This window comes from Oxyura jamaicensis, chromosome 1, assembly GCF_011077185.1.
Source record: "Oxyura jamaicensis isolate SHBP4307 breed ruddy duck chromosome 1, BPBGC_Ojam_1.0, whole genome shotgun sequence".
In the NCBI taxonomy this organism is placed as follows: domain Eukaryota; kingdom Metazoa; phylum Chordata; class Aves; order Anseriformes; family Anatidae; genus Oxyura; species Oxyura jamaicensis.
The window spans coordinates 42,635,536-42,707,624 of record NC_048893.1 but is presented as its reverse complement, the minus strand read 5'-3'; the positions used below and the strand labels follow the sequence as shown (position 1 = coordinate 42,707,624).

Sequence of the window (72,089 nt, the reverse complement as noted above, 5' to 3'; positions counted from 1 at the left end):
TATGTTACGTTATATTATGTTATACAGAATTACACAGACCCATGTATAATAATACACTAGCAGAGAGACTAATTCTTCAGGGTTGTTTTCTTAGACAAGAGTTAGGATGAAGCTGGCTGCTCCCTATCTAAACACTGTTCACAGAAGATAGCTGGGGTTTTTGGACTTTCTCTTGACACATGAAATTCAAGTCCCTCTCTGCAACTGAAAATCCACCAGACGGTTTCCTGTTGCTGTAATGTCTACATGCCTCAAGCTAACATAGAATCATAGAATAACACAAGTTGGAAGGCACCCATAAGTATCATCAAGTCCAACTCCTGGCACCACACAGGCCTACCCAAAAGTTTAGACTATGTGACTTAGTGCACAGTCCAATCACTTCTTAAATTCAGACAGGCTCGGTGCAGTGACTGCTTCACTGGAGAGCCTGTTCCAGTGTGTGACCACTCTCTCGGTGAAGAACCTCTTCCTGATGCCCAGCCTAAACTTCACCTGCCTCAGCTTAACACCATTCCCGTGGGTCCTATCACTGGTGATTACAGAGAATAGGTCACCTGCCTCTCCACTCCCCCTCGCAAGGAAGTTGTAGACTGAGATAAGGTTCCCCCTCAGCCTCCTCTTCTCCAGGCTGAACAGGCCCACTGACATTAGCTGCTCCTCATATGTCTTCCCCTCTAGGCTCTTCACCATCTTCGTTGCCCTCCTCTGGACACTCTCCAACAGTTTAATGTCCTTTTTGTATTGTGGTGCCCAGAACCGCACACAGTATTCAAGGTGAGGCCGCACCAGCACAGAGTAGAGCTGGACAATCATTTCCCTAAACTGACTAGCAATGCCATGCTTGATGCACCCCAGGGTACGGTTGGCCCTCCTGGCTGCCAGGGCACACTGCTGGCTCATTTTCAACTTGCTGTCAACCACAGCCCCCAGATCCCTCTCTGCGGGGCTGCTCTCCAACGTCTCATCACCCAGTCTGTACGTATAGCGAGGGTTGCCCCATCCCAGCTGCAGGACTCGGCACTTGCTTTTGCTAAACTTCATGCAGTTGGTGATCGCCCAGCTCTCCAATCTGTCTAGATCTCTCTGCAAGGCCTTTCCACCCTCATCCATGTCCACAACTCCTCCAAGTTTGGTGTCGTTGGCAAATTTGCTCAAAACACCTTCTAGTCCTACAACCAGATTGTTTATAAGAACACTGAAGAGGACTGGCCCTAAAATGGAGCCTTGAGAGACCCCACTAGTGACCATCCGCCAGCCTGATGAGGACCCATTTACCACAACCCTTTGAGCCCATACCAATCGTAGGATGTTTTTGTTTAGTTGTATGCTGGACATTTTGTCCAGTAGGATCCTATGGGAAACCATATCAAAAGCTTTGCTGATGTCCAACAAGATCACATCATCTGGTTTCCCTTGATCAACTCGATGGATGATCTTATCATAAAAGGAAATCAAATTTGTTAGGCAGGACCTACCCCTCATGAACCCCTGTTGGCTGGGACCAATGACTGCATTGTCCCCCAGGTGCACTTCAGTAACTTCAAGGATCATCTTCTCCATAATTTTACCAGGCCAGCTTCAACTCTAGTTGGGCTTTGGCCACACGAATTTTCTCCCTACAAACATGAACAGTATCCCTGTATTCCTTCCTCATGGCCTGACCCTCCTTCCAGCAGCCATACACTTTCTTTTTTTGCCTAAGCTCCAGTAGAAGATCCCCGGCCAGCCAGGCCGGTCTTCTGCCCCGCCTGCCTGACTTTTGATATTTTGGAATTGTCTGATCTTGTGCTTTTAGGAGGCAATGCTTAAAGACTGACCAGCACTGATGGATGCCAATGCCTTCAATAGCAGTTTCCCAGGGGACTAGTTGCTGACTAGTTCCCTGAGCAGCCTGAAGTCTGCTTTCCCCATATCCAGGGCTGAAGTTTTGGTGGCAGTTTTCCTTCTGTAACCATAAATTCTAAACTCAACCACTTCATGGTCACTATGGCCGAGACGGCTACCAATTGCCACATCTCCCACAAGACCCTCTCTGTTCTTCAGCAACAGATCTAGGGGGGCACCTTTCCTAGTTGGCTCCCTTAGCACTTGCACCAAGAAGTTATCATCTAGGTGCTTTATGAACCCCCTGGACTTGCTCGTGTCAGCCGTGTGGTGATCCCAGTTGATGTCTGGCAAGTTGAAATCCCCTGTAAGGACAAGGGGAGTTGATCTCGAGGCATCTCTTAGTTCTGCTAAGAATAATTCTTTGGCATTGTCTGTAATAGACTCCCAGGTGGTCTGTAATAGACTCCCACAACGACATCCCCTTTATTTGTTCGTCCCTTAATCCTTACCCAGAGCCTCTCAACTTTGCCGTCGCCAACTTGAAGTTCCACACAGTCCAGCCCATGCTTCACATACATCGCCACTCTGCCACCTCGCCTACCCTGCCTGTCCCTCCTGAAGAGCCTGTAACCATCTATTGTAACACACCAGTAACAGGACTCATTCCACCAGGTTTTGCTTATGCCAATGATGTCGTAGCTGTGGGACTGGGCCAAGACTGTGGGACTGGGCCAAGAGCTCATCCACTTTATTCCTCATACTGCATGCATTTGTGTAGAAGCACTTCACATGCGCCTCCCTACACGCAGCACCTTGTGGAGCTGACCAAAGGACCTCACTAGCACACAGTCCCTCTGATTCTAGCACACCATCCCTTAGCTCATCACTGGCATGCCTAGTTTTATCCCCTTCTCCCTTCAACTCTAGTTTAAAGCCCTATCTGTCAGCCCTGCCAAATCCTGAGCAAAAATCCTTAGCCCTCTCTGAGAGAGATGCATCCCATCTGGTGCCAGCAGGCCTGGTGTCGCGTAGACCTTCCTATGATTGAAAAACCCAAAGTTCTGCCAATTGCACCAGTCAACAACATCTCCTTTTCATGCTGCAGTTGTTGACAAGTTATATCCTTTGAGCCCTTTAACAATCAACCGACTGTCAGCAATTAGGAACGTTTACCTTCTAGAAATTAGATTGCATCAATGGGCTCTGGGAAGGGATTTTCTTCTCCCTGACAAACACAGTGGCTATGCATAACAGTCTTACTGCCTTGACTGTATGTATCAAATTGTCTCACATACCCCAAACCCCAATGTCTCTGCTGTCTTGTGCACAAAATAAATTTGTTCAATAGTTTATAGCTTTCACATCACAGTACTGGAGAGAGGGGGTGTTACTTACGAGACCATTTGGTAGGTGGCATAAGTGCAAGCAGGTCCTATGACAGCACAGCCAAGAGTGCCATTATCCTGCAAGAGATCAGAAAGGGTCAGTAGTGGGGACAGTGTAGGGGACTGGCAGAGAAGTGGATGGAAGATTGAAGAGAACTTTAAGATTTAAGATGGATTCCCAGAATTTACCCTGCAAAAGCAAGGACAGAGTAGGAAAGAAGACATAGAAAGGTTAAGAGAACAAACCTAGAGTGAAGGAAGGAGGATTCACAGAGAGCCAAGAAAAGGCAGAGGACAGAATAGTGCCTGTGAGAGTATGACCTTCATTGAGAGAAAGAGAGAGAGAGCGAGCAAGTTAGGATTAAAATGTCATAATTGTTGCAAATGCATATATGAAATTAGAGGCCAAGGCAGTGCTTACTCTTGCAGTGGACAGAGATTGGAATTACATGATGCTGTGTATCAGAAAAAAAGATTAGTTTTACGTACATATGAAGCTTGTATTAAATATATATATATATATCTTTGAATAACCAGTTGTTTTGAGTGTCATGAGGGACTTTGTCTTAACAAAGGCTACAGAGGTGATTATATATTGTTAGATGTGAGAATTCATGTTGGATTGATAAAGCCTCACTGAGACGTGACAGTTATTTGACATGAGAAAATCCACTGAAACACAGTTTCTTGAATATCTTGTAAGGCACCAGTTCTAACTGAAGCTTTTCCCACTGCTAGGGTATTCACACATTTTCTCCCAACCAATGTCTCTGATTTCTAGTGAGAAGCAAGCACACAGTTCATTTTTGCCCTCTGGGCATAGTTATATATGTGTTTCGTTGGTATTGGTGCCAGGCTAATAGTCCCTCTGCCTGTGTGCTCCAGCTGTCACACAGCTCTCTCCTTCATGCTGGCACAAGTATTTGTGTAACCTGATGGAGAACCACATCAGGGAACTGATCCAGTTGGAAATGGGCACCAAGGGTTCCAATTGGGCAGTTTGAGTGTTTGGATTGTGTTTTTTGTTATTGCTGTTGTTGTTTGTTTGTTTGTTTGTTCTTTAATCGATTGTTTTGGTTAAGTGGCCCCACAAAGAGCTGTGCAGATACAATGGAGGTGAAAACTTAAGGATGGAAAAAGTAGCTTGAAGCAGTTGGCTGCTGTACCTGCCACTGCCACCAAATGTCTAGTAACAGCTTCTGGGAGGCATTAATAGAGTCTCTCTCTGTATTTGATTGCTTGTCTTCACAAAATCTACAGGAATATCTTTGGAAACTTTGCCTGTCAAGTTTGTTTGAAATTGAACAACAGGTTCAAAAGTTAATATGGAAAGACAGACATACAAGCACAGATGCATACATACTTATGCATACATGCAAACACACATAAACGCAGAAAGATAAAGTCTTATCTTCTTAGGAAATCAACCTAGAGAAACCTGGTACTCACAAAGATTTGCTTGATGAGTTCCACACCTTCACAGGTGCTGGTGCGACAGCCTTGTGAGACATATAGCGATGATTTAAAGTGGTGGAAGGTTGCACTGACAGTAACATTTTCTCCTGAAATGCAACATGAAAGTGAAGAGCCTCAAGAGCTGGAGATAACCACTAAAAATGGTATCCCTCTTGTGACAAGTCTGTGTAGTCTCATGCTAAGATGACTTCTATTCAAAAAAGCTACCAGAAAGCCCATCTAAATGACTCCTATTACTTAGGATGAGATAAAGAGTTTGCTCCAGCACTGACTGCTGGTTGTTAGTACTTTCAGTACATACTGTTTTTAGCGTTGGCCATTATTAGAGATATCACTTTCCGATAAAACTGGACAGAACTTCTGCAGCTAGGTGACAGAAAGGGAATCATTTCTTTGGAACCTCTTTGTCCCAAGATATTCTAGAGATTGATAGTAGGTTGGTGATACTGAAAGGAGAGGTAAGGTATCAAATGAATAAAAGATCATCTGCAGTGACTCTAAATGAGGGAAAAATATATGGGTGGCAGACTCTTCACAATTTTAGACATAATGTGATCAACATATGGGGTCAAGGGATTAAATTCTTCTCCAAGTCTACAGGCTAATCTGGCCAAGATAGAAAAGGATCTCATTTTTCATGTCATAATCAAGCAATTATGAAATAGGATGAATAAGTGCTAGGTATTGAAGCAAGGGCATCTAACTTATTGCATTTGATGGATCTCTCATCTTGTCTGATCCATGTCAGCAATTCCCATGATCCCAATCCCAACTGAAAACCATGCAGAAAAAGTCTGCCCAGCTACCATAAAAGCTAATATAGTTCTGCCTATCTGTAGAGAGCTTATTTTTTACAGACGGAGGCCATTATTTCTATAATATCTACATACAGTGAATGGAGAACCAAGGAGCCTGTCTGAGAAGCAGTTTGCATAGAAAGCTATGACAAAAAGTCTAAGAAATCATAGTGGGAAAGGGATTACCCATACCCATTGCCTTACCTGTCATCTGCAGTTCTTCTTGTACTGTTTTCAAGGCTTCCTCCACAGCTGATGTCAAATTTTCAGCAGATGATGGGAAGTCTGAGTCAGCCATGAGCATCACATTGATCACATAAGTCTTGTTGCTACACTTATTTGAACCAACTTGCTTCAGCAGGTGAAGTGAGAGAAATAAAGTCCAAAGGGCCAGACTCCAAATCCGTTGCTTCATTATTGCTCAGTTTACACCCATTGTGAGTGCTCTCCCTCTTCTTTTTCTCTTCCAACCCTCTTTCTTCCAGCTACTCTAGATCAATGTTTCTGTCAAAGACAAAAACAGATTTCCACACTGTAGATTCAAGGACAGGCTGTACTATCCTTCTCAGGTGCTTCCCCGTCTCCTTCTCTTCCTTCACTTCTTGCCCATCCCTCTGGTGTCCTAGGTGGCACTTCTGTTTGCGAAAAACTAACAAGAGCAGAACTCGGAAGGAGAGAGGCTAAAGGTTGCTGTGAATGTTTGCTCATGGAAAGGCTGAAGTTGTAAAACTGAAGCATTACTCGAAACCTTGCCTGATAAGGGCACTAAATTTTCATCACAGTGATGAGCTGAAAGAAGGAAGGGGAGGGGGAAAATGTACCATTAAAAAAAAGGACTCTTTAAATAGAAACAGAACAAATAAAATAGAAGGCACATTAAAGCCTAGAAGAAAACGGTTGCTAACTACATGTTTGCATTGTCCTACATCTCTCATTATATTGCCATATCATCTTTGCTGATTTGGCTCATAAATCAAGGGTATATTTTGTTCTGTGATAAGCTATCAATTCATTCCTTTAGCTTTTACCATCACAGTACTTTTCTTGTGCAAGGCAAAAATGTCTGCCTTGCAGTCCTCAAGAGTGAAGCCTTCATTTCTATTTGCAGAATAGTCTCAGCACAAAGCTTGTCCACTAGTACTCACCTAGCATTGCACACCAGAGTGTACAAGGTCTGCCCCTGATACGTTGCTTCCAGGCAGCACAGACCCATCTCAGACCAGCAGGACTGAAATCCAAATTGCAAATGGCATCATTAAAAGGCACCTACTAAAGGACACTGGGGTATTTTTCTTAGGCTTTCATGAGCATTTTTCCTGAGAATAGTCTCAGGGAAGGCAGGTAGAATGAAGGGGAGACAAAAAAAAATAAAAAAAAATAAAAAATAAAACAAGCCTTACAGATAAGTCTGGGCACAAATGAGATGTGCAAGAGAAAAGGAACCAAGAGGTAAATTTAAATAAAGTACTAAGTGTGATCAGTCTGAATTTGGGCTGTTTCTGCACAACTACAGCAGCTTCTGTTTTTCTACTGAAATCTGAGGTTGTCAGATAATACATCCATTTATTTATATTACTTTCATGAGATAATTTTAAAACAAAAAAGGAAAATAATCACTAATGGTGTAAGTAGCAGAGCTTTTGGTGCAATTCTGTTTTCCTTCCAAGCCTGTTTTTGAAATGTGATGAATATAGTTCAAATATATTTCCACAGACTTCCTACATGTCCTTGTTTTTACTATTAAATAACTATTGCTTAAATGTTTCTTATGCCTAACAACAGGGGAAACCATGAAACAGTGTTTAAGAGTAGACCTTGAACACCTCAGCACTTCTGGTCTAACATTTGGAATTAGTAATGCAGTAATTCTAAGTTATTGGTCATGTAAAGATCTGGACTAGTATAGCTTGTTAGAGAATGGATTATAGCTTTTCGTGTTGAGACTATCTGCTTATCACCGGCCCGTTGTATAGTTATTTACAAAGTGCTTGAAACTTAACTCTTGTAAGTCAATAGAGGTTTTGTCATTAACTTTAGTAAAACAAGATCATTGTATTTTTATACTCTTCTTAGCCTGCCTAAGAGAAACAGTTAGCTAACGTGGATAATGCAAGGGGAACTGAGGATTTTACATTGCTGGTCACACAGGAAGCATGTAATAGCGCTAAGGTCTTTCTGATTGTCTATCTAGTTGTTTATTTGTTTGGTTTTCATAGCAGTTTTAAAATGTTCTTTAAAAAACAAAATTCAAATCAGCTATAACAGCATCAGTTAGAGCAGCATCTCTTTTTACTCTGTCCCCTGTCCCTTGCCTTCACAGTGCCATAGGGAGTTCCCAGTCAGAAGCAGCTATAAATGAGTTGTTGACTTCTCAGCTCCTTAATTGCCAGGTGTGTGTGCAGTCTCTCTGTGTCAAGTCTCATAGGAGCATGCCTTGGTTTTCTGGTGACGTGGAGCACAAGGGAGGGCTGCAGCTGGAGCAAAGCAAGTCATCCTCAGCACCAGTTGAACACACTTTCCCTTGTAACTCAGGGCTTTAAACCTGAGACAAAGCTCCTTGGGAGACTGATCAATAGCATCTGGTTCATTGGGTAAGAGACAAAGAGAAGCTGTGGCACTGTGCTGTGAACATGAGAATTTCTGTTACTATAGAACATCATGAGAGTGGAAAGAAGAAAAGTAGACAAGTGAGTCTTATATGTAAAGCACAAAATTTGATGGGCCTGCCACAAACAAAAGCAAAGACTTCTGTAGGCCCAGGAAATAAGAAAGGTAAGACACCAATGCTCTTCCAGTCATAATGCACTGGCTGCAGAATGAAGCAAAACCCCCCAAGAACCCAGCCAATTTAATCCAAGGGAAAATTATTTCCTAACGTATAATCCACCAGATCAGGAGCTTATGTGTGAAACTAGCCAGATGCTTCAAAAAATCTTCCATATCTCTTAAGGACGCTGCCTCCTCTGTCTCCAGCTTCAACCATGAGGCAGGTCTCATACTTCAAAGATTAGTCATGAAGGGACATAGTTTAGAAACCCAGGAGTCAAATTACATGTGGAATGAGAAAAAGTAAAAATAAAAAAAAAAAATAAAATAAATAAAAATAAAAAGTCCTTTTTGACTTCTACAGGTGACTGTGGCATAAAGCAAAAGCTTTAATCAGAAACTGTCTTACAACAGAACTAGAAGTAATGGGAGCATAACAAAGGCAACGTAAATGACTGCCTTCCCATGAAAGAATGTGATGACATGGAGAAGCAGAGCAAGAGATTCAAAAACCAGGAATATCCTGCAAAAGATAACCTCTGCTGGCACCCCCTAGGATAAACCAGAAAAATTATCTTAAAAACTTCTTTAAAGCACATCTTCTAGAACTACTTATTTTGTCTTAAGATTCCAGGTTTAATTGATTTCTAAGGAATACACTGCTAATAAACTGGATCTGAATTCCCTGATGGATTATTCTGTGGTATCTGGGCATCAATTTTTGTTATTAGCTTGTCAGAAAGGTCAAAAACACTCCAGCATTAAATATGTTCACTCTGTGCAAGTCAGTCTAAAAAGTCAGTTCTGAGGTGTACATTGGTAGCTCATCTTTGTAATCCTGGCATTAACAGGTGATGGAAGTCTTCCCTTGAATCACTGAATACAAACCCTGAAGTTTATCACATGTTCTGTCTTCAAAAGCACAAAGACATTTAACATTCAGGTAGTAAGGTCCTGCATTTATTTGTCTGAATAAATAAATACTGTTGATTCATTCCTTGTTAATAACTATAGTACCTGTGCATATATTGCATAGTTACAAAACATCATGACAATTCTGTGTGAGTGTTTTTATAATGTGTGAGATTAGAAATGCCATCTTAAATTGTCTCACCAAATAACTGTATCATGTAATTTAGTGAAAAGCAATGTTTCGTTCCTGATTCTTTGGTGCTTTGTTACGCCCTCTGTTTTGCTGGATAATAAACAACCAGATTTTATAGGGTTTATTTGAAACATACAATCAGCACTGACTTCCTGATCTAAACCTACTCTGAGTGATCCTCTCAGTCTTCTGGAATATTCACAGACACACAAAGAGTGGAATGGAAACCAGAAGAGCAAAAACACCCACAGAGTTGTTCCTCAAGCTCTCTCAACCTCTATAAGATTACTCTCTACAGAATATTTTTCCAGTCCTATTTTAATGGTCCACATGAAAGGATTTTTCTCATTTCAATGGTTTCTCTTTTATACAAGGTGAAAAACTCCTGAAAAAATGGCAGTGATGGTTCAGCCTGGGTGTCTCAGAGTGCCTTTGTCTAGCAAGCTCATGCTGTAAAAGAGCAACTGTATTCAGGATGAGGCACCAGCTATCTCCAATACCTTTGCCAAGTTCATTTTTTGGACCTTTTCACTGGCTTGTAGCCTAATTTCATTTTTGCTTAATTGCAAATCACTATTTCCACTTGAACACTTGGAGAGGAGAAAGTAGAAGATATGGAATGGAAATTTCAGAGAACTCAGAAGAACCAAAAAACTACATGAAAGTATCAGCTACCTCCAGTAACTCAAACTATTACTGTGGAAATTGGCACTAACAGTCTTAATAAATCTGAAGACAAAGTAGACAGATTGCCAGCTCATCTTTCATTTTTTTCTGCCCCAAAGACAACCATTTTTCAAGCCACTATTTTGTGAAGAAGCATGAATTTTGATACAATTGTGTTTTTTTTTTTTTCACAATAAAATATTTTGAGTCTCCCTTTAAATCAGTTTTCCATCTTTGCTGCAATTATCTATATTTTCTATGTCATTTAATCATGATTGCTGTGATTAATTTATCAATCCCACAAATTTACATTATTTTTTAAATTTTCTCCAGAGTTGAGAACTTTGAGACTGCAAAATAATCTGAGGTTCCATTAAAATAACACAGACTGCATCTCTAGCATTGCATAATTGGGAAATGTGAAGGAAGGACATAAAAAAACAACAAAACAACAAGTCTGAAAAGTCATGTGAATAAAAAGAACAACAGATGCATTTATGTATTTATTTCTCAATTACTTTAAAACAGATTTGTTTTTTGGTTTCAGTGGACATGCTTACATTTTTGAATAATTAAGCTTGTCAATATTGTTTCCTTAAAATACAGAATTTGTAATACAGAAGTTGTGTAAGACAATATACTTTGCAGCAGTGGCCATATTTAGCCAAAGGAATAAATGTAGAAAACACTCATACATTATTGTTTTCAAGTTCTTCAGTGTTACCAAGGTTCATTCCTAAATTATTTTGATTGTTTAGGGCTTTAGCATCTTTTAACCCTTCTTTAAAAAGATTTAGAAAATCATGTAGAAAAAAGAAAATAGAAATGTTTCAATTTCTTTTTTTTTTCAGTGTTGTTAGAGGTTTGAATCAAAAATGTGATTACAGACATTAAAGAAAATGTTATAGTACTGTCTGTGTTTATTTAATCCAGTTTGCCATAAGTCTAGTCTGCCTAATATAAGGATGTCTTCTTTATCTTTCAATGATTTTCTTACTTTTTTTTTTTTATATATATATATATAATAGAGAAGAGCTAGGATATTAAAAGATTTTTTTTCTGTATTTTAAACGGTTGTTGACAATATTTTACTATTTATATTTGGAATAAAGCAATGTTAATGATGAGAAACAGCTGTAAAGAAGCTATGTTGACTTACAGAACTTTTTTTTTTTTTTTTTTTTTTTTTTCTCATTGTCTCATTGACTACACAAAAACATGGGAAAAAAAACTGTTTGGGACTGAAGTTATCTCCCGATTAATAACACAAGCCTGTAAAACAGCAAATGTGTGGGTCATGTGTTGCATGAACCTGATAACACAGCATGATCCTGATCTAGAACAAATCCTGATAAAGTAGAAATCCTAATTATATTGCCATTTCCATGGGTTATCACGAGCTTAGGTCTGTCCTTGGAGTTCATAGCTGCTACCATAGATTAGAGTGGAATTATAGTACAGGTGCAAAGCACTGACTGTTCTCATCAGAAGCTGCCAATCTAGTTTGAGGAAATGTACAGACAAGGATAACAGAAGTTGCAATTGAGATTGCATCATATTAGAAGGAGCTTGGGTGGTGGCCCCATTTTCCCATTGATCTATGTTGCCACATACCAGAATATGAAGCTAAATATATCATATATCAAACATGTAGCTCAATGACAAAAAGTTTATTTCTCTTAACCCTTTCCCAACTCATACACAGTTTGAAGTGAATATTATTCAGCCATTTAACTTGCGTATTACGTAATCAAAGATTAAGAAGTCTTCCCTCTCAACTTCTGATTTTGTATTATTTCCCTAAAGGACTGACCATCCCTTCCTGTGAGTACCAGGCTCAACTGAGTCAGTCTTTTGTTGCTGTAAATCTGAATTACTCCAATCAGCAGCACGGAAGAAGAAAAATGAGATCTTGTGCAAAGATACAGCTGCATCTGGCATTAAATCAACTGAACAATCTCTGTTTTGATATTCAGTTTATCATATCAGGCATTCCTGCCAAGCAAAAATGTTCTGTGGTATTAACTAATACAAGACATCAAACTCAGTGAAATATTGTCCTTTTTTAAGAGTAGAAAACCAAGGAGTTCTGACAATTCAATCACAGACCAAACTTTATCAGATAAGGACGGGATGACAGAATTTCCACTACTCATAAAAGAATTAGCAGGTGATCCTTGTGAAAATACTTGACAGTGGACCAGTTGGTGATGTGAAGAAACCATTGGCAAACAGCACTTGGACAATCAATTCAGTACTTCCTGCAGTTGCAGAGGTAGAAAACCTTGGTGGGCAACAGATGATCAGGTTTCAAAAACTGTTTCAGAGGGGCTTCAGGCTCCTAACCTATAGTTAGCTTTACAGGTGTTGGTTAGGGATTACTTTGCTTCCTGATATGTGTTTGATTTAGGATATAAGGTCTTATCAGCTAGCCCTAGCACAGAGAAATGTGAGGAGTGATGCAGAGATGACAGCTTGGTGAGGAAGTTCAGAACAAGGGCAACTATGCAGCTAAAGGCAGCTCTCAAAATCAGTGCTTCTGCCTGGAACCATTTTACCAAGATAGCTGAAAGCTCAAAAATGCACTGATGACATTTAAAGTGAAATGTACAGTTCAGTAGAGTCAAACAATATTCTAATATTCACCATAGCAGAGCAAGCAGCCAAACGGAACCACAAAGCTGACCCTTAATGGACTTTGTTTCTGGAGTGACAGGATATATTTTAATTTCATCATAAGAATTAGCCACTGTTCTAGGCACAGCAGGATACAGCTTTGTCAAGTGACGAATGTAAGCTATCTGTTCTGTTTTACCTTACAAAGGTAAATGTCTCATATGTCTAATAGTTTGTGTCTTGGACACATACTTAAGTTTCCTTAAGCTCTTTTATTATTATTATTATTATTATTATTATTATTATTATTATTATTATTATTAAATGTTTCACAGGTTTACACTGTGTGATGGGATGGAGTTATGAGATCTTCAAGCTAGTGCATCCCTATAAATCCATATGGCAGTGGAATATTGTATAGATATTTTAGCCCAAGTCTTGGAACAGGAAAAGTGCATTTTCCAAGATATAGCACTTGCAATGGTTTTCTGACCTGGGTAAGTTGATATTGATCCAGCTAATCATTCATTACATTTTCAGCTCTGAGACTGACTTATGCTGGGGCACTTTGGATCTGCACAGTTTCCTGGTTGTCATCTCTTGGTTCTGCATGCCTAAACTTCCTAAGCGTGATGCTCAAATCCAATACAATATCAGCTTTTAAGTTACATTTACTAACTTGACTGAATCTTGATGACAGGTTGGGTGCTGGAAGTATCAGGAACTTCTGAAGGTGCAGCTCCCACAGGTCCATACAACCCCAGACAGACACCAGTGGAAAGTTAAGAAAGAGGTTCCTTTACCAAAATACAGATCAAAATTACAGATCTTCACTTCACTGTTTGGAGTCTTTGATTCATATGACTGCTGTTTGCTGTCTTGAGGTGGGCAATAGAGACCTGACAAGAGCATTAAAATGCACACATGATCTGTCATCTCTCTGCAGGCTAGCTTTTGCTTTCAACTTACATATTTCACATTCTTTCATCATGGATAGTCTATTCAGGACAGATTAAGGCTCAGATATTGCTGAATCCGCAAAAAATAAAAAATAAAAATAAAAATAAAGAAAGAAGCAAATACTCTTCAAGCTCCTTGCTTTTATAGGATTCATTTCCCATTTACTCATCTCAGGAGATTGCCTTTGTAGCTTTAGCAGAATATTTCATTACTCTCACTTTTGCAAATCATTTCTCCTGAGATGCTGTCAGATGCATTTTCAAAGGTACAAGAGGCAGAAAACGGTAAAGCATCATAATTGAAAAATCATGATCTTACCCAGACATTACAGAAACTGAAACATGTGATTGTTGTGGTACAAAGTACACCTCACAACCTCTTGCTTTATTTACTTGTTGATTTTTTTCCACTTCTTGCCTTTCCTTTTTTCCCCTTTTATTTTTCTTTTCCTCCTTCCTCTTCTTTTCTTAAACCTCACTTTCTACTCTCTGTTTTTTGTTGTTGTTGCTTTGTTTGTTTGTTTTTGTTTTGTTTTGTTTTAAATTAAAGCCATCACACTCTCTCATGCTTATCTTGGTGTTTGATCACAGGTGTATGACTTCCCTTTTACTGCTGTCAGTATAGGCCAATTCCCTCTCTCCCAGCAATTCTGTGTGGGAATAAACACGATCATTAATCATGCTACAGCTCACAGCCTCCAAGATAATGCCACTAGCTAATACAATGGTGATGGCAAGAACTGCGGCAGTTTTCCAGCATTATTAATAGAGTAGCTGAATTTATTGACTTGGTTATACCAAGTGTCATCTTGGCATTTCATAGGAGGAAAATATTGTAATATCTGTACCCACTCTAATCTGCATCTCAGTAGTAAATGCTACACCAGACTTGCTACAAATATTTGATGCTAGCGAGAATACAGGATTAAACTACTTCAGTCCTCGTCCATAACTGACTTTAGTGTACACTAGATTTGAATGGAGACTCCTACTGCTCTGAACAGGCTTTAGACCACTCTTATATGCAGAGAGCCCACACCAAGCACCATAATGCCAAATTCTAGCATTTTACCCCCTACTTCTATTGCCCCCACACAACATACAGGTAGCAACTCTAGAAGTCAGGAAATAGCTTAATTTTTGTGATGTGTTCAAACCCTTGGCCTACCTGTTAAGACGTGTAATTTACAATTCTGATGGCAGTCTGTGATTTTGTTTGACAGCTAGTTGTGATTAGACTAGAATATCACCAGCTATTGGGCTATCAGCATCCTGTATACACCTCAGTGTGTAAGCCAGCAAGGCTGGACACAAAATCACAGTCAAAGTCACCACCTTATCTTTTAATATTTCTGTAGACCTCACACATGAGAGAATGATTTGACAGGCAGAGTCACATCTTTGCTTGTTGAGAATTCTCAACAAGAATTCTGTTTGAGTCATGCTGAAGCAGCTAAGAAGGGTCCTTGCTATTAAATGGAGCCTCCAGTTCTACTTTATGTCTCCACTTTTATAATTGAAAAATAAGTAAGTCCAGTTAGAATACATTTTTACTTTCCCATGTTGCAGGTGAGTTGAAGTTCAGTTGAAACTAACCCTTGTGGAACACATAATCTTTTTGGAGGCAATGAAATTACACAATAAAGAGGTGTGCTTGTATAAACTGTGCTTAGGGGAATTGCCTCCTGAAGCACCATTTAGGTCAGACTTCTCCCTTCTGAGCTCCCTCTGATGAGCAGAGAGCTGGCCACAGAGAAACACCTCACACTTGTGCATGCTGCTTTCCACCGCCACAAAACACTTGGTCAAGAAAGCCCCCCTCACAGTGCAGATAGATACTGGAATCCCACTGGTGCCATGCAAATAAAAAGGAACTGGTTTGGCTGCTATTTTTATCTCACTTGACAGCATCCCCTTTTGTGCCCACAGATAAACCACAGGTACTGCACTTCTGTTAGCTCTCAGACATTACTCAGCTTCGGATCCACCATGTAAGAATTCAGGAAGCCACTGGGAAATGGTAGAAACCAGTGATGCAGTTGAGAGCTTTCTTCCATTTCTGTTAATACTTTGGCTGTATTTAGTATGTTGATTCTTAGATCAGCCAGATCTTGTGAAAGAATCTATGTACAAGATGGGAGAAAGCAATGTAGTCAATACGTATTTTCAGTGGTTATTATTATTATTATTATTATCTTGTCTAATCATACTGTGTGCTTGCATGGTTGCATTTCAGTCAAAAATATAAAATCTCCAGCAGTGACATCTCTGCTCCTTCTGTTTCCCCTTATTTACTCAGTTAACTTCGGCATTTTTATACTAAAAAAATAAATAAACCAAAGCCTTCATTTTTTCCTAGCTTTCTGTACAGAGCCAGAATGTTCTATGGCAGTACTGAAAATTACTGTGAGGTATTTACAAAAATTATTATTTTATTTCAGTTTGAAATGAAGTACTTTGAGGCTTTGTTTAAGATCTGAAAGGAAAAAGACATCTTACAATATCCCTGTCAATCTACATGTTTTTCTTGATTTCATAGGGTTTTGACAAGGAGATTCTTACACTTGCAAAGCTGTTCTGGCCTGCAGAATTATTATTATTATTATTATTATTATTATTTTACTGCTAGGGAATAGAAAATCCTGGACAACTGATAAGAGGACAGATATGTGTATTATAAGAAATAGTTTACATATACAATCTGGACAGCATCAAAAAAATAAAAAACTTTAATCTCTGAAAAATAATTTCAGAATTATTTATGGAAAATGAATTTCCTCCTGACAAATATAATACCTTACTTAATATAGAAGAGCTATGAAAGGAAGGCAAATCAGTGGTACCTAATCTTTATCACTTTGATTGACTAAATTGAAATTAATTTCTTACAGAAAAATCCTCTATGGGAGAGTAGATTATTTCCTTTCCTTTATGGCCTGTGGTATGAAAACCCATTCATAAGCAAGGGACATCATCACAATGCTATCATGTTCCCAAGGATTCTGGTTGCAGCATAACTTCTCAGGGACAGTTGCAAGTACTCTATTTTTCACGGGCCAAGCTGGTTTGAAGTGACTGGGAGAATGTGAACATAGGATCCATACTCTGAAGAAGTACAGAGTTCTTTATTGCTGAACTAGGTTTCAAATGGTTGCAGTGTGACAGGATATATTTGTTTGTACCAAAACAAGCAAATAACAACAAAAATCTTATTTCTTTCTGATGGAGTGCAAGTAAGTTTTATTCTCAAGGAAGCAGAAAAACCAGAAATACTGATACTTCATTAAAACACTCCATGGACAGGTGTTTTTGGGTAGTTGTCAACAGTAGCATAATTTATTGCTCCTCTTCACTGGAATTTCTAATGGTGCAATTAAGAAAGTATAAAAGAAGAAAGTTTGGGGAATTACATTGTGTGGTGTTCCTACGTAACTAGAACAGATCTGTTCTATTTGCAGCAAACCGCAATGTCAGAAATGCTACAAGAAACAAGGTCACCACTGTGCTTGAAAATTTTCCAGTATTTTCCAAAGAGATCATGTATTGTATACTGTTAAAATGTACACAACCTGCATACCTAACATTTTATATTATACTCTGGATGATCATGTTTATGGTAATATAGATGGAATGGCTACCATCTGGTAGTTTTTACCAGATCTGGTATTTTTTACCAGATGGTAGTTTTTACCAAAAACTATAAACATCTATGTGGTATGACCTGTTGGCTACATAGCATCCTACCAAGAGAATATTACCAGCAACAATCCAGCAAACCATGATTCTTTATTGGAGCACATGAACAGCCCTGCTGAATCAGCGAAAAGGTCCTTTTATTGCTGGTGTCCCATTTCCAACATGAGGTTCTGCCATGGGACCTCCTGGTCAGTGTCTCCTTGACTATGTTGAGGTTGGCCAGGTGAGAGGATTCTAGCAACTAAAAATCCTTTATCTATTCATCCTTTCATCGTCTGCAAACACCAGGCAGCAGGCATCAGCCTTTTGCGCCACCTTCAGGGAAAGGCTCATGTAAGCTTATGTGATGGAAGACTTCAGCACAAAAACAAGGGAACACTGAGGAACAATGAGAGGTGAGGAACCCAAATAACCTCATCCACCTTGACCTAGCTCCTCCCAGGGCTGCCACAGGAGAGCGATCAGCCCCTCAAGATCAATGGGAGAAGCTGTCTAGAGCACCTTACAGACTGAGGGGCAGTACTGACTACAAGCGTGTGAGACTCATCATGGGATGCCAGGGAAAAGCATTCTGCGACTGCACAGAACCTAGTATGGGATATTTAGTGGAAGGACTAAAGGTGGGAAAAGGGAGGGATCAAGGTGGTTTGGGAAGGAATCATTATGGATGGATAAAGGGATAAAAGAGGCTGTCCATGGTTTAGGAAGGAACCTGCATGGATAAGGGGATAAAAGGGGCTGTCCATGCTTAGAGGAATTGATGGTCAGTACACTTCTCTGGCTGTGCCCTGCACCTGATTGGCACAGCCTGTCTTGTCTTCATATTAAACTCCATTTCTAACTATTTTATTGTATGAAGGGACTCTATTCCGTGTGCATGTGTGTGTATGGAGATTTTAGTGCCAGCAAGCGGAATTAGACCATGTGTCTGGGGTACCAGCAACTGGAGAAACTTAATGCGTTCATATTGTTTGGGGGTGTCTGTCCATGTGTATTCACTAGCAAACATGAAGATGGTCTAGCGAGCAAGGAGGACAAATGACTTGAAAGCCAAGTAGAGGAGTGACTGGTAAGTCTGGGCCAGATACTGGAGAGGGTCTGCAAGATGATTATTGAAAGGACAAAGACCCCCAAGCCAAACACTGGGGCGATGATGAGGTGTGGGGAACAACCCGAAGACTCATTTGCATGACCGTGCCTCTGTGCATGAGGCAAACAGAGACCAGAGGATCAAAAGGCCAGCTCCTCCGGACCTGCGGCGGGCGAGGCGGCACCCAAGGGTGCCCTTCTTTTACCAGGGAGCCCCGGCAAGGGACCGGCCCCCTCTGCCGGTGCCTACACGACACCCACACCCGCCGCAGAGGCGGCGGAACTCAGGGGGACGGCGCCTGCCTCCAGCCGGCGCCCGTTCGCCGGCCGCCCTCGGGCCTGCGCCTCCTTCCGTCCCGGCGTTACCGCGGCAACGGCAACGGCGGCGGAGCGGGGAGCACGGGCCCGGCGGCAGGATGGTGAGAGAGGGGGCGGGCGGGGATGGGGGGGCGCCGGGCGGGAGGGTCCCCCCGGGCCCCTCTGACCCGGCTCCGCTCCGCTCTCTGCCCAGATGCTCTCCCGGGCCAAGCCGGCCGTGGGGAGCGCCCCGGCGGCAGGAGACAGGCGGAGGAAGAAAGGGAAGAAGGTGCCGCAGCTGGAAGAGCTCCTGGCCCTCCGAGACTTCACCGGCGCCATCGCCTTGCTGGAGGTAACGGCGGCGGCGGGGCTGGGGGCGCCGCCTGCTCCTGGCTCCGCCGCCGCCGTCGGGGAGCGGAGGCGGGAGCCCCCCGAGGGCCCGGGCAAAACGCTCACGTTCTTTCTTTCTCCTTTCCAAAGTTTAAACGGCATGTGGGTGAGCAGGAGGAGGACGCCGACCTCTGGATCGGGTACTCTGCCTTTCATCTGGGTGACTACAAGAGAGCGCTAGAGGTAAGGTGAGGAAAGCTTGCTCCCCGAGTAGGGAGTCGGGAACCTGGGCTGAAGGGATGGCAGGAGGAGGATGTTCTGCGATAGGGAACAGTCCTGCCAGCCAGTTAAATTACAGACATATGGTAGGAAAGCAGTTTGGGTTGAAAAAGAGGTATTTGCCCATGAAAATAGATCCTGTGTAGTTATTTACTCTTACTTAATACTAGGCTCAGTAACCTCATTTGTCCCTTCTAATGTCATAATTCATGTCCTCAATTTTCAATACACTTTTTGCAGTTAACTTTCCACGGTTTTGTTTTCAGGTTTAATTATGCCTTTGTCTTCGTTGTGTACATTATCTGTAATATATAGACTTTTTTAGTTGTCTGTGGAGGCTGGTGTCTCTGGCTATTTGATGTACTTTATTGTTCTTCTGCACGTTTTCTTATATGAGGTAATGCAATGAAATAAGACATTCTCATTCTCCAAAAGTTTTAAGTTACTAAGAGACATGTTGATTATTCAGACATGCGTAAAATACCAATATTTGCACCATACAGTGCTGTTGTGTTACTTCTTGTGCGTGAATCCATATGCAGTTCTTTCTCTTCCATTTATGTCTCCAATGAAGCTCATTTTGTTGGCAGTCAGTTTATTGCCAGTGTCACTGGAAGCTGGGCCTGCATATTTTTCTGTAGAAGTGTTAACAGATTTTGTTGCCTACTGTGCTTTGTACCTTTGAGGGCTGGAATCAGTGTACACCCCAGCACAGAGAGGGTTGTGGAGACTTGTGTGGTGATACCCGTAAGGCTGCATATAAGCTAGTGAACATTTGGAAACAACTCAGTCTGCCTGAGAGGTGTTTGTCTCATTGCTGCATTCCTACAGGTGTGAATTTCTGCATCCATACAAGGCCGTACTGCACCATTTTAGTCCTATTTGTTTTGGCCAATGTCAATTGGTGGAGATCTCCATTACAATTTGCTGTAAAGGTATAGCTATACGCTGAGTAAACATTTAACAGTCTTTTAACTTGCATTCCCTGGGAGAAGTATTAAAAACAGATGATAATTTGAAGTATTAACGAAGCAAAATAACCATGGTGAAATAGATTAAAAGACAAAATATCATCATTGTTCTATAGATAACGTTAGATGTTTAACTATAGTTAAACGTGATCATATGCACAAGATTAACGTGAGGCAGAATTTTTATAGCTTCCAAGTTCACAATGCACTTTCCCCTTACTTTAAAAGTTAAAAAGGAAACATCTGTTGGGAGAATTGATGGTATACATGGTTTATAGAATGTAAAACAATAGCATAGAACATAACGGTAACTTAATATTCACGTTTAGAGTTGTCATTTAAGATTATGAATATAGCAATCAGTGGCTTTATGTAATTTATATCTAAATGTTAGAGTGTTAATAGGGAGTGGAAGTTTAAAAAGACTAAAAAATGTTTGCATACAAACAAAGAATAGTTTGGAATTTCTTCAAAAATAAATTCTGCTCTTTGGAATACCCAGTAGGTGCTTATATAGCCAGAGCAGATTTTAAATGCTTCCTTCAATGAAGGAATAACAGCATTATTTTTGTAGAGATTAGATTTTGTCTGTGGTGTTTGATTCACCACTAGGTGATGCTATTGCTTCAGGCTTTTAAAAACTACAAACCGCTCTATTTTTCTATTTTAATATCCTAGTAGGGGAAAAAAAAAAGCCAACCATAAACCATGCATACAAACCTTTTAAAGTGAGAGATCACAAGGCCTATCTCTTCTCCTTTACGATTGATTTTGGCACAGTGACAAATCCTGATATCTTTGTCACTTTCATGTCATGTGGCAAATGAGCTTGTGTATCTCAGCCTAGTTTCTTTTGGGACTGAACATTGTGTTTGCAATTCCTAATGTTGTAGTGATCAAGGGAAAGAGTGTTGACTGTGGAGGCTGAATTCCCTTTCAGTTATCAGCTTCAAGGCCGCAGTGCAATGCAGAGTCTTCACTGCTGTTTTACAGAAGTGTTGGTGTATTCTCAAGGACAAATTCCTTGATTATCTGAACTCCTGGAGCACTCTGGAGGGTGCTGGGACCACAGTAAATGAGTGTCTGGAGAATTCTGAAGAATTTTCTCATCCTCATAGTAACATTACGCACAGACCAAATGATTCACAATCTCAGGTGCCTGCAAGTGACAAAGCCTGTGTCACTATAGTCCTAGTCCGTAGTTTATATTACTTATACCTGATGAGGCTCTTCAGAAATTCAGCTACTCATTATTCCTTTTATTTGTATTGATACTTCCATGTGAGTTAGGCATGCTGGTTGCATGGCAACTTACAGAGAAGTTTGGGAATTGGGTTGAGGTGGCTGTCATCATCTACCAGGAGAGGTGGGGAAAAAAGTGAAAAACAGACAGGCCTGCAACTCCAAGAATACCTTCAGGGAGAATGACAGCAATATTGAAAATGACAGCACAATCAGATGTGGTTCTTTCCCTATTGTAGGGACACCAACTGTCAGTCTCTAGGCTAAGCTCTAACTTCAGCCAGACTAACATCACACTCTCCCCTTCTTAGCAGGTAGAAGCCTTTCTCAAAGGGTATACCACCAACACTTGTCTGGTGGGATCATCACTATTGCTGTGCACCTATTGACAAGTGACCCTGCACTGGAGCTTTCTAGCATTCATGGTGGCAGTTCCTCCCTGGGGACAGTCGGCTTCTTTCACACTCACAAACTGATTTTTTACTAACAGTGGGTGGCTAGAGACTTCTTGGCATTATATGGCAACCAGGACCCCCATGGTCAATGAGAGGATCTAATTAGTTTTGTGGAGTCTTCCATCTCTTCTGTTCCTAATGGGGGAACCCCCCCCCCCCCCCCATCTGTCTTTCTCACGACTTGTTCATAGCACTTGTCTTAAACCTTTCCTGAAAGCATTCCCAGTGTCACCCAAGGACCAGCCAGAATCAGAACATCAGTCTGAGTCCGTTTCTGGGCTGCCCTGTTCTTACAAATTGAAGCATCCAGGACCTAAGAAAGGGAGCTGCCAGATATGGTAATGCTTAGCCATTTCAGCCCGTCAGCTGCATGTGTGAGAGCAGAGCCTTCAATACATTGTGAGATTTTGGCAGAAACAAACTACAGCAAGGGATTCAGGCAGGCTTTTCTATTGAGTGCCTCCCTTCCAGCAGAGAACCGGGAGCTGCTCTACCTCTTTGCTTGGACAGGACCTCCTACCTAACCTGACTTGATTTAGGATTATTTCAGTCAAATAATGAAGCATGACAGGAATAGGACTATAATAGGGTAATGGTTTACGCACGAGCAATATCTGGTTTTACTTGAGTGCTTCTGCTGGGACTATGAGAATACATGAACACTCAAGTTCCTGGCAGGCAGCTGGAACTAGAAAGTGAAAGATGACTTTTTGGCGCTGGGAAATTCTCTACGCTTCTCTGTCATTACTGTAATCAGGAAACATATCTCCACACCTCCTTTGAGCACTTTTGAGGCAACTATAAGAGGCCTTTGTGTGTGGGCCTGTTTAATAGCTCTTCAGAACCAGCATTTATGAGCTTGGAGAATCCTGACCAGCAATGAGGCCAGCACGGTTCTGCTCAGCACCCTCAACATTGGCAGTAGGTGTCTGTAGTCACAGGCAATCTACTTGGCAGCCTGCTTCTTTGGAAAGGTGCATTTGTCCCCTGGTAGGGAAGAGAGGTAGAAGAGAGTGGAAAAAAAGCAAGAAGCTGTTATGGCCCTCGTTGGCAAAAATATGCCACAGGTTGACTGTTGGGAAGGCTGTTGGAGTGTGTTGGTTGGATGGTGGTGTGTTATTTTTTTCTTGGCAAGGCAGACAAAAAGCTCCCATGAAGTAGTTGTTGAGAGAATGTAACATTGAATGCCTTTTGCTGAGGGAAGGGGCAACAGCACATAGCCTGGGCTCATGGCCTAGAAGTACAGGGTAGAGAAGACTAATGCTCCTCATTTTTATTTATTGTGTTTTCATAGATTGACACTGGTACTCCTATAGCACTTTATTTATTGCTTGCCTTGAAAGGCAAAGCCAGAAGACAACTTGTGTTTATGCATTTTGTCTTTTCTAATTAACCTCCCTGAAGCCATAGCCAAAAGAGACCTTTGGGTGCATTTAATCTGAATGGATTTTGAAAGATTCCAGATGGTCCCAATAAAGAGCAGGGGCCTGTCTCTGGGAGCTCTGTGGCAGGCCTGTGTCAAGACTGAGCTGATCTCAGTAGGAAAGGTTGGCCTATATGTAAATGTTTGTTTGCTTTGGTTTGGTTTTTGATCAATTAATTTATTAATTTATTTTAAAGTCTTCTTGAAGGACAGATAGTCCCTGAAGACTAGGAAGACCGGGCTGGCTTTCAAGGGCACACCTTACCAATAGCTTTTCTGTTCAGAAGTGCAGTTTGCTTTCACTTGGCAACAGAAAAAAATCTTTATGCTTGCAAACTATAAACTTCATTGTTTTCAGCATATGTCTGTTCTTGGAATTCTCTGCCTTTGGGCATAGCATATTTTCTGTAGTGATTTATATATATATATATAATATGTCTCTTTGCCCCTGGGGAAAAAGACTACCTCCCATAGTGGCACAATCTAGTAGACTGACTAGGAAGGGGGAAATCCCAATTCATATGTTTGGAGGAAGAATACTGAGTCAGCAACGGGGTGTGTTGCTGGGAGGGATGAGAGGCTTATGCTGATTGGGAATTATGGGGATTGCATTCTTTAAGCAGGTCTTGTGAGAACCTTGAATGACCTGGCCTGCTTTTGCCTTATTGGAAATGACTGGATGGAGAGTGGGAGAACCAGCAGGAGGCACTTTCACTGGGCTGGTCCTTCCTAGTAATTTAACAGAAGCCTGATAAAGGAAAAAATAGCATCAAGGGATCTCCCTGGCTGTGTTTTTAGTACCTATTGTTATGCAGAGCAAAGATGTTTATCTTTAGGAATATCGCTTGTAGCTGCAGTGATTTCTGCTTCATTAAAAAAGTAGATTGAAAGATTTATAGCTTAGTTTTTACTATTTTTTTTCTCAACAAATAACAATAAATGAAGCAATATATGTAGCAGTATTAAGGGATATGTCATGAATGTGGTTGTGTAAGAAATATCAGAATATAGTATCCAGTGGCTTTCAATAGCTTTTGGCTGTAAATCTTCATATGAGAAATGGTGAGGTTAAGCACACTTTAGTATATTTGCTATAATTACATTTTTATCTATAAGGAAGTATTGAATGTGCCCAGTACTGAGTTCTGGGCTTATGTTTTAATACAGTAGTCTCCAAGCATTTTTGTTTGTGCACCTCTCTCAGTATAAAATTTTAAGCACATACCTGTTGTATATGTGTATTTATTTAAAAATTATATAAATGTACTAATGTATTATCAATACTAATATTATTGATATGTACAGTACTACCATATTATGTAATTATAAAACATACACAAAAATAGAAATTAAAAATATATAAATATGAAATAAACACTATTTTGAAAATATTTATTAATGGTACAAAATATTTTCTTCCCACATCATTGGATTATCTTTCATGTACCCCCACTTTGGAGACCACTGTTTAAATCTATGCTGTGACACTACTTGCAGATTTAAAACAGGGTATTTAACACTTGCTTCGGAAAGTATTCACAGAGATTTCCTGGGTGTTTATCACTCCTCCTCTGACTGAAGGAGGAGTTAGGAAAGCATCAGAAATGATGGAGGAAAGGTTGGTTATGTTGATGGCTTTGTAACTGTTACAACACTGACAAAATTCATGCTCCTGCAGCGAAGATTCATAGTGTTGCTTGTCCCCATTGTCTGTTCCATTTCTGTAAACAAAAGAGGGCTGCTGAACATATCTTAGATTAAAATGTAATAGTTGTAAGAAGGACAATGAATTTAGGAATATGTTGGGTGATGTGAATAATTTAATTATATAGAATCATAGAATCATTTAGGTTGGAAGAGACCTCAAAGATCACATAGTCCAACCTTTAACATAGCACTGCCAATCCCACCATTAAACCATGTCCCTAAGCTCTACATCTATGCATTTTTTGAAGGCCTCTAGGGATGGTGACTCTACTTCCCTGGGTAGCCTGTTCCAATACTTCACAAACCTTTCAGTGAATTTTTTTTTCCTAATATCTGACCTCAACCTCCCGTGACACAACTTAAGGTAGTTTCCTCGTCTTATCACTTGGTATTTGGGAGAAGAGACTGATCTCCACCTCGTTATAGCTTCTCTTAAAATAATTATAGAGCACGGTAAAGTCTACCTGAGCTTCCTTTCTCCACCTGAAACAAACCCTGCTCCTTCAGCTGTTCTTCATAGGACTTGTTTTCTAGACCCCTCACCAGCTTCATTGCCCTTGTGTGGACATACTCCAGCACCTTAATGTCCTTGTAGTGAGGGGCACAAAACTGAATGCAGTATTTGAGGTGAGGCCTCACCAGAGTTGAGTACAGAGGGACAATCACTTTCCTAGTCCTTCTGGCCATAATATTTCTGATACAAGCAAGGATGGTTGCTACTGGCCTTCTTGGGCACCTGAGCACACTGCTGGCTCCTATTCAGCTGGCTATCAACCAATACCCCCAGGTCCCTTTCCGCCAGGCAGCTTTCCAGCTACTCATCTTCTATCCTGTAGTGCTGCTTGGGGTTGTTGTGCCCCAGGTGCAGGGCCTGACACTTGGCCTTGCTGAACCTCATACAGCTGGTCTCAGCCCATCAGTCTAGCCTATGCAGATCCTTCTGCAGAGCCTTCCTACCCTTGAGCAGATCAACACTCGCACCCATCTTGTCCACAAAGTTACTGAGGGTGCACTCAATCCCCTTGTCCGGATTATTGATAAAGATTTAGAAGAGAACTGGCACCAGTACTGAGCCCTGGGGTACACTGCTAGTGACTGGTCTCCGACTGGATTTAACTCCATTTACCATGACTCTTTGGACCCAGCCAGTTTTTGACCCAATGAAGCATACACCCATCCAAGCCTTGAGCAGGCAGCTCAGGAGAATGCTGTGGAAATGGTGTCAAAAGCCTTACTGAAGTCTAGGTAGACCACATCACAGCCTTTCCCTCATCCAGTGAGCACATCACCTTGTAGGAGATCAGGTTTGTCAAGCAGGACCTGCCTTTCATAAACCCGTGCTGAGTGGGCCTGATCGCCTGCTTGCCCTGTAGGTGCTGTGTGATGGCACTCAAGATAATCTGCTCCATGAGCTTCCCCAGCACCAACGTCAAACTGATATACTGTTAAATATATGCTGTTAAAAATTAAATACGTTGTTAAATGATGGAAGAAAAAATGATATTTAATACACACCTATGCTTTTAAACAATTAAAAACAAATCATCCCCCCCCTTCTGTTACAGGAATATGAGGCCTTGACCAAACAACCAGCTTGCAATCCTGATGTTTGGGTAAACCTGGCATGTACCTACTTCTTCCTGGGGATGTATACACAAGCTGAACAAGCAGCCTTGAAAGGTGAGATGTATGTCTGTGATGGAAAGAACTATTTGTTGACTTGAACACTTAAAAGTGTTTTCCAGAGGAAGTATCTGGTGCTTTTTTTTTCAGAGGAATAAAGGATACTTTTGAGCTGTGTTTTTTGTTGTTGTTTGTTTTTCTTCCATTCAACGTAAGAGTTATAATGCAGTTTGCTCCCTAAAAATAGCTTGGGCAGGTGGAGCAGCTGGAACTGAAAGAAGCATCTGGAAAATAAGTTCTCTGATTAATTTCTAAATACAAAACCCGGCATATGCTGACCAGCAGCAAAAAGTTACTCTTCTTTTGACTGATTCCATGTCTCTGAGCCAGTGCAGATGAAGCTAATTAGGATAGTGATACTATCAAAAAATAAGCATATGAGATAATTTAGCATTCTCTTTTATGTGGACAATAATTCTGTTTATGCAGTTTGAGTGACTTAGTAGGTGGTCTTATTGCCTTGTAAGTTAGATACTAGGGATCTGATTCCTCAAGGAGTGGAGTTTGCTGCAGTCACATTATTACAGTTCCACTCTAATCTGAACATGCATGGGATCATTGAAAAAAGAGAAATTGAAATTAGATTCCAAGGCAATTTTTACTGCCTAAAAATGTTTCTGCAGTTTAATTTTGTTACCCATCACTTTCCGTTTATCTTAGTGATTTATCTTGTTTCCCATTACCATAGTATCACAGTGCTTTCTAAGTTGAATTAATAGTAGTAATGTTCTCAGTCAGCTTCTGATTCTTGCCTTTTTAGGATAAGATTCTAAATGAGTCTTTCATTTTCTTTTTTGTTTCTTTCTTTACTTTTCTAGTCTTGGGCTGAAAATAGGGAGAAAAGTGTATTTTCTGCTACTGTGGAGGAGCCCCTCCAAAGAGGACAGTTTTATGGTATTTTTTATAAATGGTTAGATTCTGGTATCTCATTAAAGTCCTCTGAAAGAAAATTCTGACCTTGATTCCCACAACTGAAAATGTTTTGTTTCCAAAAGTAAAAAGTTTCCTGCGGGGCTTTGTATTCTGTATTGCTGATTTGTGATCTGTATTGTTCAATAAGTGATCTGTGTTGTTCAAGAAGTGTGTAACATTCTAGTATTCACAAGTAATAATTTTATCTTTAAAGTACCACAAGCTTGAGGTTTAGGAGATTACAATCCAGGATTTGAACTAAAAATAACTGGACAATAGATCCTGAGGTGTCACTATACCTAAACGATGGAGAAAGCGAGTGGCTGTGTCCAGTACCGGTTGGAGCCTGCTCATTGTCATCAGCTTCACATAGTGCGAATTACAGTAATCCATTCTAGAGATGACAGATGCACAGCTGGGCATGCATCTTTATTAGCTGTGAGCTGGAAGTGAGGAAGGTTAATGTTTCCCTGCCCCTCAGATCAGCTTAGCAGCTTGGTGAGTGCTAAGGTACGTGGTGCGGTTAGTGGTGCTCTAACCACTAACAGAAAAGGGCAGGAATATTAAGAAAGGAGTTCATGACATAGGGAAAGTAGCTGCAGGAGGGAACAGAAAATAGCGTAGTGCTAACACTGGTAATGTCAGTTCCTGATTTGTATGTAATTGTTTAAGTAGGGTAGCATGCCTGTTCTTGTAGTGAGATGCTAAGCCTTTCTTGTGAGCATACTGATGCTTCCTGGCTGCTTAAGCTTGGTGGGGAGGCAGTCCCAGCTGAAGATCTGTAACACTTGGAAACTTTCAATGCAGAACGGACAAGTGTTGTATGTTCCCCTTTTCACTCCTGTCACTTTAGGCTTTCCGATATTGTGGTTGAATCATTTTATTTTCACTCAATATATATACTCTTCTAGTGCTTTTAGTATCTTTCAATTGCATCAGTAATGATTATTACCAGCTGAAGCCATAACATCTTGTGGCTTCTTTTGTGGTTTTGCAAAGATACAGAAGAAGCAAAATATTTCCCTGGGTAGTGGGCACAACAGGTGATGTCTCTAGAACATCATTTATCCTTTCAGCCTTTAACACTGCTATATGAATGATAGAGGTTGTTTGTGTTGGGCTGTTTACCATTGCTGTTTTGGGATTATTTGACCTGAATTTTTGCATACTCTTTGCTGTTTATTGCTGCAGTTGCTGCATGTGAAGCCCCTGAAAGCAGCACAGTGCTAAAATAAATGAGAGAGAAATAATTTATTTTCATTTATAGTTCTGGATTTCTGGATTTGTTGGAGTCTGCATGAAAGGGAACATAAATGTCAACTAGCTTTCTGGAATAGTTTTTCCACATAAAAATGTAACTATCTAGAAATCAAATAGAAGTTCCTTCTTGCCACGTACTTTTGCTGCTGCTTAATAAAATTGTTTGCTGTCTGAGGAAAAATATGCAGGATGTTTAAAAATTAGGAAATTAGGGTGAAAAGCCATGAGGTAATTATTGTATTTCACGCAAGACAGATAGCTTGCATTCTCTTGTGGAGTGAGGTTTTGTGTTTACTTTATACTAAATGTGAAGTGTTCTCTCAGCTTGTCATTACTTAATTAAATCTTCATGGTACATTCTCTCAGGAAAGAATAAATGTGTATATCAAAAGTCATATAAACCAGGATTGCTGCAAATATAACCGAAGAAGTAGAACAAAAAGTCAGTAAAGAATCCTTCTTTGAAGGTTTTTGATTATAGTTGTACTTCATCTCCTCTAGGCTTTCTTCCAAATTCCTTTCCGATATTTCTGGCTTCTTCTTTTCCCTGCTGTCCCCTTACATTATAGTTAATAATGTTCCTGGTTTTGTGATGAAGGCAGTTACTTCAAGTCAGCTACTGTTGTTTTGTAGTCGTCCTGTAGCCAAGCTGCCAAGTGATGCTTTGTTTATTCCTTCTGCATCCGTGCACTCATGCGTGGGCTGAACAAATGTTTTCCTTAGTGTGTGCGAGCCCATCCAGGCTTGGGAGAATGAGGCTAAAAGTCTTCATCTTGGCTTAATAAATAATAATTAATTGCTATTTTTTCATTATAAAACAAAATAGTCTTATGTTTGCGTTCCCAGGCCTTGTGCCTTCGAGAAATAAATGACAAGGACCAGGAACTCAGCCTGGCACATTTGCACAGAGATCCTGGCAACCTAATCCTAGTATTTAAAAGCCTGTACTGTACTCTCAGAAGCCATTGGCTACCACTCCACTAAGAAAAATACAAGAACCAACAGTGTTCTGTTAAACCACAAAATATATGCCAGCAAATGTGATTTGCACACAAGTGGGGCTGCAGTTAAATCTGTTATGAAAAACAGTCTTTTTAGGATAAGTGTGGAATTTTACAATTAAATTTAAGACTCATGCACAGACAGGGTTGTGTTGCTTAACCAGTCATGAGAGCTTTCTCTCTCTTTTTTTTTTTTTTTTCCCTTCTATTTTTTGATGGCAAAGCTTTATAATTACTTCACTTCTTCACAACTCCGTGTGTGTCAGCTCAGAATGTGGTTCAACTGAACAGCGAAACTTCTCCTTTCAGTCTATACTGGAAGGAGCAGTATTGCACAAAAGCAGAACAGAGATGGGTTAGTAAGAAGAGTGGCATTTTCCAAACCTGTTTTGCTTATGCACGCGCTATTGTTTGTCAGGTGTCAGATAGTTGTCACCAGTGAAAATGTGCAGTTACAAGAGGGCATGGAAAAACTGCAGGGTTTTCTTTTTCTTTAGGCTGAGTGTTCACCTATGTGCAAAATTATCAGCTTTCTGCTAGTATTGTGTTTCTTGAGAACAGTAGTTCATTTTCATTGCATTTTAGCTGTATTTTTTGAAACAGCAGAGTTTGATATATGGAACTTTCCAAGTGCACAAGTGAAAATATCAGAAAATAGATATTTTAACTTTAAAAATTACTAACCTTATTGTCTTGCTTTCTAACGCATAGTGGAATCTACTGAACAAATAAGTTATTGTTTTTGTTTCAGTTACCTTCAAGTTACTCTGCTTAGGCTCAACTGAGATGAAATGTGTATATATTGCAAGTAACTGAGCATAGTTGAACTAACTTTTAAGTTTGAGAGAAAATAAAAATATTTTGGGAATGGGAAAATTTCAGAGAATGTCCTGTGTAGGTTTCATGCAAGAAAATTTTGAACAGTTGAGCTATTCAAGCATATGAAAGTGTGAGCTTCACTGTTGGACCGTGTTTTTTCCTCACATTTTTCCCTTACCCTTGCAATTTCCCTCCACCAGCAAGACTGTGGTTCTAAGGCACAGAGAGTTTCATTCAGCTACTGTGTTCAGGTGAGCAAGGCATTCTTGCTAAGGAACAATGGAAATAGGGTTTTCTCTGTTCATACTTTGTGTTATCTGGCTAGAACCTTCTCAGCACTGTTCCACTCCTACTCGCTCCCAGCTCTGTTTAGGATGAGTTCAACACCTGCCAGCATGTGAAGTACTTCTGTAGGGTATGTATAGGCATTATGTTTGCTAGATAGGTTTTGTCAGTGCTGGATGCATGACCAACATTGCCTTACAGCTTTACAAGAGGGCACAAATGCCAGATTGTTCTTGACCATGTTCATCTTCATCTTACTACCTGTGGTAGTAACATGGAACCCACCAAGAGTCTGAGCTGACATTTCTGGAGAGTTTCACTTTTTGTTTAAGAGTTAGTGAAGAAAAATGCCTTCACGCTTATTGTGGCTGTTTATTATTGTGGCTGTTTATTATATTTTAACAAATACTTCAAGTAGGTGTCTGTTCAATGTCAGCACATAAAAGACAGGAGAAGACTTTTAAGATCCACATCAACTAGATTTTAGTGCCTGAAACATCAGCACTAATCACAACAAAAATTCTAGCATAGAAATATTGGGGTTTTCTAAACTAGAAAGAGAGCCTGTCCATTTCCTGCATGATGTCTTCAGTACAGAGCCAATACTAGGCACTGTTTATTTGTTTATTGCACTGCAGCATTGTCATCATATTTGTTATGATACTTAGATTGCTCAATGCTGAGTTAAACAGTCTCCTTCTTGAAAAAGTAGGAGAGTAAAAGATGTTTGTGCTTCTTTGTGGCATTGATAGGTCGGTGACAATGAAATTTGATAGCAGCAGGTAGTAATAAAAGAATGAGCCTAGCATTCCTCAAAAAATCATCACCTCTGCTGAGACAGTTGTATCATTTCCTGCTCCAGTGGTTGACAACAGCTATATGCAATACTTAGTACCAAAGTCTACCTGGAAATTAACATGACCTTGTTTGTATGTCTCTCTGTCTTCCTCAAGAAATGTATTTGGTACTGAGAGAAAAGAAACTACTGATATTTAATGTTTCCATGGTTCTGTTTACTATATCAACAGGACTGCATTTTTTGGTTTTTGTACCTTCTCTTACCTGGCTGTTATCAAGTAAAGTGTCTTATTTTAAAGAATATCAAATGGATTGCATCATGTAATTTATGAAATAGGAGGGTTTTTTCCTCCTCCATATGCCCACGCACACCACCAGAACTCTGTTTTTATCTTTCGCCTGTTTTTAGGTATAGGATAACATGGAGTAACTCTAGTTTTTGCCAAGAAGTAAATAATAATTTCAATGTCAGATCAAATGCCAGATTTGAGAGGGCAGCACTACAGTCACTGGTTGACCAGTGAAACAAGAATTCCTTGGTTTAGATTCTTGAGGCAATGTTGCTTGCAAGTCACTTGGATTGGATTTACTGCTAAAGCATATTCAGAAAAAGAAACAAAACCTATTAAAAAAAAAAAAAAAAAAGAACATTGGTGTCTTTACTCTTTGTACTGTGATTATACAATATGTTATTTTCAGTGTAAATTCCCTGCATGTATTTTTGGAGTCCTTCACGACCGAATGTTTTGAATTGTGAAAAGCAGTTGTGGTTGGTATAAGTTTTGCGCAAAAGCACATGTGGGGTCCATGTGCAACCCTCTGAAACTTTGGTACTGAAACCTATCAATTAATGCTGAGGCACTTGGGGAGTTGCTATGGTATCACTGCTGCCAACATTTTGAAGAACATGCATTTAAATTAAGGCGCTCAAACCTTCAAACTCAATGGACAAAATCATTTCTGGAATGTACTATGATGTCAATTATAATATTACTGCAGCTTACATAATATTGAATGTAGATCAGAAAAACTTTCCATTCCTTAATTATTAGGCTAATGAGAATTCCCACATATATCCTAGACTGAAGACCATTTAGCTTCTTAACTACTTCATGCTCTCTTTGTAATACTTTGCAAGATGTTTTGGTTTTGTGAGAACTCTCATACAATCTTTTCCTTTTGGTGCTCCTCTGTTTTAGCAGTTCTTTAAAGATAGAATTGACTGTCCTCTTTTTCTAGAATAGTTGGTATTTTAATAAAACAACTTGGAAAGGAGGAGAGGGAAGAAACAATTGCTGTGTCTAGCAGAAGTAGGTAGAGAACCTTACAGTGATGAGAACAGCCTGATTTTTTTTGGCATTATTCACTAGGTTACAGCTTCCTTATTGTGTGGAGAACGAGTAAGTCTGGAAATCCCTCTCTAAACTGCTTTTCAAAAAAATTCTAATTTATTACTAGAAATTTCCATCTTTGAGAGGGAAGAGAAAGAGGTTTTGGTGGTTTGAGCCCTCTTTCATGGTTTAGGATGTCAGAAGAATTATAGCCTTGTGTTACAGGCCATTGCTTTGCTAACTCTGCACTTTTTTGGACTCATAAACACAGTAAGTAATTCTACTTTTTGTAAAGATTCCATGTAAATCCTTTCTGTGGAACACGGGTTGCCAGCTGGTTGGTCTGTGCAAGAATGAGAGTGCTCATTAGCTGCGTAGGCTAAAGAAAATACAGGAAACAAGGGAAGGCTTTTTGGAAGATTGCTCACAAAAGAAGTTAATAGCTCTGTTGGCCAAGGACCTTTGTCACTTTCAGTGATGCACAAGGCTCTCTCTAGAGACTTAAAACTCCACAGTTAACAGTTTGTGTCATAAGAAGTGTATTAAATGGAATTCCTAAACCTGCTAGAGCAAGAAATTTTGTGAACTTCAGTGGCACTAGAGAGCCACTCCTCTCTGTATGTTAGTTTGAATCTTATTTGCTCGGAGTATAGGATTCATTCATGCACCTTTTGTTCCTAAGGATAGAAGTAATATTAGAACTATGTATGCTGAAAGGCAGCAGCAATGGAATTTGCAATACCCTGAAAGTTGAAAAGATTCCTAGAATTATGAATCTCAATTTTCTTCAAATATTAAACGTTGTAGAAAGGACTTCGAGTTTCTGTTGCTGCTTTCTTCTTATATAAAAGATGCTGTGCTATGTGTCACTTGTGCAAAAAACACAGAATTAACCAGAAGGCCCTGCAGAGAAATCGTCGTGTAAGTATTGAAGTTGTAAGTCTCATGGAAGGTGGAGGCCAATTAAAAAATACTTCCATCAGAAATTTCAAACGAAATGGACAGGGAATGAAGATGGGAGGCAAGAAAGCATTGGTTTTTGCATGGCTGTTGAGAAAGGGAGTTAATAAATAAATAAATAAGAAGATATACTATGTTGTTCTTTGCAGAGATACTTACTTAATGAATTTTCCTTTCAGCACCTAAGAGTCGTCTCCAGAACCGTTTACTCTTTCACCTGGCACATAAGGTATAATGTCTTTTCTTCACTCAAACTTGGTTTTGTTTTCTTTTCAATTTGGTAATGGTGTAATTTATGCTGGCAACCTGGCCAAATAATTAAATATCTGTGGTGGCAGGAGAACAAAGGTTTTCCACAACCACCCCACTGTATAAAAATGTGGAGGAGAAAGTTAAGTGTGAAAACAGGATCTCAGAATAATTGCCCTCGGCAAGTACCTAAAGTCTTACCACCCATTTCATGTAAGTCATAACATAAGAACTCGATGGTATTTTTGATTACAAAGAACCTAGGATTTTGAACAGAATCACAAACGTATAAGCCACTATTTTCTTTTTCTTTGAAGTATACCACGATTTCCTAATGCAGCTGTGTTATACTTAGCAGTTTGACCAGAAAGGTCCATATGTTATTACTGGTCCTCTTAAGTTGTTCAGTATCCAAGAAGTAATAATGTTTATGGCATGAGATTTACTTTAATTTCAACAATTAAATGACTATTTTGCTTACCACACATAGCTGTCTTCCCTGAAATCTAGTTTAATGCCATCCTGTATTATACCGAACAAGTAATGGGATACTGAAGAGACTGAGTTTTGGGTAGAAGAAAACACACATACCGAGTGTTAGCTTTGATGCTAAATTCTCTTTACTTGAATCTCTGTAAGTTTATGGAAGTAATCTTTATATGTTTTTGTAGTGGCACTGGCTCTTACAGATGCCTATGATAAAGAGAAGTTGAATAATTCCTAGTTCATGTAGTTAGTATTTGGGAATAAAAGACTTTATGAAAATATGAAGCCCCTGGAATTTAGTTCTGTTAAGCAATTCTCTTGCCTTTAGACCAGAGTATCGTGTGACTGTCTCAAAAAGGGAGAAAAAGGATTTGAAGAAAAATAGAGCAGATAAATGTTTTAGATGAAGTTGCATAAGATTGAATTTGTGTGTAGGATAAATTAATAATTACTGCTGCTGATATTAGCAGAACCAGCAAAGGGAAACACTGGAATAAGTGATTTGAGGAAAGTCATTGCTGAATAGCCTCAACTTTACTATTGTAATAGAATATAAGATGATTGTTTAACTCTAGTGCTTGTTTTTACCTTTGTGTGTTTGTTATGCATTAAACAACAAAGCTTTTAAAAAATAAATGGTTTAGTTAAACTGGAATTTTAAAGCAATGATGAAAGTGAACTTGTTAGTGCAGTAAAGAAGTATTGTGAAGATTAGTTCTTGAGTGTTGGAAAGGCTTGTGTTTTTCTGATGTTTATCCATGAGGAAAAAAAATATTGGATCTATAAGCAGCAAAGAATCAGCTGGATTGAATAGTAACAGTCAAATCTTGTGTTGTAAAATTCTGATTATGAGATAATTAATTCAACTCTTCCCCTCTTAACCAGCAAGGCAAGTGACATGTAATTATGTCTAAATCACACCTTAAAGGAAAATGTGTACTTAGTTTTAGCCTCATATTTATCTAGTTTCAGCTGGTCTGCCTTTTAACGTTTGGCTTTCTTTACCAGTCAAATTAACTTTGAAGTAACAGAGTTCTTCCAGATGTTAAAAATGAGTCACCTGCTACTTGCCAGCAAGGGCAAAACTAATCCAGCTAATTAACTTAAAACGTATTTCTCGCTGAACTCTTCTGAGAATGTCACACCTTCTGTTTTAGTTCAGTGATGAGAAGAAATTGATGAGCTCTCACCAGAATCTGCAAGACATTACAGAAGATCAGCTTAGTTTGGCATCTATCCACTACATGCGGTCCCACTACCAAGAAGCTATTGATATCTACAAGCGCATTCTTCTTGATAATCGGTTGGCATCTCTTCTTTAAACCTTAGTGTACTGTCTCTGATATTGCTGCTATTTAACTCCAGTTAGTTGCTTGCTTTCTGAAAGTAGGAATTTTCCCCAATTACTATGCCGCTTTCCAACTGCAAAATGTGCACAAGTTGCAGACCCCTCAATTTTGTTCATTGTAAATCATTATTGAAAAATACATGTTTAAGAAAGAAGTTTGTTCTTTATTGCTTTCTTTTAGTAATATTTTCTTGTAATTCATTCTGAGAGCCTTCTTTATTTTGTTACTTATTTCTTCTGAAATCATAAATGGTTATGTACCTGCTTTGTCTCTCATGTTCTCGCTCTTTCTCTGATGACCAGTCTGGTGACTCTTGCTTGTGATTGTTGATTCCTCCTTTGCTTGAAACATTTCATATTGTCTGCTTTTGACCTTGTGTCTATCTGTATTATCCAATCGGTAAAATTCTTATGTAGAGAGCTCCTTACATTTCTTTTAGTCTGGAATTATTTCCATTCTACTTATCCTTCATAACACTCATTTTTTCCTATCATATGCTATCATATTCTGCAACTTCTGAGTTCATAATTTAACAAAGAACAAAATGAATTTGTAAGTGGCTGGAAATACGATTTGGTAAAATAGGAACTGCTGCCCCAGAATATATAGCTGTCTTTTGGAAGTCCAATTCAGATCCATTGAGATATTTTCAAAGTTTTATGTCAGTATTAAATGTTTTTGCACATACTGCATAGAAAATCTTATTCTGCCAGGCCAAAAGTACAGTACTTATTTCCTGTGGATTTCCTTAGTGTGAATTAACACATTTTCAAAGATTTACAAACCAACAGTTTTGCACATAATTCTTTAAAGTTGCAATAGCTGACATTGATAAAACTCATGTACATCTGTAGCTGGATCTCTGCAATTTATATAACAATCTAGAGGTAGAAAAGTACCCAAAAAGTATTTTTCGGAAACCTCAATTTTGATGTGTTTGTAAGAGATGTATATAATCTGGTGGATTTAAATGTTGTCTTTAATCCTCTTTCCTCTGCTCTGCAGGGAGTACCTGGCTCTGAATGTGTATGTGGCCCTATGCTATTATAAACTGGATTACTACGATGTATCACAGGAAGTGCTAGCTGTTTATCTTCAGCAGGTTCCTGATAGCACCATTGCTCTTAACCTTAAGGCTTGCAACCATTTCAGGCTTTACAATGGGAAAGCTGCCGAGGTATCTGTTGGACAGTCCTTGCTTGCCTTTGTTTTAGTTCAAGATCACTTAGACGTTACTTTTCCTTGTTAGCTGTATTAATCAGTAATTTTGATAATGGCTTTGTATCATGTCATTGTGTCCTCTTAGAAATTTCATGTATTTCAGTTTCCCTGGTATTAAGGCACCTGTCCACATGCATGCACAGTGGTCTTACAGTTTTCCTGGTCTACTTTTGACCTAGTGTCTATAAATATCACCCAGTTGGTAAAAAGAATCTAGTAGAATTGGGAAGGTACAACTCTTCCAGTGACGCAGCACTGCTGGAAACGTTGTTGTCAGATTTAGGACTAATATGAACTTTTTTGTTTGTGTGCTTTTTTGTTTTCTCATTAAACTTTCTGATGTATGTAAATCCAGGCAGAGCTCAAGAACCTGACGGACAGTGCCTCATCATCTTTTGAGTTTGGCAAGGAACTCATTAAGCACAATCTGGTGAGAAATGTATTTCCTGGATTTCATATGGTCTGCCGTCATTTGTAGAGCTTTTCCTGATGACTTGTGAAAGGGAATATTTTGTGAACTGCAAACCTCTGAATCTCCACTGCCATATTAGTCCCATTCCAGAAAACCTACCTGTATAATCAAGCGCCATCAAGTTTTTGTTTGTTTGTTTGTTTTTCCCCCCGGCATTCTTTCCTTGTCAGTTTGAGACAGTGTCAATGAAAATAAGAATGTTGTTGCTTTTACCCCAAAGGCATATCAGAGTAATTTATGACCTGTAAGAATACCCTTGAAAAAATATTTTGTGGAGCTTAGTCAATAGGGATACTATAGAAGCAAGCCAGAATGCATGCCCCTGAACTGTTATTTAATACGACTACAGTTACAGTGGAATTCAGATAACTCAGGAAAATGGCCTTTATCTAAAATGTACTTTACAAGGAGTTCACAGGGAAAAAGATACTGATACAAGCTGAAGTATTTGTGTATTCTTTAGTAAGAGTAACACTAATCACCTGTTAGTGTTCCCCACAATGGTATTACCAATTTGCTGAACAACTGGCACTAGCTGTTATTTAATGATGGCCAGTTATTTAATGATGGCCAGTTGCTTGTTTTATCATTTTTCAAGAACAGTCACAACAAGCTAACTCTTTGTTTGTTTGTTTGTTTGTTGTTTTGTTTAGTTGGTTTGTTCTTGTTTGTACCACGAGTTAAAACTGATTTCAGAAGTTAGCATTCTTTATTTTGAGTGTTAGCCTTTTTGTCAGGAGTTTATTGAATCAGTATATTAGATTTTGTTGGAGGAACTGTCATGTGAGATTGAAGTATAAAGCATTGACTGTTCTGGTTATTTTAGGATCTTACAGCATTCTATACAAATGTTAGCCTATTTTTTTGGATACATGAATACATCATAAGCAAATTACAATTTTGTATGTGTTCTCCTCACTTTGATTCTAGGACATATTCTTAAAAACATTTAATGTGTATCACTGCTTTGAGCTGCTAAAAATGGAAATCAGTTAATCTCAGCTGATGGATTAAATGCTTAATATTCTTTAGAATAAAGATTGCCTCCCACATTAATTCTATTGTTATATTAAAGCAGGGATTACATCAATGCCAGTCCCATTGACCTTTTCCTGCTAATGAAATTAGTTCTTACAGGCCTATAAGAACTAATTTCATTGAATTAAGAGATCATAAACAGTATTCTAATACACAGTTTTTCAGTACTCTGCTTTTGTCTGCAGGTTGTATTCCGAGGAGGAGAAGGGGCTTTGCAGGTCCTGCCTCCTCTGGTTGATGTTATTCCTGAGGCAAGACTGAATCTTGTGATTTACTATCTCCGGCAAGGTAAATACACCTTCCTCTGGCTCATTCGTAGCTTCAGGGATGACTTTTACTCATCTGATCTCAACTGATTACTCCTTGAAATGTTTTTTTTCTTCTTCTTCTTTACAGTAATATGTAGTATTAATGTGTAATATTTAAAAGTAGTAATAGTGTATCTAGATCAGTTAAGAATGTTAGAAATCATTACTTCTAATGACTACAGCTGTCTCTCCAAAACTTACAGGGTCTCTGATAAAGATGCTCTGTACTGGAGTGACTGAAACACAAACTTGCATCTCATTTTTTTGTTAATGGCTCTGTGTTAACGGTCTACACCAGTGAAAACCAGGGCTGCTGCAGGGCTTCTTCTCATACCCTGCCAGCTACCCTGAGTCATGTGATCCCGTCACTTGCCTTTGTGCCAGCATTTAGGCTTATTTCTAACTTTTGTGCTGGCTTACTATGTGACTGCTTAAGGGGATGGGTAGGAAAGCAGATGTGTTGGTCAGGTATTGAGTTGTAGCCTGGCAGCTCCAATGTGTATTGCCGTAAGTCACCCTGGAATACTGTCCCCACAGCGTATGGCTGGTATGTACTAGCAAAATAAATAAATAAATAAATAAATAAATAAAATTTTTGTTTGATAAGGCTTATTCTTCTTATAGGCAGACTATAATGCTGTATTAACAAAATTTTGTCAGTTCAAAGGACATCTTCATAACATTTAGGATCTTTTCAATTATTTATTGGGGAGACATTAAGTTGTTTATTGAATTCAAAATTTACAGTTAAACGTCTGTACTAGTAGTGTTTTTTGCTTGTTAGAATTAGTATCAGGTAAGAGCTGCTGGATAGATTTTGAAATTTTGATAAGGAAAAGATGAAGTCTCCCTCCAGAACCATCTTACCTTATCTTCCTTGAGGGCTAAATAAATAAATATGAGAAGAGATATGACAGGAAAGCAATGTATTTATTATCTTGACCTTGTACTGTTGAGAAGGTGTCCACTGGATTATGAATAAGAGGCCAAGTCATCTCTACTAGGAAAATTGTAGTAATAAAGAAGCTATTACTCACTCCATGTTTGTTATTTGAGTTCTAGAAAACCATCATCATTGTGATATAAATTCACAGTGATTTATAGTTACCTTTCTCCTCCTGTCTAAATGCTTTATTCTTTCCCCAATGTATTGGGGAACATTGTAGAGGAAGAGTGATTTGTTCTAATACAGTGTGCTGTGGTTTGTCATGCATTCTAACATGTGGTGTTTCAGATGATGTGCAGGAGGCTTATAACCTGATTAAAGACCTGGAACCTACAGCTCCACAGGTAATTGGAAACTGATGTAATGGTACATAAAGACAGAGGTTATAAACTGGTATGAAATTTGCCACATACAAAACTGGTGTCATGAGGACAGCTTGCCCCATTCCCACTCTTTAAACTGTAGTGATTTATCCTTTTCTCAATTGTAGACTTAACACTCATGTATATTGTATGTATGTACATGAGTACTTAGCATGTTTAGTACTGCATACCTACGGTCAACTAAGTATACAACTCTGTGTTCAGACTTGGTTCTAGGGAGCTGACCATTACTGCATATTCAAAAGCCCTCTTCTAACTCTAGTTCTTTGTCACTTCTGCCTTGGTGATGGTTACCAACCCTGAGATATGCTAGTTCAGACGCTCATGTGGTTTGTCCTGAAGCCATTTCAATAAAAACGAGCAAAATTAAATTGAACAGATTAAATAATACTTCTTTTCTAATCCTGTCTCACTTTAACTGCAATGAGTGAAAACTGCTGCTGTCATTTTCTTCTGTGGCTGTTCCAACATCTTTAGTCTCTGATTTATTCCTTTTTGCAGTTTGTTTTCTGAAGATCACATAGCTGGGCATGAAAGAGACCTTTCATGAGTATGTGTGAGGATTAGATGGAGGGAGGGAAAAGCTAAACCTTGAGCGCAGATCTGGTGATTCCGTGCTGAGGATATCTTCTGCTGTTCCTTTTTACTTCTTGCATTTTTCACTATAGCAAGACTTACTTGAGCAGCTTTATGCAGGTATTGCTTCTTTAGCCTCTGTTTTCTCCCTGCACTTTTCCCATACATGCTTAGTATAAATGCCATTATATCGTTCCTGATAACCCACTTGATATATTTTAAAATGAGAATCTTTGTGCTTTTTTCTTCCATTTTCTCGCTCACACTTGAAATGAACTCCTCATTAAGACTTGCAAAACTACTTGTGTATCCTCCTGCAGTTCTTTTCAAATTTTCTCTTTGTCATGGGGTCTGTAGGATTTAATTTTGCATCTGTAAGAGAGTTACTGAAATGATTACTTAGTATGCAGGCTAGTATTCCTAGATTGTTTCTTTACACTCTGTTTTTGGTCTTTGTATGTCTTTTTTTTCCTCCTTTCCTGTGTTTACATCTGTTAGGGTTGTCTGAGTTCATCAGAAGTACCTACTACAACAGATTGATAGATAGAGCTCTGAATTATAAAATTTAACCAAGACAAGTAAGTCTATTACGTGCTGAGAAAATCTTGCTCTATGAAGAAGCCATCATCGTAGCTCATGGTAGAGATTACGACATACTTTGTTCCTATTCCCAGTTTCAGTAGAATAGCATGAGCACAAACCTCTTGACATTTTTACCCTGATGAGAAAGGCCATGCATTTTGGTGCATGATTGGTGGTGATTACAGGTAACCAATGTGTGTACTAGAAGTGGGATTTGAGCATTAATATAATAATATTGCACTTGATTATTGGCCAGGCAGTGGTGAAGAGGGCATGATGCTGTGTTCTGGTGTAACTTCTGGTGCAAAATCTTTGAGCATAAATTTTTATCAGAAAGCACACTTCTCTCTGTAGCCCAGACATTAAACAGTAGTGACTTGTTAACAAGTAGAATGGATTTTTGGGGAGTAACTATGTACAACACTGTGCTGAAGCACTTGTTATCATAATAACCAGCTATCTATTAAACTGAGTTGAGATAGAGTTAACTTTAGGACGAAAATGATGTACAAGTAGGCTGTTCTGTCTTCTTAAATCTTCACATTGTCTTCTCTGATCCCCTTTTTTTTTCCAGGAGTACATCCTCAAAGGAGTGGTAAATGCAGCTCTTGGACAAGAAATGATTTCGGTGAGTTAAACCCATGAGATTCTCCAGCTTCTTAAACAGTAGGATGTGAACAGATTTGTAGGAACTGGACTAGATTGAAAGGGGCAGTAATTGCACATTTAGACTGCAAGATCTCCAAGTCTCATCATCTTCCTCCCTGCAGTTCTTCGTCCATAATGAATGAACTGCAAATCTTTGTTACTAGTTCTGAAAATAAATCAAACTGAATTTGGATTTCCCGTCCTGCTTCCACAACCTTGTTTGCTTTCTACTGTATTCCAGTGTATCTAGGCCCATACAGTGGCCTATTTTACCTTTTCTGGTTTTACTTCATCCACAGTTTGCCTACTTATTATGCTTCATTTCTCTCATCTATCTGTCCTCAAAGTGTGTTTTTACTGTCTACTGTAGTATCAACTCTGGAACTCATGCTGTATTTTTTTTCCCTCTTCTAGAGAGATCACCTGAAAATTGCTCAGCAGTTCTTCCAGTTGGTGGGTGAATCAGCCAGTGAATGTGGTATGTCTGAAATGTTCTTTCTCCATTACGTAATCCCTCTTATGATATCCAAATATATACCCTCATATCTTCATCTGACTGTTGACTGTTAGCTTGCTTAGTGCCAGGATTTTTGTAGCTATAATGAGTAACAGAAAGTCTAATTTATAATGTAAAATAAATTTACAAGTTTAAATTAGACGTCTCAATTTATTCCAAACTTTACTATATGAATTTGGCCAGAAAAGAGGCTATACTGTGAACTGCTAGTCTTCACCGATAGATATTGTGGCAGCTTGTCTTATATTAATAATCCCCTCCATAGAAACAGAAGACAACAGCATAACTGGATGAAGTGTGTGGTAGAAACACTAACAGATACAAATCTAGGACTGCTAATGAAAGCCTGCAAGCCTATCAAGTATGTAGAGTCCTAGCACAGTGTGTCCCTGGAAGTAAGGTATTAAAAGAGAGAGGAATTTGGCTATAGAGAGAAAAGGAGTCTCTGGGACTAACTTGCTGGTTTAATTTAAAAAAAAAAAAAAAAAAAAAAAGACCCAACAACAACAAAAAATGATAGACTAACAAGAATAAATAAATTAAATACATTTAAACAAAACAATAACTAACTACTAGCCAAAAAGATCTTATCTTCCCTCCCCCTCACCAAGTAAAACCAAAAGTCCCAAATCTAAAAAGCCAGCAGTTGGAAAACAGAAGCTCAGTGGAAATACGGCTTCCCTGTTTTCTTTGTGGTCATTGCCATTATTCTATAGCCAGACATACTGATAGTATTTCTGACGCTATTGTCACTATTTCTGTAGACAGATAACTTACACGTGCTTATGGAACAGACAGCTCATGGCCCTCAGAAACAGAATGGTGTCTCCTTTGTTCATACATAGTGCCTGAAGAGAAGGAGTTTGAGAGACAGAGAAGCAGCCCTGATGAAACTCCCAGAAATACTACTGAGCCATTCTGTTCTCACACTTGCAGTCACTGAAAGTGATCCTATAAGTGAGCCTTCCCTAACACATTCCTTTTGCCCTGAGTTTATCCCTTTGGTGTTGTAATCCTAGCCAACAGAAAGAAGCAATGTGAACTGTAGTGGTGGAGGACTCTGTTACTGGATGTATAGCTGGGTTTGTGATGCCAGTAAAGTCACGGGGTGATGCATACAATGGTGTTGGACCTCTTAAGGCAGTCATGCAAGTGTGATGAGTGATCATAGCACACATGGATAACGATAATACAGATATAGCTAGAGAAAAGATATCCTGAAAAGATGTATAGTGAAGATACAACCCAAAAGCAAAATTTAAATTTAGAAAGCTAAAAGTGTTAATTTTATTCTGAAATATTTTAAACCAATCTGCAAAACAAGACCCAGAGGCTGAGATTTAACATATGATTAAGGAACAGAAATACAGTCTTGTTAGGAAGGTGCTCTTCAGGGGGATGGGCAGGAAGGGAAACAGCCTTTGGGAAATATTGATCACGTGTAAACCTGAATGGAAATGTTAGTACTGCAAGCATTTTACACTGTTGTTATTCCCATTTAAAAACCTTTGTCACATTTTTAAAAACGTGGAAGAGTGCTGACAGATAGAGAAGAGGAGGTGACTCCTCCTTTAAAGGCAAAAGAGAATGATTTCTGTATCCTCAAATGAAGGACAGGTGCAGGTCAACAAACTGTAAAGGAAGAAGAAATAAACAGAGTTCAGTTGAGGTAGGACGTAACAGAAAACAAACAAATGAAAACCAAATATACAAGTGTTTTTGTACAAATACATGATGTTTTATAAGGGGGTGAATAAAGTGGAACACCTGCTTTTAGAAGAGGCTGTAGGCCTAAAATCATTTAAAAAACATGACTGGAGGAAGGTAATGTGTAGAATATTGTTTGGATTTACTTTCTAACTGAGTGTTACAAAGTAGGTGATGCCAGTGGAGAAATGGTTTTAAGCATTACAGAAACCTTCTCTCAAAATAAAGTAAGTATGCTTTCTTTATCAGTGAGTAACATAAACCTGTTTTAAATTGCATGTTCAGTTAATATGATATACATAGCATCGAGGGTAAATTATTCACCAACCAGCCTGGATGGGAACAGTGACTGGCATATCAAGGAGCTTAGAGATTTTATAGATAATTAAATAATAGTTTGAGAGTTCTGTTCTGCCCATGCTGTCCTGGCAAATAAAGACGTGACTACCTTTGCCGATGGTACAAAATTACTCATGGTAGGAGGCATGAAAGCTTCCACAATGATGAAAGTTGTGGAAGAATATATGAGGCTAGGTAATGAAATGTAAATTAAATTTAGCTTTGATAAATACAAAGTAGTACATATGAGAAAAAAAACTTTAACTGTATTTCCAAAATTATCAGAAGCATCAGAAAATGCTGCATTGAGAATGGAGAACAGACTTCTCACTGTTTGTACACTTGGGCTTTCGCTAAGTTGCCAGCCATGCTATTCAAGCATGTACGTCATACTTCAGCACTTCCCATTGTACCAATCCTAGCAAGGAGTTACATTGTCTGAGATCTTTATCAAATTACTTAGCTGCTTTTCAGACTTAGAGAAGTAGGTTGTGAGGAAAATTCTATGCTCCTTCTTTTCTTGGAACCAGGCCTACAAGGCTCCTGACGTCAATATGGATTATCAAAAAATGAATAGATTGAAATGAAGATGTTGAATATTTTCTCAAAACAAGTTTCCATCTTTCTGACTTGCTCTTGTTAACTGTAGAAATTTTATGACTAGATGAAAAGCTGCAAGAATTTTTATTCTTGCATTATTTTGCAAATATTCTTCACAGTTTATGATGAATACTGCGTCATGTATTTGCAATGTCATTTAGGTTGATCAATCGAATCTTTGATGTTAAGTAGATCTGTGACGCAGAGGTTCGAGGAACATAAAGCAAACAGATTCAATGTGAAGGTCCTTTCTAACATGAGATGAAATGCGTAGATGTATTGTAAGTTGTGTAATTTAAGAGGAGAAGCGACATCCAAAAGCAAAACCAGAACAAGACAAACCAGGAAGCACAGCATAGCAGTCAATACTCACCTGTTAACTGCAATAAATAGCACACAGAACAGCAGCTGTGTTTTAATATTTAATAAAAATTCGTAATCCCAAATGGCTCATGAAATAGAATTGGCATTACAAAGGAGGATATAACTAGACTTTTGCAGATAATTCACATGCTGTAAGCGATCTTTTCTCAGTGTCTCAGCTTGGTAGAAAATGAAATGAAGATCAGATTTCTGAGATAAGGAGGAAGTGGGGCAAGATGAACATGAATGAAAGGAAATGAACAATAACATTTCCATTAAATACGGTGTTTCTGGTGCTGAACATAAGTCTTATAAACTTCCCTATTTATACTGCCAGCATAATGGAGAACAGCACCCCTTTCCATTTTCTGTGGTGGTCACCAGAGGTGACAAGTCAGGCACCTCTGGTGTTGCATGGGAGGAACGAGGCATTTCTTCTGGACTTGGTGCAGTCTTTTCTTTATGGTATTCTTAGGTCACTCTAAGTAACTTTTCAGAGTGAGAATTTTTCCTTCTTCCTGCATAAGACACACGGAATGGATTAGAACTATAAAACCTTTGTCTTCATGTCATTCATACTATTACATGTTGATATGTATGAGATGTACAGATGTTTTACTTTTTTTTTTTCATGAAATCTTTCATTAAAGGATTGTATGCTGGGATAATATAACTTCCTGCCAAAATGTGGATATGAGACTAGATGCTGAAACACAGAAAATCTCTCATCATATATGGGAAAATAAAAGCATGTTTCTAGTGATTCATTTCTACTGGAAAATATATTCTCAGTTTTAAGTCTTTAAATGTTCACTTGCATTTTTTTGGGTTTTGTTTAAATTGTTGTGGGTCTGAGCCTCGAAAATCAAATATGAGAGAAAAAGGGCATTCCTGAGGTACCTGCATTCTCATTACAACAAAAAATAGAGGAACAGAGGAAAAGTGTTTCTCTTATTGTCTCATCAAGGCATATATATGTCACGATAGGTATGCCTACATGTGAAAAAGGGCAGATGAATACACAGGCCTGTCTCTGCTCCCAGGTAAATATTTATAAATAACTAAATGATTCTCTTAAACTGGAGAAATTAATGATGTCATTCAGCCAGGGATATGGATGGATTGTCCCTCTATGGAAATTACAGGACATCCAAGCCCAGTATCTGCTAGCTCTATAAAATGAAAAATGAGAATATTTTGCTTTCCTCTGAAATATTATGTTTTAATATCTTATATAGAGCTTTCCAGCAATAATTATTACCTTACCTTGAAAGGTAGAATTTTCAGCTTTCCAGTGGATAGCTATGCTTTGTGCTGTCGTGCAGAGTCAAGATATTGGTCTTCAGATATATATTTCTGTATACAGAAATCATATTTTAATTTTCTGGTGAGGATGGATGATGATAGCTAACTTGAAAGAGCAGATTACTTCAGTGCTGTTGGTAGCCTTAGAATCTTGGCTCTTGTCACCTCCCCAAACAGCACGGAGCAACATGTTCTCTAATGATCACTTGATGTAGTCATTTGATGGAGTACCCTACTTGTGCTTATGTCTTCGCAGCCACTACATGGGTTCATCTATCTCTGAGCAGTCTCTGCTGGCTGGATCAAAAAATAATTAGTCCTAGTGAACTTGCATCAGAATCTTGCTTTGAAATAGTGTTTCAGTAACACAGCTAGCAATTTCAGAGTACATGACAGCAGTTAATGATGACACAAATGTCTGGAAAGTTTACTGACACTTATTTGAGTTGATCTGTCTGACTTATTTATGGCTTTCTATCTTGTGGGTAACGTGGTAATCCCAAATGCAAGAACATAAATTTTCATACCGTATTTTAACCTGTGTATGTATTGAAATTTTTGATAATGTTTTCAGTGTCTCAAGTTTGCTCTCCTATTGGAACTAAAATGAAGTATGTAGAGCTTCTTTGTCCAGGATAAGTGAAGTCATTTTAAAGCAAAAAGCGTATAAGGTTAGAGTAACAAATTCAGGCTTTGTATCAAGTGTTGTTTCCTAAGAGTCAAAATAATTCACATTAAAATAATGCTGCAAAGATCGTGTCATGGAAAACATCCTGGTAATTAAACAGTTTGTCTCTGTTGAATGTGCTGGTGAATGCAGTCTTGCAATAGTTATTGTATGCTGTAGAGAAAGTTGACAAGATGATCTAATAGCTTTTCTAACCTCTAGTGTAGTCCTTTGCCTGAAAAGGCAAGTTACACTATTTTTAGAAGTTAACTGTTTTCATAGTTGCCAGCAAACTTGGCAGTGATTTCCATTACCACATAATTTTTAAATTCTACAAATCTGCATTTCTCTTTTGAATTTTAGATACCATTCCAGGGAGACAGTGCATGGCTTCCTACTTCTTTCTTCTTAGGCAGTTTGGTAATGTCCTGATTTACCTTAACTCAGTCAAGGTTAGTATTATTTATTTAGCATTGGTAGTAATGTAATGCATAGAATCACTATGTATGGAATTACACTGCACTGCGTGAAACAGCATGTAAACAGAAAAAGGTACAGAAACACAACAATAACAACAAAAACACATGAACAACAGTGGCACATAGTTGGTCAATACAGCAAATGGATCCAAATGTACAGAAGCAATTTGTAAGGTGGCATTGTGCAGCATGGTGGACATGGTGGTCTCAACACACTTGTAACTTAACCATTATCAGGCTTTTCTGGTGGCATCACAGAAGAGAAGGATAATTAAATGAAGACAATAAAATGATTTATGGATATTTATGAGGCTGGGCAGCATGGAGGAAAAAACATGTTTTTTTTAAAGGTTTATCAAATGAGTGATGGAGATAATTTTCACTAGTTAAGGACTGATGACGTGAGTATGATAAACAAGAATATGTAAGGAAGATAAGACAGGAAGGACCCCGGAAGTAATAAAGCTTATATGTTATAGAGAAAATGGTCACTGAAGAGCTAAGATAGTGTGGTATTACCAATACCAAAGTAGTGAACTAAGAATGTTATTTTTACAGAAGTAATCTGAGTGGTACGCTGCAGGCAACGTTGCATTTTTCAAAGTGAAAGGAGGTGTTTGCAGTTACCATAATGCAGCATTATCAGATCACCTGTATGCAATGGATATAAATAGTTATAACTTACAGAAAGAGTCTTAGAGTCATAGAATGGTTTGGATTGGAAGAGACCTTAAAAATTGTTTAGTTCCACCTCCCCTGCCATGGGCAGGAACATGTTCCACTAGACCAGGCTGCCCAAAGCCCCATCCAGCCTGGCCTTGAATGCCTCCAGGGATGGGGCATCCACAGCTTTTCTGGGCAACCTGTTCCAGTGCCTTACCACCCTTATCGTAAAGAATTTATTCCTAATAACTAATCTAAATCTACCCTTTTTTAGTTTAAAACCATTATTCCTTGTCCTATCACTATACTCTTGGAGCCCCTCTCCTGTTTCTTGTAGGCCTCCTTAAGGAAGGCTGCAATGAGGTCTCCTCGGAGCCTTCTCTTCTCCAGGCTGAATAACCCCAACTCTCTCTCAGTCTGTCTTCATAGGAGAGGTTCTCCAGCCCCTTGATCATCTTTGTGACCCTCCTCTGGATTTGTTCTAATACTTCCATGTTCTTCTTGTGCTGGCCCCAGAGCTGAATGCAGTACTCTGGGTGGGGTCTCACAAGGGCAGAGTAGAGGAGAAGAATCACCTCCCTTGACCTGCTGGCCACACTTCTGTTGATGCAGCCCAGGATGCAGCTGGCTTTCTGAGCTGCAAGTGGACATCGCTGGCTCATGTTGAGCTTCTTATCAGCCAACACCCCCAGGTCGTGCTCCTCAGAGCTATTCCCAATCCCTTCTCTGCTCAGCCTGTATTTGTGCTTGGGGATTGCCCCAGCCCAGGTGCAGGACCTTGCACTTGACCTTCTTGAACTTCATGAGGTTTGCACAGGCCCGCCTCTAAGGCCTGCCCAGGTCCCTCTGGATGGCATTCCTTCCCTCCAGTGTGTCGACCGCACCACACAGCTTGGTGTCATTGGCAGACTTGCTGAGGGTGCACTCAATCCCACTGTCCATGTCACTGACAAAGATCTTAAACAGTACTGGTCCCAATACCAACCCCTAAGGAACAGTACTCATTACTGATCTCCACTTGGACATCGAGCTGTTGACTGCAACTCTTCGAGTGTGACCGTCCAACCAGATCCTTGCTCACCAAATGGTCCATCCATCAAATCCACATCTCTCCCATCTAGAGACAAGGATATAATAGGGGACAGTGTGAAATGCTTTGCACAAGTCCAGGTAGGTGATGCTAGTTGCTCTTACTCTATCCACCAGTTCTGTAACCCTGTCATGGAAGGCCACCAGATTTGTCAGGCATGATCTGCCCTTAGAGAAGCCATGTTGGCTGTCATAAATTATTCATCAATTCTTCATCATTATTCATCATGTCATCATTATTTACCATATGCCTTAGCATCGTTTCCAGGACAATCTGCTCCATGATCGACGATCATGAGATACTCACTTATAAATGAGATGTGAGGACCCAGAGAAAGACTGGAGTCTTATTATGGGATTATGTGATTGCCATTTTGTTGCAGTGCAGTAGTAAGAAATAGAGTAGTAAGAACTCTCTATTTGGTAGGAAGAAGAATGAGAATATAAAAAGAAACAATTAGGGAGATGCACTAGGTGAGAGAATTATGATGTTCTAAGGAGGGTGAGACCTAAAGAAAAAACATGTGGTTATGCTGGAGCCAAAAGCAGCTGATGGGTGAAGAATGGCAAAGGTGTGATGTTTTTAAACGTTTGGGAAGAGGCCGTGAAAAAATCCCAAATGGTTATAGCCATTGGAATGGCTCCACTATGGTAGAATGAAGAGATAGATACCCTGAGTATGTGTGTGTAATTGGAGAACAGGAGCACTAGAAACTAGCAGTGAGATTTGTTTTGCCTAACTTAAGCCATCTAACAGTCAGACTTAAAACTGATCCTCTGGTCCCAGTTTATAGTCAATGTGGACAGATGTTAATTTCCAGACGAGAATTCATCCTGTGTATTTCTTACACTTATCTTAAAGGGAATGAGTCACTCCACAGAAATGCCCAGCTCTTTCCATTTGCTTTAAGAAGTTCTTAAACAACTAGTTCTAACCTGAAAAGGCTAAAGTTATATGAGATTAATCACCACCTCCAAGGTATATGGGAAAGCTAAGAAATCAGAAAGAGAATAGTAGCATCTTGGGAGGCAAATGGAGTCATCATTAGTACTGGAAAATAAGGCATAGTTAGTGTTTGTAAAGGAAAAAGTTAGAAGTGAACAAGACGCTAACCAGAAATTAAGAGGGTAAAAGTGGGCAATGGGTTGATCAGAGGATAGGACAAAGTCATGAGATAAGAGAAGTGCAACAGGGAGGGGATTAGGTGAGACAATTTGTGAGGGTATAAAGGAAAATGTTGTAGGAAAGGTTTGAAAGAAAATCTGAAAGGAAAAAGAAGAGCACAGAATACTCGCTGTTACTTCATAATATGTTAGTAAGATTCCTTGAAGAGGGAAATACAGATCTAATGTTTAAAAACTGCTGGGAGGGAGGCAGAAATAGTGACAGACACAGGTATGCAAACTTTCATTCCTGCTATATTTATCAACTAGAAGGAGTGTTTATTCTATGTTAGATGTGAGAGAAAATATTTTATTATGTGTGCATAATATATATCTGTGCAACATAAAAAGGTTGCAGTTTTGCCGAAACAGTCAGTAAGGCTCTATCAGAATGTGCCTGCATTGCAGAGCCAAATTATGGTGACATAGATGATCTTACTTCTGGCACTTCCAAATTTGTCTGTGTTTTCTCGTGGGGCTTTAGTGTTCTTTTAATTGTAGCATTAGGTGTTATCACTATACTAGGAAACACCTTGTTGTATTTTATTGTTTTGCCGGTCTTTTGCTAATGGTGACCGATTTCAGAAATTGGTAGAGAAGGTCTTAAGCTTGATGTTGTTCAGTGATTTTGGAGATCAACAGGAAATTATGGCTGACAGTACAGAAAGCAGTACAGGTAGATAGGTAAGAAGAAAAATGGGGGAAGTTCTGTGTTAAGCTGGAAGTGTTCAAGCAAAATGTGTTTTAGTATAGCCAAATGGAAGGCTTAGTTTCTTGGTTACTATTGTGTGAATTCTCCAGCAGTCAGGGATTGAGATGTAGATACTTCAGACACAGTGTAAAACAACCATCTTTTAGGCCTGGATAGAATTGGAGCCAGGAGCTGGACTCAATGATCAATGACTTGTGGGTCCCTTCCAAGATGGGATAGTGAGGACAAGGGCTATTTGACTGCTTCGTCTTTTGATCAGGGGTATTTGTTTGTTTATTTTTGTTTTAAATTAGCTGTTTTGCTGCAAGTATGTATCATTACAGTTGCACATTTATTACATATATATATGTGGATCTCTGCTTGCAAACTGAACTCCTCCGCTCATAACAGCAGTTTGCCAAAATCAATCAGCAGAAAAGAATAATGCACAACAACAGTCTGTTTATATTCCACATACAGGAAAGCAATGTTGTACATGCCTTCCATACTCAAAGATGCATTTCTGTTACATAAATTGTCAGAGGGTGGGATGTACTGTTAGGGGGCTCTTTCACAGACCACCTTTTAGAAAGCCACAGGCATGCAGGTATGTAGGTATGTATGATCTGCTTTTCCCATATCTTTGATCTGCTATCCAGGTTAATTCATTGTTACATATTTTCCAGGATAACATAACAGAGTTTGAAGTATTTACAGAAGGAAGTAACTAGGGAAGAAACCAAGAGCAAAACTTAAATGCAGCTAAGATGTTTAAAATAAAGACAATTTAAGAAACATTGTCTATATATATGTATGTATGTAATCATACACATACATATATGTTTACTGAAGCTAACAATGACTGTCAGATTTAGGAGTGTCAGCATACTAACATATTGTGTAAACTTGATTTCAGGAATTTGCTTGACTGCACATTGCTTACCACAGCATGGTACCAGCTGCAAATTATAAGCAGTGTTTAGATCAACCAGGTGATGCCATTCAGTAATACTTTGCATATAGCAGGTCAACCTAATAGCCGCTTGATTTCTGAGACTTGTTTTACACTAGAGAGATTTTGTGTGTTAATGACTGTAGTCTTTTGCTTCTACGATATTTAACGCTCAAATTCTGCATATATACGTCTTCAGCACTCACCTATTTTGACCCATTTTTAGGCAAAGTTTTTTTTTTTTTTTTTTGTTGTTGTTTTAAATAATTCCCTTAGTTTTCACAGCTGTAATGTGAATGCATTTATAAGGATGAAACAAAATACTAAGCTAAGTAAAGTGAGTTCAATATAAAAATGATTGATGCATTTCATTCCATGGTGGTTTACTTTTATTTGAAATACTGGACACTCCTTCCTGCAATACAGAAAGAAAGGTGATTCAGACAATTATTAGAAATTGAAATACTGTCTTAAGAGATAAGTTATAAGACATAAGTTATATGTCTTAAGTTATATTTGCTATAGAGAAAGTAAAAAAAAGTGATATAAAATGAGGATTAGAATAAATGAGAGTTTTGAAACCTCCATTTGTATTATGAGAGACTGAAAACAAGATATGGCTTGCTGGAATTGCAGTAAATTCACAACATCTTTCATAAGAAAATGAATTTTGTCCCTCAGAACACAGTTGGTTTATGAAACTCATTGTCATATTTCATCTCCAAGGTTGCAAGTTTGGAACATTTTATAGATTGTATCTAGCAAGCTGCAAAATGATCAAGCTTAAGTAAAATTCCTTAATTTCGTGGAGGCGTTTATAAATATTGGTACTTTGAGACACAATGCAGTTGATAAAGAGCAGAGACTAGGGACAAACATTTTCTGCCTACTAGTGCTTTTCCTTTTGAGGTAGTTGGTCCTCACCATTTTCTAGCTAAGAGTAGCCACTAGTCAAATTTAGCTAGGTCACTTCTCCTCTTCGTGTCACAGGGATGCAAGTCGTTCTTCCTGTACCATTTTAAAGGCAAGGTTCAGGTGACATTATAGTAACCTTTGTGTTTCATTGGCAGAAACCAACTTCAGTAGAATCTCTGCAGCTCTTTAAGTAGAGCTGTGCACTCTGTAAAGATAGTTGCATGATACTCTCTTAGGAAACACCACCTTCATCCATGATTGATTAAAACTGCTGTAGGCATGAGAATGTCTCAAAGGACACCTTATTATAAATGTATTGCCAGCTGCCCTGAGGGTGACATTATAACACTGAGGATCATCTGAGAAGACAAGCTAATTCAAGCTCAGCTGAGGTCTGGCCACAACGAATGCTTCATTGTTCAACTGGGTATCTGAGTGACTCATTGAAATGGATGTCACTCAGAGCACAGTTAGTTTTATGGAAAGATTGAAGACCAGTAAAAAGACCACAAAAGGGTGAAGTCCAGGCATATCATTTGTCAAGAAAAAAAAAAAAAGAAAAAAAAAAGAGACAAAACATCTAGCTGTCCTGAATGTGTTTTACTAGGAGCAACACGGGTTCATTTCTACCACTCTTGTTTTTGCAGCAGTTCTGGTCTCTGGCACTACTACAGCCAGGATAGAATGACAGTTTTGAGTTTGGTTGCTGACAGAGCTTCTTTTCAGTTTTAATTCAAAAATACAATGAGGCGTATTTGAACAGAAGGAACTATTCATGCAGTAAAACTAGCATCTTGCTTACCAGCTTTGCTTAACCTGAGACTTGTGCTGATTCATACAAAACTATCATTGAGGAAGAATACAGTAAAGTGTTGTAATTCTCATATGGTGAAACCAGTTAACCCACCCTAAGGGTACTGAAATGTTTTCACAAATGGAGCTGGAGATTTCCCGCAACTAGTTCATCCTCATGCTTTCACACAGCTTGTTGTATTTGCCAGCTCTTTTGCACCTCAGCATAGACTATTTAGGTGAAACCTAGACATTTGGCAAATGTTGGCAACCCTTCTCCTCTCAAGGCACTAGCTTAACTTAAATATGTGGGTGGACTGGGTCCATATCCTTTGCAACTGCCTGTGACAGGTAAGGGAGGAGGTTCCTCAAGCGTCTCTACATAATGAAAGAAGATGAGAGCCCTAGCAAAGGATCTTGCCCCTTGCTTTCCATATCTTTTACACAGTCCCAACTGTGCTTTTTACCTTCTCCTAACTCTTAATGAGGGAACAAAACAAAAGTTATCTAAAAACTGATCTTCCTAACATAAGTTTTCTTTCTCTTAGTGTTTTTCTTTATATAACACAGATATTTGTCCACACACTTTGCTGTTATGTACCCAGGAAAGCTTTTCTTGCAGTAACTATGGACAGTGGACAAACAGCGTTGATTTTTTTCATGAGTTCTTCCATAAACCCTGCACCTCTGCTGCTGGGCAGGGAACCTCAGTCCCATTCACACTTACACTTCTTGTTGTGGTATCACATTCTAGTTTACCTGTACTAGCTCTATCAGTGCAGTAGTGTGGTGACAGTGGTGAATGTAGGATATGTGTGGCATTGAGTTGTTTTGAGTTGTACTTTAATGTGGGCATCTGACCATGATCAAAAGTATGTTATTTGGGTCAACCCAAACAACAGGCCAATCTGCATCTAAAGCTTTATTTCCTACTTTGGCCCATGCTGCATTTCAGAAGATATTCAGCCAGACCAACATGATCTATCATTAACCAGGTGTGCCCTGTATAACATATTATGGGAGAGAAAAACCTAGTGTTGCACTAAGGGAAGGGTGCCTGTAAGCAAGACTTGAGTTTAAGGAAGCACTATTACAAGGTGTGTTCCTGTACTGCAGCTCCACCTCCATCCAGTGCACGTATCACATAACCAGATCCACAGGATCTCTTGTTGAACTTTGAGAAGTCTTGGAGAAGCAAACTGTTCATCTCCTTAAGCCATTAGAGGCTCAGCTGCCTATTTACCACCCTAGTGGTGAAGTGTTTGGGAGGTGAAAGAGACCATGGCAGCACAGCATGTCTTCACATGCACAGAGTGAAAATTACACCTATAAAAGCCACCACTGCAATTTAGAGCTTGGAGCATTCTCCAGATCTCTCATGGTTAACACTGTGGAATGTTCCAGCTGTGTTTGTAGTTATGAATGTAGAGAAAGGCAGTCCATAATTTTCTACCCACTGTTTATAAATGTCGTATGTTCATAATGTGGGTTTTTCTTTTTCCTTCCTGTTGTCTTGGTTGTTGTTGACTTAGATTTAGTGGATGGGGGGGAGGACAGTGTTATTTTTAATGTTATTATGCCATTGGAGGTTGGATTTTATTTTTTGTTCCTTCTGTGTGGCTTTTTTTCCAGAGTTATTTCTACAATGATGACACTTTTAACTTCAACTACGCCCAAGCCAAAGCTGCCATGGGCAATTTTAGTGAAGCTGAAGAGGTATGTATTTACTTTCTTTAAAAAGCAACAATGGAAATGTTTCCCACATACTCCCCTATTTCCTTCCTTTTCTCTCTCTCTCTACATCTTCATGTTGGTTGAAAATAAGCTGGTTCTGCTGGACTTTCCTAGAGGAACTGAAACTCACAGTGAGCACTGTTTAGAAAAGATTATCTTGCTAATCTTGTAATATGAGGTATATGGGGAGTCATGCCGCTTGTGGTGCGTCACAAGAGTGCTTTGCAGCTCACTCTAATTGATCAAAGAATGCCTTCTTAATCAGATTTCCTATGCTTTGTCTAGGATCCGAGGCAGTCCTATTGTTCAGATTGACTAAAGTATGCTGAATAAAAGACACTTAATAGTTAAGAGCTGCTAGGTATCCCTAGAAATTTATGTTTAAAAAACAACAACAAAAAAAAAACACACCACCACCACAACAAAAACCCCACATTTTCTTCCTTTGGGAGATGTGGGAGGAGAAGAGGAAGTGCTCACTATCTTATTCAGCAGCATCCAGATGCAGCTGGAAGAGATTAACTTCTACACACAGCATTTTTTGTGTCTATGCGCAGTAGAAACTTAATTACAACTAAAATATGCAGAAGCAAATAGCTATTATGAAGATGGAAGCAACATTTTCCACAAGGCTATCAGAAGACAGACCATAAAAAATACATGTAGTCTGAAGTGAATCATATAGATTTTTTTTTCCCCAGTTTTTCCTTTCTTTCTATTTTATTTATTTTTTTTCAACTCTTTGGGTCCCTGGACAACAGATGTCTTCTCCTTCTCCATGCTTTTTTTCCAACACACACACCCTTAATTTCTGTGACCTGAAGTTGCATCTTTCTTTAAGAAAAATATCCCACACTATCAAGCAAAATGGATATATATTTCAATTCACCTAGTTTATTTTAGGTAGCTCAATGAAAATGCAGGTGAGTATCTTTTGAAACTATGCAGCAGACTATGCTGAAACCTCAGACTTCATAAAAATGATAATGCTGTAAGACTTCAGCTGCAGCCTAGCAATAAAGAAACACAAAGCTGTAAACTGCTGTTAATCCACATTTGTCCTATTTTTCTTCTTACAAATAATTCTGTACAATCTTACATTATGTAGCTGATGTATTTAAATAACTGAATTGTGTAATTAAATCGATTAGCATGTCCTAGCATCTAATCTCTGACTGTGATGACACTTTCATATAAAGATTACCCCTTCCCCATCATCTCATAAACTTGTAAATTAAATCTACATATAGCACTTTATATACATAACTCCTTAAACAGTTTACCTCCCTGGCATAATAAAATCAAACCTATAACAAATTGCTATTCACAGTGATGCTTTTTTTAATTATTATTATTAATGTTAGCAGTGTTTAATCAATAAAAATGTCAGTAATTTGTGGAACTCACTGTTCCAGTACATACATCAGGAATACATAAAGGTATTTTGATTTTTTTTGCCAGAAGCATCCTAGTATAGTTACAGATATACCGACAATGAGGCATAAGTAACTTTTTTCTGCATATAAAGCCAGAGTACACTTTAAGAAGTCTAGCTTCCCCCCCCACCACCACCACATCCCTTTCAATGTAGAATGTAACAAACCTGTGTTTGTACAGTTAGTTAGAAAAGACTGATTGTTTAGACTCAGAAGCCTACTGAAACTGGAACGCTAATAAATGGCTTACTGCTCACCTAAAATGATCTCTGACATGTATAAGGAGGAAAGGCTCTTATATATATAGTGAAACTTCTGGTATTTCAGGATGATGCTAATTTAATTGCTTGCTAAACAAACATGTTCCAAATAGCTTTTCCCACAGGCCCAGTGTTCCTTTGTGCTGTTTGTGTTGCACGGCCGCCCACTGGCACTTGTTCAGAGCAGGCCGCACCCTCCGCACAGCTTGGCATTCTGAAGCTGCACAAGTCCCCTGATAAGCATTGCAGCGTTTGAGACCTCCACCTACCCAACATAGCAATATGCCCCTGCACTACACTTCCATTTCTGACCTCTTTTCATGAAGCAGTTTTTTGTGTGGCTTAAGCCTTACCTGCACGTTGAAACGAGGCAGGTCTGCCTTCTATTTGTTTAAAAGTACATGCAAATATAATCTTTTATTTTCCTTCTTCCTGCAGGTGTTCCTTTTGATCCAGAGTGAGAAGATAAAGAATGATTTTGTTTACCTTAGCTGGCTAGCTCGCTGCTGTGAGTCACTTTACTCTCAATATTGCAGAATACAGATCCTCCTCTATTGCATCAGTCTTGGCAATCCACTCTCCTAATTGAATTTAATGTTGTAGGTGGATTCAGAACTACGAAAGTGAAAAGCTGATTGCACTAGTTACAGTGTGGGTGGTTATTGCACCTTTCAAACGTCTGGCTTCACTAAGCAATTACTGCTTCAGTGCAGTGCTGTTACGGTTCTGTCAACGCAGCTTTGTCCTAACCAATGAACCTTTTTCTTCTCAATTGTCTACTCAATTGTATGAGTGAAGATTTTCTGTCTTAAAAGATAGGGTTACAAACCTAGAATGTTCAGAGTAAAACACCAAATAGAAGGAGTGATGCTGGGTCAGGCCCAAGGGTCTGTCTGATTCCCAGAGTGGCCAGTGTCAGATGTCTAAGGAAGAGAACCACCAGGCAAGCATATGTGGTATTTTTCATTGTACTGTGTTATACTTTGCATTGTCCAAACTCCAGTGCCCAAGGAATTAACTTTATAATTTTCGGTATGTTTTTTTTCTTCCATAAACTTTTCCGCTCCTCTCTTGACCAAAGTAAATTTTTGATATGCTTAATGCTCTATAGCAATTTTATTCAATATTTCTGAACCAGTTTTTAAAGCATTGCAGAGTACACCTCAGTACAGATACATCTACAGCATCACATGCAAAATAGCATGGAGGCAGGCTTTTTCTAATGACTCCAGCCTGAGACTTCCTAGGCTTTGTTTTCCTTACAGCATCTCAATACAAAAATGTTCTCTTATCATAAACAATTTTGAGTAGTTGTGCTTGGAATGTAAATATGTACATTTCAAGGCATTATGCCATATTGCAGATGTGGGTAACATCTCTAACGTGGTCTTCCCAGACAGGCATATAACACTTACAGATGCCTACCTATGATTCTATTTTAGGATATGCCAGTTTGTTTGTTTCATTAAAAATCATTTCATCATTTCATGTCTGGTTATTTTTAATGTTTTGTATGTGACTTTTTCATAGGAGTACTCCCATTGCAAAGGGAATTGATGCTTGTTCGGTAGACAAGTGTTCATCCTTTTGATTTTGTGCTATAGTAGTTCTTTGACATACATCTGGGAGTGCAGAACTCTTTGAAGGTGCTAACTTTTATAGAAGAGGTAGAATTAAAACCATGGTATCAATTTAAAAATTTTTACCAATTTCATAAGAGTTGCTATTTATTCTCAGGTGTGCCTTTCACCATTCTGAATTCCTACTGAAGTTTCAGTAGGGATGCTGTATTCTTATCTGTCTTAAGATTTTGATTTCTCACTCCAAACAGCTGCTAGAATTCTTTGCAGAAGCAACTGTTCATTGATGAGTACAGTGATCTTTTAGTGTCGAGTATGTAAATTACTATTAGATTCTTCTGGATAAAAACTGCAGTGGAAGTTACAAAGTGTTTTAATACATTTATATCAGAGTATGATTAGGTATTGAGTCATAAACAATTCAATCCTGAAATATTTCCAAAGGGCAAAAAGCACCAGAGATGCATCTTAGACAGTGTTTTTTGTTTAATCCTGTTGTACTACTTGTATCAAATTCTTCCTTAAGAGAAGGTAAAAAGCCATTGAATTACCACGGTAGTCCATTTCTCTAGATAGATGGGTTTATATATGGAAATGAAGACCTGGCTGTTTTTTGTTGTGAATGTTATCCAGAGCTGATGAAAGAAAAATCTAATTTGATGTCTTACAGCTTTCTAAATGAGAAGTGCCTATAAATACTGTGATTTTATCTTACGTGTTTATTATTGATGATTGCCGCCTATTCTTCAGAAAATCAATTTTTAGAATTATTTATATGCAGATGTTCTAGTAGAATTTCTGCTAGCTGAGATAGAAGATTCAGATTCTTTTATTTTTCATTGTGTATTAACAGTGATGTTTAAAGGCACTGAAAATTTCCAGTCAAAAAAGGAAATTTAAAACTAGCACAAAATCTCAGGAATTTGGACACTTTTTTCTAGCAGATGCATAATGACACACTTTGTTATGCTTGTAGGCTGTACAGGCATTTTTTTTCCAGCACTCCTTTGGTTTGCTATAAATCATGGGAACTGAATGTTTAGATTGGAGTGGGCACCAATTATTAAAAACCTTATTTCAGTGCCAATTAAAATCTTTCTATAAGAACGCAATCCTAAATCTCACCATCTAAATAGATTGCCCCAATTCATTGTCCTGCTTGAAATACCTTCTCTAATGCTTTACACTCTGTTCCTTATTCACATCTGAAATCATGCGATTTGTGCTTATTGCTGTATCTTTGAAATATGAAGTGAGATGTAAACTCCATAATTATTCTTCCTGACATTGGTGTTCTCTGATGAATTGCTGTTATCACTAGAAAGGCAAACGATAAGGATGAGTTTCCCTTCCCAACCTCATGCACAGGGTGAGGCATGCATTTACATTGAGCAAAGAGATTCAGAAACATCTATTCCATCTTCCATTGAGTATTGTATGTGGCATATTCTTTTTATGATCCCAGCTTTTTGTTGTTACTGCAGATATTATGAATAAGAAACCACAGTTGGCCTGGAAGCTCTATCTGAAGATGGAGACCTCAGGGGAGTCCTTTAACCTTTTGCAGCTCATTGCAAATGATTGCTACAAAGTGAGTCTTCTCTTTAATAATTTAAAAAAAAAAAAAAAAAAAAAAAGAGTTGGACCGGATGATTTCTTATGTCCCTTCCAACCAGGGCTTTTCCATGATCGTGTGATTTAGAGCTTGGTGTATAGCATGTTAATTCCCTGATGGCATTAACGGCCATTTTTTTATACTTCACATCTTTGTCATCACTATTGAAGATGCAATTGTTGTGCACTTCCAGTTGCACAACAGGGGCATGGTTATTAATGCAGATAGGTTGGCAAACATTTTAACCTACAGGCCTTCTTGATAGGCAGCCCACTGATCAAAATACTGGCAAATTACTGCATGCTTGAGCTATTGATAACAAGAATGACAGTTTAGTTTACAACTCGTGATTCATTGTTGATAGACAAGAAACTTAAAAAAGAAATCTAGCATAGATTCAGAGAGGCAACTCATGCTGCATTTTTTTTTTCTGGGACAGTGTTATTTTTTCCTTAAAGCTTGTCATGACAATTGGATATTCTTTTTTGTTAATGATAAGGAAATGGAAAGAGATTTTCCACAACCAGCATTCTGTCTGCCCAACTAGGGCAAAAGAGACACAGTATATGCATGTAGTCATTAGGAATTAAACTACTCAGTAAAAATGGTGGCCTACCTGTCTACAGCTGGATCCATGCTAACACATTACAGTTCTTTTGAACTGTTTTTAGAGGGGACTTGAAAGAGATGAGGTTAGACTAAGCAATCTAACATTTTTAAAAATGAAGCTAAACAAGCCAACGTCCACTTTAGCAGGAATGTTTTGAACATTTTAGAACAAGTTAAAATATATGCTACCTCACTTGTACTAAGCTTCTAGATCATGTTTACTAGTTCCAGTGCTCCATACTAATATACTACTGGCCCACCTCCAAATTCTAGTTTATACAAAGCTGTGTTAGTAAGTGAAGAGATCTTGGGAAGCTGAATGCAATTCTGCCTCAACTCCTAGCATCTAATTCTTCAGATTGTGCCTATACACATGCGACTTAGCTCAGATTCAACTTTGATGCTGTTCTGCAAACCATGTAAAAGAAAACATGTAAGCTTTATCCACAGGATGGATATAGAGACATATAAAGACCAACAGGTTTGAGAGGAGTGTAAATGCAGGAAGAAGAAAAATTGATTGCCCTATACAAAGAGCACTGCTGTGCAAGGTGTCAGTAGACAGTAACAGGATGCTCTATCAGGCATCTTCTCTACCATCTACCAGGAAGATTGCACTGTTTTGGGACCTAGCAAAGTAGCAGCGCAGTGACAGGAGAAAAAGGATGTTGTTTGGAAAAATCATCAGGGTGAGACACAGATCATCCACGCTTCAGAATGTATTCACCAGAGCTGGTTGTATCAGAAAGTGGACTGAAGTTATTTGGGGAGCCACCATTTCATATTTAATTTTAATTAAATATAAAATGTAAAAGACATTATAATTTTGTGATTGTGAAAACAGAATAGTTCATTGCTTTAAGAAGGCAGATCTGAGAGGAGCAGAACACAGATAATAGGTATCAACTTGATGAAACTGCTTCAGTGAAGACTCCTAATTTAAGTGAATACACAAGAACTAACATCTATTAGGATAGGCTTATTAGAGATACATTAACAAAACTTGCCATCATAGAGGAATGATACTAAACTGAGTCCTATTCAAAACCTCCCAATGCTTCTCAGTTCAGCTAAGCTCTCCAAAGAGCAACAATACCTGCATACTAAAGAACACAACTGTAAATCAGAAAATCTACCTTATGATTTCAAAAGTATTCTAAAACAGAGGGGATTATTTCAAGTATTCCATCCACCATCCCACACTAAAAGTCTTTTTGCTCAAGCAAGTGGATATTCCCTCTGGTATTTCCCCTGGCTGCAATTTGTGAAAGAGAGTTGACAGTCAGAACTTGTGTAAAATCTGTCTCCAGGCCATTTTAAGTCACATTTATATCAGTTGATTACTTTGCCTAAATTATTCTCGAAACTATATTGCACGCTACAGGAGAAGCAGCTCCACACTTTGGATTTATCTAGAGCTTTTAAAAACTGCACTGACAGGACAAAATTTTTCTATTTATGTCTACATATGGCCATAGATGACCAAGAAATTTCATTTCAAAGGCTAACAAAGTATGTATAATTAATGCAGTGTTAGAACTTGTCTTTCTATGCTACCAGCTGCTTCTGCCTTTCCCATGAAATGGCAACGTCTGCATTGGTTGAGTCTATGCAGCATTCTCCAGTTGCTTCTGAAATACATTATATTAGAGGGCTGCAGACCACACTATAGCTGTAACTTAAGGTAATCATGCTAGGCTTCATTCAACAGAATGCTGACTGAATGTTAATAGAGCATAGCTAATAGCTATCAGAGAGTAGGTGTAGCTGGATGTGCCATTTCTGTCTATTCTGATAGAAGTTGTTTGATGAGAAAGCTGGCATGCAGGACTTCTGGCTAATCCCTTGCTTCTTTGACATGAAATAGGCCACCCGATCCATATAGGGAGCAGTACATGTTTTAAGGTGAAGCAATTCCTGCTTTTATGTGAGACAGAAAGAGGACATTAAATTGGTATCTGCTTAATGGACCTAAATCAGATGCCAGTTTGGAGACATCAATATTTAAGTTACTTCTTCTTAGCTGAGATGTCTGTTCATACTGACCACCTTTATTCCCATTCAATTAAGTCACCTGTGGTTAACATCACCATGCATGTGAAGAAAATGGAGCTACTCTGCAGTACCTATACTTCTCTGAGTAATGTATCCAAATGTAACTCCCACAGCCTATCCTTTTTTATTGTCAGATGCAGGCTTCCAGCTACCAAAGGATAGGAGGTTGTGTTCAGTCTACCTTCTGTGTGCTCTTCTGGGAAGATGCTAGACACAAACAACATTGCTACTTGGGCTTGCCCAACTGAAGAACATTCACAGTCATAGATAAGGTCCACATGAGTTATAATGTCACTCCCTTCCTACTGACTATTATCAAACATCTTGTTTCTTGTTCCCATTTACAAGTAGAGTACCTACAGCAGAAAAAAAATAGGGTATACAGTCAATTTTCCTATGCTTAGGAAAATTTCAGGTTATAGAGTCACTGAATCATAATTTGTACTGTACTGAAAGTACACTGAGATATAAAATTTAGCTCTGAATTAAACCCAAAAGACATCCAAATACACCTTTGCGACCAACTCTAGATGAGGAAAACTGGTTCAGTTTTAAAATGTTTGGACTAGTTTGAGTTGATATTGTATCAAGGACTTTGGTTGGTATGACTGTACATAGAGCAACTCAAACTTTAAAAGTTAATGCTGTTGGGGAGGAGAAAAAAAGAAGTAAAGGTAGGAAAGATGTTCTGTTAACTTTTGTTAAATGTATATGATCAAAACAAGAACAGTGCTATCATAACCAATTAATAGAAGTTCACTATGCAGTTTGTCTATAATACCTTCAAAGACGTGTAGCAATAATGTCATAATACTACCTTTTTCGCTACGTCTGTGCTTGTTCTGTGTCACTTTCTGCCAGCAGAAAAACATGAAAGTAAATGTATGTTGCTTCTATGACTGAATGCTGATTGCAGAAAACGGAACTCAGAATTTTTCATCCCCTTCTGAAAGATAGTCATAGAGTCGGGAATACGTAATATTTCTCTTCCTATGCAGATGCGTCAGTTTTACTATGCAGCCAAAGCATTTGATGTTCTGGAGAGACTGGACAGTAATCCTGAATACTGGGAAGGCAAGAGAGGTGCTTGTGTTGGTGTCTTTCAAATGATCTTAGCTGGTCGAGAAGCAAAGTGAGTATTCTTTGTTGTATCTGAATTTATTTTATGTTTTTCCTATTTCCAGTTAGCTGTAAACTAGAATCTTAGCTTTGAGAGTCAGTATTCTCATCTAGTTCTTCACTGACCTGTTGGTGAACAGAAACTCTGGCCAGTGGTTCCTTATGCGGTATTCAATTTGAAACGCATCTTCCACATCAACAGTTACAGAATATGTGGTAGAGAGTATCTTATCAGTGAATGCTCTGAATTGTAGGCAACCAAAATATATTGGTTGTGCTACGAGGAAGAGCTAAGTTATAAATGCAGTATGTTTGTATCCTGAGGGAAAAGACCGCATTTCATGTTGATGGCCTAAGAATGGAAAACTGTCCCATGACATTTTAAGGTTCATAGAACAGAAATAAGTAAGTGTTTGCTCAGCACTTGAGGAAGGACATGGTTTCTCTAAATAATGAATAGGTGAGAGACTGCTAAAATTTGCTTTCTGAAAACTGTCTGTGTCAGTCAAAGATATGTATTGATGAAAGCTTAAAGGAAATGATCTTTTACTGATAATTTTGGTTTTGGCTCATTAAATTGAATGGGAGAATGAGAGAGAGTAGTGAGGTTGTATTTAAGAACTGTTCTCTCGTGAATATTCTGCTGTGATGCCAGATGGCCATTCTCCCCTGACCAAAGCTGCTATTTCGTACATGACTGGAAGGTGTGTATCTTGGCTTCTGTACGTTCCTTGTATTCCCTTCTCTGCTGGAATAATCTCATTAACTACAACACCCTTCAAGTGTCCTTTTGGCAAGTACTGCAGTAGAAGCAGTAAAATATACATAGCTTGCCTGTTCTACATTATGCATGCAAGTTCTTGCTGTAAAGTAGCTAGCAGACTGCAGGTTCATACTGGTTTATCCTATTGGTAATGTTTGTTTCCATGCTACTTCTTTATTTGTAAGGTATAAGATGCTTTGGCAGCATTAAACTAGATGTTGCCCTACTGCAGACTAGCAAGTACTGTAACAGAAAAACAGTATTTTGTTTTGTTCTGGGGAACTCTTTTGCAAGAGTAAGGATTTACATATAAATGCATACATAGGCACACACACACAATTCCAAATTAAGTAGTTACATTTTGCCGATTTTTACTCTTAGTTTCTCTACCTGTTCCAATGCATATAAGACCTTTTCCCCCCCTTGGATCTAAACTATTGTGCATTTTTACTTATTTGTGCTCCACAGATGAATGGACCTCTCTGTCTAGGAACCATGTTTTGCAAAATAGTTTGGATGTGAGTGCTTCTTTATTGTATCAGTTGGTTCTCACATGCATTTAAATCTTTGCTTTTCATATTTGTAGAGGTACTCTACGGGAAGTACTGCATCTTCTGAGAAGCACCGGCAATTCTCAAGTAGAATACATTATTCGCATTATGAAAAAATGGGCCAAGGAGAACCGAGTTTCTGTCTAGGCCAGTGTCCTAAAATGAACTGTGTCGATTACCGTTTTGTTTGTAGCTGTAAGATGTGGGTCTTGGTTTCTCCTGTGCGTTCTGGGTACTTCCTTCTTTGCCGGACTTTAGGACATCAAGCATGTTAACCCAGCTGAGTAATGGTGTAGTTCAGTGAAACTGCAAAACATTCAGCAATTACTTTTTTTCATTAAAGTATGATTGGTATTTTTTTCTGGTGTACCAATCTCTATTTCCTCATTCTAAGTTTCTCAACTTTTTAGTAGTAATTCCAGCAGTCCACAAAGCAAAGTGTTCTGCAGATGTTCCCCAGATTTCCCTGCACAAAGTGACTGGAGTGCATTGTGGTTTTTGAAAAGTAGGTCTTCTGACCTCTGGAGAAGAATAATTTGTTAAATGACTGAGACGAGTCTACTGCAGCAAGTGATGGAATGTGGCAAGTAGAAAGCATGACTGTGACAACCAAAATAGGATATCTAATAACACATAAAGAATTAACATATATTACCTGCCTGGGGTAAAATACAAACTGTATTTTGAGCACTGTCTCCTTCTGGATAAATCTCAGCAACTAAAAACTTCTCTTTTATTTTTGTCTGTAAGGATTGTTTTCTCTCTTACTATTAATTCTGAAGATGAGAGTTAATCAATGCCAAATGCCAAGATTCAGAATGACTTACTTGCTTTCTAGGTTAGTAACAAAGCATCTTTTTCAGAGCATGGAGGTTTGACTGACTGGATTGTTCCATCTTGCTTTGAGATTTGACTCAAAACTCAAAATTCAACACTAAAAACATTTATCTATGTTACTGTAATTCATGTGAGTAATCCCTTTAGTTTCACAGTCTGATGGATAAAGGAACTGTTTAAAATCATTTTCTTCAGCTTTTGCCACCCTAGTTACAAATATATTTATTATCCTTTTGGAGATAATTACTCTCATGTGCTCTAAGGAGAGCAGTTAGGAAACACACAATTCTAAAAGAAGGTAACAGTTGTAACATAGAAATGTATTATATTGTTTGCAGTGAAAAACATTTGTATTTTTTTGTAAAAACAAAATTTGCAATTTGTAAATTTGTAAAATACTTCTGAAGTATTTTTGTATCAAGGGAGTAGTTTGAATACAATATTCTCTTCTGTCTGTGCTTTAATTAAAGCTTTTAATTGAATCTGCAGTTGAATGTTGGTCTGTGTTGCTTCATGCTGAAGGAATTGAAATAGTATATTTATTTTGCTGTGGAAAAGGGGTAAATCTATGACTCTTAAATGTTTGTTCAGTAATTATTCAAAGGCAAGCCAGTGGCCTTGGTCCTGATTTTAAGATGGTTTGAAGCTGAAAATAAGGAGACTGAGTGTATATGTTCCATATACACTTTTCTGCCATATAACATGTCCGTGTTTTTTTACTGTCTTAAGCAAAAAATGTGGGTAGCATTATTCAGATACTTGGAAGCACACTGGTAGTTGTGGCTATTTGCATTTACGTAAAACCTAGAAAACTGATAAGCAACAGTAATTAAGGCATTCAGCAGGGGTAGTGGCAACAATACACTGATTCAAAAGAGAAGGTGCGAAAGGAGCATTACGTATTTTCATTGAAAGCAGTTATGAAACACATTTCTCTTGAAAAAGGCATTTTTCTCTTCCCTCCCAGTTTAATTAACTTGGAAACAGATCAGGAATACTGCTGTAAGTCTTAGTACAAAGCTTCAAAAAATCATGTTGGTGGCTTTGTAGCAGATGTTAAATGTTTCTAATTACTCCCTTTATTGAAATTTAACCTGCAGGAGAGCTGCAGAGCAGCTCCAGATCCATTGCAGACCATTTTAAATGTTGGATGAATCTTCTGAAGTAAGTGTGATGGCATTACAGCACATGGGCTTGGGGACTAACTTTAAATTCTTTGTTCATGACCGGTGAAAAAGTTTTTGAAAATGTCACCTTTGTTCACTGTAGTCACAAAGTCATTTAATACACGAATGTGGTTTTTAACACAGTGCATTTTATTGACTGATAATATTTATAATTTAAGGCATGAAGAACTGCGGACTGCAGGGTTTTGTCTTGTGCAATGATGAAATAAAAGATATGTTACATATTGTCCAACTATTTAGAGTCTTGGTAATAAAACAGATAGGTAAGTACTATTAAAATGCAGGAGAAAAGTCCTGAAATAGTGGTGTTTAATTTACCTTTGAATTGTGTTCAAATAACATCTTTCACTATTTAATCTGAAATAATATTTAAATAATAAAAGTGTGATAGAAATTGCCTTAGCTGATGCAGAAAGGGAATAAAATATTTCTAAAGCTGTTTGTCAGGTAGTTAGCAGAGCTTTATCCCTGGCCTTTTCCGTATTTCCCCATGCTGTAGGAATTTAAGGAGCTGTAGTAATCTAAATAGGGAGGAAGATGTGGAGAAAAACTGTAACAACAAAGGGACTTACATAGAACAAGCAGGCAGTGAAGAATATTTGTGCAGAGTCAGGGAAACTGCTAAGTTTATTGGGTCACTAATAAGTGAATATAAAACTGAAAACGGCAGTATTTCAGGTAATATAATGAAAGAGAGACTAAGGCAAAAAGAAATTGCTGCATCACTAGAATTATAAAGAAGAGTATGGGAAACACAGCTATTTCTTTATACCCTGAATAAGTATCTAAATCTGGAAAATAGTACACAGAGAGTGCACAGAAGGTACTGTGTTAGCAGTCATATCTAAAGAGTAACAGCTAGAGAAAGCCAAAACCAAAACACTGTGTAACTGCTTTTAGTTGGGCGCTGATCCATTCCTGGTGATTACCTTAAGTTTAGTAATATCTCAACAACATTTGTGCCAGTAATATCCATGTGACTTATACTACAGGGATATACATTTATCCTTTCTACCGCTGCAAGCAAGTTCCAGGATAAAATCCACTTTGACCAGCATCTGAACTGATACAATATAGCAGCAACCCTCTTGGATTAATTCTGGAATCTAGCATATAATTTCTAAATGCAGCAGCAGCTGGATCCAAGTAATGTACTAATCTGGATGTGGCAAAATCAGTGTGAAACAAAAGTAATCTCCTGTTCCAACTTTGACCATGCACTTAGCAGGCATTTAGGTGTATGTGGTGCCTTCAGCTTGAAGATCTCTCATTGAATTTTGTAAGAAAGTTGTCTGAGGTTGAATAAGGAGCTTGGCCATTAGATAGTATGATGGAAAACAGGTAAGTGTATAGTTGTTGTTATGTGTAGTTTCACTAGATGGGAGCTATACATGCAATGAAGAAAACACCTGTTTTTTTGCTTTTTGGCTTATTCTTTAAACAAGTATTTCCTCTGTTATCTCCAGAAATAATATCCAGTCACCCCTTTTTCACTTTCATTTCCAGACTTCCTTCCCCACATTTTATCTGTTCATATGATCCCTGATTAAGTAGATAACTACATGAAAGCATCACTGGTAACTATTAAAATCAAGCCTTCAGTGGACTACTAGATAATCTGGTCTGACCCTACATACTGCAAGGTGGTAGATTTCATCTGCTAATCTTTGTATTGAATCCAAAAACTTGGCTTTCCATAAAAATATTTGCCAGAAACGCTTAAAAGGTAGGTAATGAAAGATCCATTTGTTCAAATTCATAAATCACCTTTGCTCTTTTAAAAATTGTAGCATAATTCTAAACTCATTTTATTTGGCCTCATTTTCTATTATTTTCTTCTTCTAGTGTTCATGTCTGCCATGTTAAATAGTCATTAAAGACTGGCGTTCTTTTTTTTATTTCTTTTTCCCTCTTGAGGTATAAAATGCGACCCAGCCAACTCTATATCAAAAAGAACATCTCTTGTAAGGATATTTTTCAGCCTGGAAAGCTGGCAATCAGTTTGTCAACAGATATATTTTTTTTAATGTGGCTGTGTAGCACTGAGGGTAATTAATCACTGTATGTGACACTGGAATATGTTCCTCCATACTGCCACTCACTATTCTCCTACATGTGTACTCAGAAGACTGTATTCACATTTTTTGCCATATTATCACAGAGGGAGCTCACATTAAATTGCTTCTCAACTGTGACATGACATCTAGAGTTTTTCCAGAACTATTATTTTCCAGGATACGTTCTACCCTTTTGAAGAATCAGCCTACCTTTAGCTCTATGAAAAAATGTATTTTGTTTGAATGGTATCAGATTTCCAGCTTATGCACATCACTGCATGCAACTATTTTAGCCTCATTCATTACTAATCCGCTTCTCTGCAACCTTTTATTAGTGCTGTTTTACATTTATATCTGAATGATCGAGGGATATGCTGAATCATGAATTCTTCCAGGACCCTACTAAGGTAAACCCCCACAACATTCTGTTAATGACTGACAGCTACTTTTCACCATTTGTCATTCTCCACTCATTTAATGTGTGCCTTACTAATGCTGTTACACTTCTCTTTTAAATCAGTAATACGACATTAGAAATGTACGTATTGCATTTGTATAACTGCTGCACAGCTAAACTTGTAGAAGATCCATGTCATCAGAGTCAAGTACATTCCCATTTATTCTTTATTACATCAATTTTACGGCATCCCAGACAGATTATTGGAGATGGAGTCCCATTGTTTAAAGCTGCTTGCAAAATTTTAAAGGTATTACTACTTTCCTTTCTACTCAGATCGCATTTAGAAGCCACCCACCAAAAGCTTACTTTTGAGTTTGTTGGTTTTAAACTTCTATTTCATTTACAACAGATAAAGTGTATTGGTTTATACTTGACATCTCTGGGCAACGATCAAGTCCCAGATTCCTTACAGAACTTGCTTAATTGATAAATTACACTAGCATCTATTTATGGATTTAAAAATAAAAGTCTACGTTTAGTAAAAGCTTTGATTTTTAAGAAAACTGGGTTTATTTTTCAAATTAAAAGAGAACTTCTGTTTCAATTCATACTTAGACTCTATTGTGCCTAACTGCCCCACACTGTGTTATCTTTAAGGTAATTAAAAATAACAGATGTGGTAAAGTTAGTATGGCCTTTAAAATGTTTTTACAACTAGATCTTCAGGAACCTGCAACTTAATGTATTTCTTATCAAAGTAGCTTATGGGATAGATTGTAGCACTTCTCAGATATAGATAAATCAAACTGTGGGATAGTACCTATGCTGTCATCTCTGAATTGCACTTTTATGGACCTAGAAATTGTATGCCTTCTTTGGAGTCCTCAAACTGCACTTTAAGCTGGCCCTTAACTAGGGTAGAGTGATGAGCCTCAGAATTCAAAATCTGTTCCTTGATCACGGTAATCGACTTTCAAGTGGTCAGTTCTGTGAAAAACAACACATAACAATGCAGTATTATATAGCACACAATATCATTTTATTAATACATACAATAACGTAGAGATGGCTTATGTTATGTAGAAAAGAACCAGGCTTCAAATCTAACAGTTGCATTCCACATTGCAATACTACAGCTTTAATTTTATTGGCTGATTCTGTGCTTCTTAATAATGATGGGGTCATTATGCATGTCTGCTCCAAAGCTACTAGTAATCTTTTCCTTGTCTCTCATCGGCGGGTGTGCA

General features: G+C 38.5%; 2 protein-coding genes and 1 long non-coding RNA gene across 4 annotated transcripts in view; 1 reads left to right on the top strand and 2 right to left on the bottom strand.

Annotated features, from left to right (window-relative positions):
- GUCY2C (guanylate cyclase 2C) overlaps positions 1–6,185 on the bottom strand; it is a 48,040-nt gene extending 41,855 nt beyond the window's left edge. The window contains exons 1-3 of the mRNA XM_035316017.1: positions 5,693–6,185; positions 4,665–4,777; positions 3,226–3,293 (exon numbers count right to left, since the gene is read on the bottom strand). Coding sequence (XP_035171908.1) covers positions 3,226–3,293; positions 4,665–4,777; positions 5,693–5,903 — 392 coding nt within the window. The 5' untranslated portion in view covers positions 5,904–6,185. The remainder of the gene's footprint in view (positions 1–3,225; positions 3,294–4,664; positions 4,778–5,692) is intronic.
- Positions 6,186–18,647: 12,462 nt separating this feature from the next.
- On the top strand, positions 18,648–67,686 carry TTC26 (tetratricopeptide repeat domain 26). The gene is made up of 18 exons (XM_035338384.1): positions 18,648–18,804; positions 18,897–19,034; positions 19,163–19,255; positions 26,655–26,769; positions 34,318–34,367; positions 36,031–36,176; positions 37,228–37,399; positions 37,799–37,873; positions 39,139–39,241; positions 40,496–40,551; positions 42,323–42,376; positions 42,811–42,874; positions 48,258–48,346; positions 56,272–56,355; positions 58,508–58,577; positions 61,134–61,240; positions 64,927–65,060; positions 66,397–67,686. The coding sequence occupies exons 1-18, from the start codon at positions 18,802–18,804 to the stop codon at positions 66,506–66,508; spliced, it is 1,665 nt and encodes a 554-aa protein (XP_035194275.1). The 5' UTR covers positions 18,648–18,801; the 3' UTR covers positions 66,509–67,686.
- On the bottom strand, positions 45,969–58,548 carry LOC118173640. 2 transcript variants are annotated; one of them, XR_004754323.1, is made up of 3 exons: positions 58,423–58,548; positions 47,189–47,278; positions 45,969–46,440 (listed from the first exon to the last, which is right to left on the bottom strand). It is a non-coding gene; the product is annotated as an uncharacterized LOC118173640 (long non-coding RNA). The 2 variants fall into 2 exon arrangements; XR_004754322.1 differs by having other exon boundaries at positions 47,189–47,524; positions 58,423–58,537.
- Positions 67,687–72,089: the final 4,403 nt, after the last annotated feature.

Bases quoted from the DNA above. Each gene is read 5' to 3' on its own strand.
- TTC26 (XM_035338384.1), top strand. The intron at 26,770-34,317 runs GTGAGATGTATG...TTTTCCTTTCAG, and splicing joins TGAACAAGCAGCCTTGAAAG to CACCTAAGAGTCGTCTCCAG. The intron at 37,400-37,798 runs GTATCTGTTGGA...ATGTAAATCCAG, and splicing joins ACAATGGGAAAGCTGCCGAG to GCAGAGCTCAAGAACCTGAC.